The sequence below is a fragment of the Ranitomeya variabilis genome, chromosome 4 (assembly GCF_051348905.1).
Source record: "Ranitomeya variabilis isolate aRanVar5 chromosome 4, aRanVar5.hap1, whole genome shotgun sequence".
In the NCBI taxonomy this organism is placed as follows: domain Eukaryota; kingdom Metazoa; phylum Chordata; class Amphibia; order Anura; family Dendrobatidae; genus Ranitomeya; species Ranitomeya variabilis.
The window spans coordinates 332,679,095-332,751,183 of NC_135235.1; the positions used below are offsets into that span (position 1 = coordinate 332,679,095).

Consider the following 72,089-nt stretch of genomic DNA (forward strand, 5'->3'; position numbering starts at 1 on the left):
AGTTGGTCACACAGGGTTAATAGCAGCGGTAACGGAGTGCGTTACCCGCGGCATAACGCGGTCCATTACCGCTGCAATTAACCCTGTGTGAGCGCTGACTGGAGGGGAGTATGGAGCGGGCACTGACTGCGGGGAGGAAGGAGCGGTCATTTTGCCGCCGGACTGTGCCCGTCGCTGATTGGTCGTGGCCATTTTGCCGCGACCAATCAGCAACTTGGATTTCCATGACAGACAGAGGCCACGACCAATGAATATCCATGACAGACAGACAGACAGAAAGACGGAAGTGACCCTTAGACAATTATATAGATATTTTAATTATTTTTATAAACAAAAAATTCCCAAGTACGTGCACAGTTGTGCCACTATTGCCATGAAAAGGCCCGATTCTAACGCATCGGGTATTCTAGAATATGCATGTCCCCGTAGTATATGGACAATGATGATTCCGACTGTGCCCGTCGCTGATTGGTCGAGGCAACCTTTTTGACATCATCATCGCCATGGCAACCATTATGACATCTACGTCGATACTGTGCCCGTCGCTGATTGGTCGCGGCCTCGACCAATCAGAGATGCGGGATTTCCATTATGACATCATCGTCGCCATGCTGTGCCCGTCGCTGATTGGTCGAGGCCTGGCGGCCTCGACCAATCAGAGACGCGGGATTTCTACGTCGATACTGTGCCCGTCGCTGATTGGTCGAGGCCCAGGCGGCCTCGACCAATCAGCGAATGAATAAACGGGACAGACAGACAGACAGACAGACAGAAAAACCCTTAGACAATTATATATATAGATATTTTAATTATTTTTATAAACAAAAAATTCCCAAGTACGTGCACAGTTGTGCCACTATTGCCATGAAAAATATAATAAAGGCTCATTTTATTATCTTTGATTCTGGTTATTATTTTACTATTATTGTTTCTCTTCAATTTCCATATGACGGCATTTTTGTTCTTCATACTAGTCCCGAGTGGGTTGCCACTCTTTCTTTTCTTTTAGCAACTTTATTACGGTTTCTTTATCCATTATTATTATTTTTATATACATATTTTGGTATTCTATTTACTGAAAATAGGGTTGCTTATACGTTCTTCAGTCTCACATGTCCAGATAATTCCGGTATCGGAGAAAACGGTACCTGAGTTATCCGTGTCTGTGTGTCCGTGTGTGCACGTAGGCCATCCGTGTGTCATCCGTGTGCTATCCGTCGTGTGTCCATGTTCATCGTACATGTACTGTCCGTGTATTGAAACAATTTGTTATAACTTTAACCCTATGACTTTAAAAAAAGCACACGGACGGCATCCGTGTGCGGTACGTGTTTACAAGCACCCATTATTTTAATGGGTCCGTGTGATCCGTGCGATCCCACGACCACTGACATGTCTCCGTGTTTTGCATATGGACACACGGTCCGTGAAAACACACTGACATCTGCAGAGACACATTTATTTTAATGTGTCTACGTGTGTCAGTGTCTCCAGTATGTGAGGAAAGTGTCACCACACATACCGGAGCCACTGACATGTGAAACCGGCCTTAGGCATGAATCCCAGGGGGGAAACCACCAAATCCTCAAACGGAGGGTGCCTAAATGGTCCAACCTAAGGCAACTTTCTTACCCAACTTCTCCGAATCCACCTCCCTATATTGCTCAGCCGACTGAAGATTTCTAAGGACCCAAGGACGATCAAACTGCAGAGCGGGAATTAGCCATCTGCAAAACCTGACAACAACAATGCCGTCTTGCCTCTGTCCAGATATCTATTTACATAAGGGACCATCTCTACCAGCCTCACTGGCGTCTCCCCCTTTGGTATTATTGCTCCTTGCCTTTGACTTGCTTTTCTTGAAACATCATGGGAGGAACCAATGCAATGCGAGCAGAGATGCTTGAATTTATAGTTGGCTCCAAACTCACACCTCCCAACCATCCCGGATCCAGCGGGACTGTCCCGATTTTGACAGTCAGCCCCGCGATCACGGGCGGGACATTAGTTTTCCTGAACTGGTTGGGAGGTGTGCTGCAATGTCAGCCGGTCAACCTCATCCCTGCACCCGCAGAGCAGCACACGACATATATCCAGGGCTGGACTGGGACTAAAATTCAGCCCTGGCATTTGAAGGTACACAGGCCCACTTGTCACATTGTGACGGTATAATATCTTTGTACACTTGTAGGTTACAAGAAGTGAAGGAAGTGTAACACGACTATATAACATATAATCACAGCTGTATCCAGCAATACAGCTCAGTCCTATTTATTGCTTTTTGTTGCAGTACCAAGAAAAGCCGCTACTTTACCTACATAACTGGATCTCGTAGATAATGAAGGGATGAGACGACCAAAGGCTATGGAATCTCATTATGACGCTCCATAAACTTTGCTTACAGCCACTTTTGGTTCCGCTGTGCAGCACGAGACCCTGAAAAGCAGTGACATCAGTAACGTCACCGTTCTTCAGATATTCCGGGTCTTGCGCTGAGCTCGGGACTGTGTAGAGCGGTATTGTTACTACCGTCACCGCTCTTCAGAGTCGCTGGATCTCGCCAGGTCTGGGCTAGTACTGGGGGTGTCTGATAGACACCTCTCCATTACTTACACCAGGGATTGATAGCAGCTGACATTACACAGCTGACATCAACCCTAAAAATCATTACACATAACAATTAAATGCTCTGGCGGCTGGGAAAAGCAGTAGAGTTAGCGCTATTCCCAGGCGCAGGGTGCTAACTACAGCTGTCATCATCCTTGCCTGGTCTCCCTTCGAAGCATTTCTGTTGTATTTACATGCGCTGATCTCAGGCCACTAAACAAGTGTGATCGACAATACTGAAGTCGTTCGCTTGTTTCCCGGCCTCTTTACACCAACTGAGAAAGAATGAAGGGAACACAACAATCACATCTATCTGTCCCCATACAGTATCATGCTATCAGCAGCGTAACTACAGTTTACACCGGCGATGTGCTGCTGAGAACAAGGATTTCTATTCCCACATAAACAGTCCAATCACTCGATGAATAGGCAGCATTTTGCTTGTTTAATATAATACACCCCATAGTCCTCCATATATTATAATGTGCACCTCTGTACTCCATATAGAATAATACACTTCTCAGTCCTCCATATAGTATAATACACTCCTCAGTTCTCCATATAGTATAATACACTTCTCAGTCCTACATATAGTATAATACACTCCTCAGTCCTCCATATAGTATAAGACATTCTTCAGTCCTCCATATAGTATAATACACTCCTCATAGTCCTCCATATATTAAAATACACTGCTCAGTCCTCCATATAGTATAATATACTCCTCAGTCCTCCATATAGTATAATGTACTGCCACAGTCCTCCAAATAGTATAATACACTCCTCATAGTGCTCCATATAATATAATGCACCGCCATTGTCATCCATGTAGTACAATTCACTTCCCATAGTATAATGCACCCCATAGTTCTTCATATACTATAATGTATTCCTCATAGTCCTCAATACAGTATAATGCAGCCCACATATAGTATAATGATGCCACTTGAGTATAATACAGCCACCCCACATAATATATTGTAGCCCTCTGAGTATAATGTAACCCCCACAGAGAATATAATGCAGCCCCCTCATATAGTATAATGCAGCCCCTGCATATATATGGTAGCCCCCTCATAGAGCATAATGCAGCCCCCATAGAATATAATGTAGCCCCTCCATAGAATGCAATGCAGCCCTCCTCATATAGTATAATGCAGCTCCCCATAGAATATAATGTAGCCCCCAGAGAATGTAATACAGCACTCCATAGAATGTAATAAAGACCCACCAATAGAATGTAATGCAGCCAGCCCCCATAGAATGTGATAAAGCCCCCCAATAGAATATAATACAGCACAGCCCTCATAGAATGTAATGCTGCCAGCCCCCATAGACTCTAATACAGCACAGCCCCGATAGAATGTAATACAGCCAGCTCCCATAGAATGTAATAAAGCCCCCCCATAGAATGCAATACAGCACAGCCCCAATAGAATGTAATACAGCCCTTCCCCATAGAATGTAATGCAGCACAGCCTCCAAAGAATGTAATGCAGCCAGCCCCCATAGAATGTAATAAAGCCCCCCCATAGAATGTAGTACAGCACAGCCCCAATAGAATGTAATGCAGCACAGTCCCATAGAATGTAATGCAGCCAGCCCCCATAGAATGTAATAAAGCCCCCCCAAATAGAATGTAATACAGCACAGCCCCCATAGAATGTAATGCAGCCAGCCCCCATAGAATGTAATAAAGCCCCCCCAAATAGAATGTAATACAGCACAGCCCCCATAGAATGTAATGCAGCCCGCCCCCATAGAATGTAATACAGCATAGCCCCCATAGAATGTAATGCAGCCAGCCCCCATAGAATGCAATGCAGCCAGCCCCCATAGAATGTAATGCAGGTAGCCCCCATAGAATGTAATACAGTCAGCCCCCATAGAATGTAATACAGTCAGCTCCCATGGAATGTAATACAGCACAGCCCCCATAGAATGTAATACAGCCCCCCATAGAATGTAATGCAGCCAGCCCCCATAAAATGTAATACAGCCCCCCAATTGCCAAACACAATCCAGTTATCACTCATTGATATATTAAAAATAAAAAATCACTCTCCTCACCTCTCCTCGTGCCCCGCGCTGCTCCCGGCTCCGGTCTCAGCAGCTGCAGTCTGCCCGGCCACACAGCAGGTGCGCGATGATATGACGACATCGCGCACTCGCAGTGTCAGAGGCAGAGTGGGGAATGATGGGAGAGGGAGCGACAGCGGACACTCTCTCCTCCATCATTGCATTCAATTGCATCATAGACGCCGGTATAGATGAATGTGGAGCGGGGCGGGGTGGGCGATCGGGGGGGGGGGGGGGGGGGGTGAGTCGGCGATGGCGGGAGGAGTTGGCCCTGGCCAACTGACAGGAACTGTCCCTAGCAAACCCGTGCTGATACTGGGTCATGAGGTTATTCCTCTTCAGATACTCCGGTATAGTATCCCTTAGAATGCCCTCCAGGATTTTACCCACAGTAGAGGTTAAGCTTACTGGCCTATAATTTCCGAGTTCAGTTTTTGTCCCCTTTTTGAATATTGGCACCACATTTGCTATATGCCAGTCCTGTGGTACAGACCCTGTTATTATGGACTCTTTAAAGATTAAAAATAATGGTCTATCAATGACTGTACTTAATTCCTGCAGTACTCGGGGGTGTATCCCATCCGGGCCCGGAGATTTGTCAATTTTACTGATTTTTAGACGCCGCCGTACTTCCTGCTGGGTTAAGCAGGTGACATTTAATGGGGAATTTTTGTTATCACTGATCATATTGTCTGCCATGGGATTTTCTTGTGTAAATACTGATGACAAAAAGTCATTTAGCATATTGGCTTTTTCCTCATCCTCATCCACCATTTCACCCAGGCTATTTTTACACTACACAGAGTTGATATTTTTTTTGGCAAATATTGTTCAGGACATTGAGCTGGTCATTTTGCGTACTAGTGGTCCAGGGTACCTCTTTTCAAATTGAACTTATGTACGATTGAGTACTTTTGATTATGTGCGACATAAATAAGCGATTTATGTGAATAACCCAGGACCACAAGTAGTCAAAATAAACATCTCGAAGTCCTGAACAAAATTTTACCCAAACAATATCCACTCTATGTATAATTCACCATACATGAAAATCTAATAGCCAACTAATAGCTAAAGTCTAACTGCAGACTAACTTGAGTCTGGTTCACATTTGTATTGTACATTATGATGACTGTCAGCAGCGCTCCGTTACATCTCTCCCCATGACTGTTGGCAGCACTCCATTAAGCCGCTCCCCAGGAAGCTCTGCCTACAATGTCAGCGCTGCGCCTCATTCTCCCTTCAGTTATAAAGCTGATGTATATAAAATAGTCTGTTAGGCTGCTTTCACACTAGCGTCGGTACGGGGCCGTCGCGCTGCATCGGCCCGACGTACCGACGAATACTGTGGAAAAAATGCCCGACGTGGGCAGCGGAAGCAGTCTTACGACGCTTCCGCTGCCCCATTGCAAGGTCCGGGGAGGAGGGGGCATGCGCGGTCGAAAATGGCGGACTAGACGCACAAAAAAAGTTACATGTAACTTTTTTTGTGGCGGCGGTGCGCCAAAACACGACGCAACCGTCACACGACGGTTGTGACGTGTGGCACTGCATCGCAATGCGTCGCTAATAAAAGTCTATGGAGAAAAAACGCATCCTGTGGGCAACTTTGCACGATGCATTTTTTTTCCACAACGACGTATTGCGACGTGCAGTGCCCGACGCTAGTGTGAAAGTAGCCTAAGGGTATGTTTCCACGGTACGTAAACGCTGCTTGTTTGACGCTGCAGCATCAAACAAGCAGCGTCCAGATGTTCCAGCATAGTGGAGGGGATTTTATGAAATCCCGTCTCCACTATGCGTGGAAACCCGCACGCGGCGGCCCTGCGACTCCGGACATGCTGCGCGTCTTTTCAGAACGCAGCATGTCCGTACACCTTGCGGGGACGCAGCGTAGCCGCAGGTAATATCACAGGGCCCTATGGCGAGGGGTGCGATGATCCCGGATGTGTACTGTACACATCCGGCACCATCGCGTCCCAGAAAGGGGGCGGGGCTTAGCGCCGAGCGGCTTCGCCGCTGCGGCGATCCCGCCGGCAAACCGTACCGTGGAAACATACCCTTAGATGGCCACCGGACAGGTCCTTGAGGGGGCTAGTAGCTTCAGTGATGTAAGCCTGGGAAAGCATGCTCCAGCATGTAGGGTGCTGAAAAAGTTACTGAGCATTCAAAGGACGAGTTTTAGGAGCAGTTAAAAGAGATGGGTAGGAATGACTGCTAACATATCTCATTTTATCTCATCCTGCAGCTGCCGGACATACGGGTGACTGCAGATTATCATCCATCACAGATCATGTGTGCAGGCACTACACTGAGCAGCCAACCACAGTAATCTATGTGTTCATGTTGGAGGAGCCCCATCACAACAGAGCATTGCCAATCACTCCCCACTTGTACAGGCAGCTCTAAGTCTCCTCCTCGGCTCCTCCCAGCCCCAGGCAGGCAGGAAGAAGCTAAGCAAACAGCAGGAAAAAAAAACAGCTTCCTGTGCTCAGTGCTGACTCTGAGCTCAACCGCAGACCAGTGAGTAAAACCCTACAATGTCTGTCTGTCTATCTATCTATCTATCTATCTATCTATCTATCTATCACTGATTACTGGTCAGAGACACAACCACCTGTAATGTCAGTGTCCTGCGCCTAATTCGGCCCCCTCACAGATATAAAGCCGCTGTGTATATGTATATATATATATATATATATATATATATATATATATATATATATATATATATATACACACACACACAGTATATGTGACGAGGCTGAAGTTGGTTTTACATTTGCGTTCAGGATGGCTGCGTACTTCCTCCCTAGCCATTTGGGCCTGGCTGGAGGGTCCTGGTTTTGATGTGGGGCTCCCTGTTCTATATGTCTGCATTGTGATGTCAGAGGCCCAAAGTCATTTAACCCTTTCATTAACGCCCTTCGGTGCCCACTTTGATGCTCATTTTTGTGCCAGTTTTATAATTTTTGTAGCTGTTTTTAAGTGTATTCACATCAGGGAGCCTCGCTGCATTTTATGTTATTATTGTGATGCTTATTTTTTGTTGTTAAACCTATAAAAAACAGAAAAGAAAAAATTGCCGAATAAGAAACTGAAACTGATGAATAAGACACCAACTTCAGCTTCGTGTATATGTGACTGATTGGTCAGGGACACAACCTTCTGTACCTCATTCTCCCCCCACAGTTGTAAAGCCGCTGTGTGTGTGTGTGTGTGTGTGTGTATATATATATATATATATATATATATATATATATATATATATATATATATATATATATATATATGTATGTAATCACACACCTGCTGAAGGATGTTGCAGGCAGCAGATTGCTCTCCATGGCGTCTCTAGACCAGAGGTGTCAAACTGCATTCCTCGAGGGCCTCAAACCATGAGTGTTTTCAAGATTTCCTTAGCATTCCACAAGGTGCTGGAATCATTCTCTGCAGGTGATTAAATTATCACCTGTGCAATACAAGGAAATCCTGAAAACTTGACCTGTTTGCGGCCCTGGAGGAATGCAGTTTGACACCTCTGCTCTAGACTCTGTCACTTCTGTTACATGTGCTCAGTGTGAACCTGCTTTAATCTGTTAAGAGCTCAGGGCGCCAGTGGCGAATTTGCCAATCCTGGTGTTTTGTGGCAAATGCCAAGCGTCCTGCACTGTGTAGGCTGTGAGTACAACCCTCATCTGTGGAGGTCGGGCACTCAGACCATCCTCATGGAGTCGGTTTCTAACCGTTTGTGCAGACACATGCACATTTGTGGCCTGCTGGAGGTCATTTTGCAGGGCTCTGGCAGTGCTCCTGTTCCTCCTTGCACAAAGGCTGATGTAGCTTTCTTGCTGCTGGGTTGTTGCCCTCCAACGGCTCCCTCCATGTCTTCTGGTGTACTGGCCTGTCTCTTGGTAGCGCCTCTGGACACTACGCTGACAGACACAGCAAACCTTCTTGCCACAGCTCGCATTGATGTGCCATCCTGGATGAGCTGCACTACCTGAGCCACTTGTGTGGATTGTAGAGTCCGTCTCATGCTACCATGAGTGTGAAAGCACAACCAACATTCAAAAGTGACGAAAACATCATCCAGAAAGTATTGGTACTGAGATGTGGTCTGCGGTCCCCATCTGCAGAACCACTCCTTTTATTGAGTGTGTCTTGATAATTGCCAATAATTTCCATCTGTTGTCTATTCCATTTGCACAACAGCATGTCAAATTGATTGTCAAACAGTGTTGCTTCCTAAGTGGACAGTTTGATTTCACAGAAGTTTGATTTACTTGGAGTTATATTCTGTTGTTTGTGTTCCCTATATTTTTTTGAGCAGTGTATAATATACAGTGTGTGTGTATGTATATGTGTATATATATATATATTTCCTACTATATAATTGTCTAAGGGGTACTTCCGTCTGTCTGTCCCGGATATTCATTGGTCGCGGCCTCTGTCTGTCATTGAATCCAAGTCGCTGATTAGTCTCGCCCGCTGCCTGTCATGGCTGCCACGACCAATCAGCGATGGCCACAGTCCAATTAGTCCCGCCCTACTCCTCTGCAGTCAGTGCCCGGCGCCCGCTCCATACTTCCCGCAGTCACCACTCACACAGGGTTAATGCCAGCGGTAACGGACTGCATTATGCCGCGGGTAACTCACTCCCTTACCGCCGCTATTAACCCTGTGTGACCAAGTTTTTACTATTGATGCTGCCTGTGCAGCGTCAATAGTAAAAACATCTAATGTTAAAAATAATTAAAAAAATTAAAAATCATTATATACTCACCTTCTGCCGCCTTTCCCGCTCCTCGCGACGCTCCGGTGACCGCTCCATGCAAGCGGCAGATTCCGGTGGCAAGGATGGTATGCGACAAGGACCTGCCATGACGTCACGGTCATGTGACCTCGACGTCATCACAGGTCCTGCGCTCATACCAACCCTGGGACCGGAAGCTGGACTACAAGGGGCCCTTGGAAGGTGAGTATATGTTTATTTTTTATTTTTTAACCTGTGACATACGTGGCTGGGCAATATACTATGTAGCTGGGCAATATACTACCTGACTGGCCAATATACTACGTGGCTGGGCAATATACTACGTGGCTCTGTGCTGTATACTACGTCGCTGTGCAATATACTACGTGGCTCTGTGCTGTATACTACATCACTGGGCAATATACTACGTCACTGGACAATATACTACGTAACTGGGCAATATACTAAGTGGCTGGGCAATATACTACGTGGCTGGGCAATATACTACGTGGCTGGGCAATATACTACGTGGCTGGGCAATATACTACGTGGCTGGGCAATATACTACGTGGCTGGGCAATATACTACGTGGTTGGGCAATATACTATGTGGCTGGGCAATATACTAAGTGGACTGTTCAATATACTACGTGGACATGCATATTCTAGAGTACCCGATGCATTAGAATCGGGCCACCATCTAGTATATATATATATATATATATATATATATATATATATATATATATATAATTGTCTAAGGGTCACTTCCGTCTGTCCTTCTGTCTGTCTGTCGCGGATATTCATTGGTCGCGGCCTCTGTCTGTCATGGAAATCCAAGTCGCTGATTGGTCGCGGCATAACGGCCACGACCAATCAGCGACGGGCACAGTCTGGCGGCAAAATGGCCGCTCCTTCCTCCCCGCAGTCAGTGCCCGCTCCATAATCCCCTCCAGTCAGCGCTCACACAGGGTTAGTGGCAGCGGTAACAGACCGCGTTATGCCGCGGTGTAATGCACTCCGTTACCGCTGCTATTAACCCTGTGTGACCAACTTTTTACTATTGATGCTGCCTATGCGGCATCAATAGTAAAAAGATCTAATGTTAAAAAAATAAAAAATCGTTATATACTCACCGTCCTTTGGCCCCCGCATCCAAAACAGGCCTTTCCCGCTCCTCGCGATGCTCCGGTGACCGCTCCATGCATTGCGATCTCGCGAGATGATGACGTAGCGGTCTTGCGAGACCGTTACGTCATCATCTCGCGAGACCGCAATGCACTCTTGAGACCGGAGCGCGCGAGGAGCGTCGGTAAACGCTTCACCTGGATCCAGGGGCCAACGGAAGGTGAGTATATAACTATTTTTTATTTTAATTCTTTTTTTTTTAACAGGGATATGATGCCCACATTGCTATATACTGCGTGGGCTGTGCTATATACTACATGGGCTGTGCAATACACTACGTGGCTGTGCAATATACTGCGTTGGCTGTGCAATCTACTATGTGGGCTGTGCAATATACTACGTGGGCTGTGCAATATACTACGTGGGCTGTGCGATATACTACGTGGTTGTGCGATATACTACGTGGTTGTGCGATATACTACGTGGGCTGTGCGATATACTACGTGGTTGTGCGATATACTACGTGGGCTGTGCGATATACTACGTGGGCTGTGCGATATACTACGTGGGCTGTGCGATATACTATGTGGGCTGTGCGATATACTATGTGGGCTGTGCTATATACTACGTGGGCTGTGCTATATACTACGTGGGCTGTGCTATATACTACGTGGGCTGTGCTATATACTACGTGGGCTGTGCGATATACTACGTGGGCTGTGCTATATACTACGTGGGCTGTGCTATATACTACGTGGGCTGTGCTATATACTACGTGGCTGCTATTTACTACGTGGGCTGTTATATACTACATGGCTGTGCTATATACTACGTGGCTGCTATTTACTACGTGGGCTGTTATATACTACATGGCTGTGCTATATACTACGTGGCCGGCCAGGAACAATCAGCGACAGGCGCAGTCCGACCGCGAATTGGCACAGAATTTGAACCACGCTTTAATTGGTCGCGGGTGGCCGAATCCTGTGTACTCAATGTATTATTCTAAAATCTTCATAAATAAACTACATACATATTCTAGAATACCCGATGCGTTAGAGTCGGGCTACCACCTAGTGTATATATATGTATGTATATATATATATATATATATATATATATATATATATATATATATATATATATATATATATATATATATATATATATATATATATATATATATATATATATATATATACACTCACCGGCCACTTTATTAGGTACACCATGCTAGTAACGGGTTGGACCCTCTTTTGCCTTCAGAACTGCCTCAATTCTTCGTGGCATAGATTCAACAAGGTGCTGGAAGCATTCCTCAGAGATTTTGGTCCATATTGACATGATGGCATCACACAGTTGCCGCAGATTTGTCGGCTGCACATCCCAAAGATGCTCCATACAAGGCAGGATGGATCCATGCTTTCATGTTGTTTACGCCAAATTCTGACCCTACCATCCGAATGTCGCAGCAGAAATCGAGACTCATCAGACCAAGCAACGTTTTTCCAATCTTCTACTGTCCAATTTCGATGAGCTTGTACAAATTGTAGCCTCAGTTTCCTGTTCTTAGCTGAAAGGAGTGGTACCCGGTGTGGTCTTCTGCTGCTGTAGCCCATCTGCCTCAAAGTTCGACGCACTGTGCGTTCAGAGATGCTCTTAGGCCTACCTTGGTTGTAACGGGTGGCGATTTGAGTCACTGTTGCCTTTCTATCAGCTCGAACCAGTCTGCCCATTCTCCTCTGACCTCTGGCATCAACAAGGCATTTCCGCCCACAGAACTGCCGCTCACTGGATTTTTTTTCTTTTTCGGACCATTCTCTGTAAACCCTAGAGATGGTTGTGCGTGAAAATCCCAGTAGATCAGCAGTTTCTGAAATACTCAGACCAGCCCTTCTGGCACCAACAACCATGCCACGTTCAAAGGCACTCAAATCACCTTTCTTCCCCATACTGATGCTCGGTTTGAACTGCAGGAGATTGTCTTGACCATGTCTACATGCCTAAATGCACTGAGTTGCCGCCATGTGATTGGCTGATTAGAAATTAAGTGTTAACAAGAAGTTGGACAGGTGTACCTAATAAAGTGGCCAGTGAGTGTATATATATATATATACACACATACATAAAAATGACTTGATTACTGGGCCGGGACATGGCCATTTGGTAACTTCAAAAAAAGTTCCTTTTTTCTTATTTTTCACACTAATGTACACTCTGCACCCAATCTTGACTGAAAAAAAACCCAGAAATGTAGAAATGTTTGCATGTTAAATAAGAAAAACTGAAATATCACATGGTCATAAGTTTTCAGCTCAGATACAGAATTGTGGCAAGACCTGGCCAAGGTCACATAAGAATTTCTGCTGTACTCAAGGTTCCGAAGAGCACAGCGGCCTCCATAATCCTTGAATGGAAGAAGTTTGGGACCACCAGAAGTCTTCTCAGATCTGGTCATCCAGCCAAACTGAGCAATCGTGGGAGAAGAGCCTTGTTGAGAGAGGTAAAGAAGAACCCCAAGATCACTGTGGCTGAGCTCCAGAGATGCAGTAGTGAGATGGGATAATGTTTCACAAAGTCAACTATCACTGCAGTTCTCCTCCAGTCGGGCCTTTATGGCAGAGTGGCCTGACGGAAACCTCTCCTCAGTGCAAGACATGAAAGCCCGCATAGAGGTTGCTAAAAACACATGAAGAACTCCCAGACTGTGATAAATAAAATTCTCTGGTCTGATGAGAAGAAGATAGAATTATCACCAAACAGGTCTAAGCGGTACGTGTGGAGAAAACCAGGCACTGCTCATCACCTGCCCAATACAATCCCAACAGTGAAACATGGTGGTTCCGGCATCATGCTATAGTGCTGTTTTTCAGCTTCAGGGACAGCACGACTGGTTGTCATTGAAGGAAACATGAATGCGGCCAAGTTCAGAGATATCCTGGATGAAAACCTCTTCCAGAGTGCTCTGGACCTCAGACTTGGTCGAAGGTTCACCTTCCAACAAGACAATGACCCTAAGCACACAGCTAACATAACAAAGGAGTGTCGTTAGAACAACTCTGTGACCATTCTTGACTGGCCAACCCAGGGCCCGGACCTAATTGAGCATCTCTGGAAAGACCTGAAAATAGCTGTCCATCAACATTCACCATCCAACCTGAAGGAACTGGAGAGGATCTGCAAGGTAGAATGGCAGAGTATCCCCAAATCCAGGTGTGAAAAACTTGTTGCATCATTTCCAAGAAGACTCATGGCTGCACTAGCTCAAAGGGGTGCTAATCCTGAGTGTGTCAGTGCACATGGATGGCGACAGAAGTCGCGTGGTGAGTTGCGCTCTCCTTCAGACCAGTTAAACGCTCCTAATCAACTCGATACCTGCATTAAAGACAGCTGTCTTACATAGTCACCTTAAGGCTGTGTGCACACGTTCAGGATTTTTCGTGTTTTTTTCGCTATAAAAATGTGAAAAAAACGCATACATTAAGCATCCTATTATTAGAATGCAATCCGCAATTTTTGTGCACATGTTGCGTTTTTTTTCCGCAGTGGAATCGCATTCCGGGAAAAAAACGCAGCATGTTCATTCTTTGTGCGGAATCCCCGCGATTCCGCACAAAGAATGAACATGCTGCTATGCCCACCATGCGGGAAGTAAGCGGATCATGTGCGGTCGGTACCCAGGGTGGAGGTGCATATGCAGCATCAATAGTAAAAAGTTGGTCACACTTGTCAAACACTATGTTTGACAAGTGTGACCAACCTGTCAATCATTTTTCCATGCGATGCTACAGATCGCTTGGAAAACGCTAGCATTCTGCAAGCTAATTATGCTTGTAAAATGCTAGTGTTTAGCGGAAATACGCATTCCAACTCCGCATGGATATACCCGCCGCAGGAGTTGCAGAAATTTCCGCGGCAATTCTGCAACGTATGCACTTAGCCTTATAAAAGGCTCCTGTCCACAGACTCAGTTAATCAGTCAGACTCTAACCTCATGAGCAAGACCAAAGAGCTTTCTAAGGATGTCAGGGACAAGATCATAGACCTGCACAAAGCTGGAATGAGCTACAAAACCATACGTAAGATGCTGGGTGAGAAGGAGACAACTGTTGGTGCAATAGTAAGAAAATGGAAGAAATACAAAATGACTGTCAATCGACATTGATCTGGGGCACCATGCAAAATCTCACCTCGTGGGGTATCCTTGAACATGAGAAAGGTGAGAAATCAGCCTAAAACTACACGAGATGAACTTGTTGTTGATCTCAAGGCAGTTGGCACCACGGTCACCAAGAAAACCATTGGTAACACATTTCACCGTAAAGGTTTAACTCCTTTCTGACCTCGGACGGGATTGCACGTCCGAGGTCAGACCCCCTGCTTTGATGCGGGCTCCGGAGGTGAGCCCGCATCAAAGCTGGGATATGTCAGCTGTTTAGTACAGCTGACATGTGCCCGCAATAGCGGCGGGTGGAATCGCGATTCACCCGCCGCTATTAACTAGTTAAATACCGCTGTCAAAAGCTGACAGCGGCATTTAACTAGCGCATCCGACCGGAAATGCGTGCATCGCTGACCCCCGTCACGTGATTGGGGGTCAGCGATGATGTGTCAGCATGACAACCAGAGGTCTATCGAAGACCTCTATGGTTGTTGATTCCGGATTGCTGTGAGCGCCATCCTGTGGTTCGCGCACATAGCAATGCAACAGTTCTACCACATAGGAGCGATCTGAGCTTCGCTCCTATGTAGCAGAGGCGATCGAGTTGTGCCAGCTTCTAGCCTCCCATGGAGGCTATTGAAGCATGGCAAAAGTAAAAAAAAAAATGTTTTAAAAAATATGAAAAAAATAAAACAAATATAAAAGTTTAAATCACCCCCCTTTCTCCCCATTCAAAATAACAGGGCTGTGGAGTCGGTAAGCCACAGTTGCGACTCCGACTCCGGCTCCAACTCCTTCATAAATGGCCAATTCGTAACAATAAATTTACTGTTGTAAAATATTAACATCGTGCTTATTCAGTTTCTCACCATCATATAAGTAATCAGACCACTTAGAGCAAAAACTATATTTATTAGAATACAATTAGAATATAGCAAATAACTTTTCTAAACTTTTCTAAACTCTTGTAAGTAAATATGCAATAAACACTGTTATGCAGTTAAGAAGAAATCTATAAATTTGTCCTCAGAAAAAGTATTGCCTCTGTCAGATCCTCCTTCATGGATGCCCTCAAATCTGATCTAATCATTTTGAGAGCAGAGAACAACCTCTTTACACTAACTTGGGTTGGTGGCAAAGCAGTAACCACTCGGGCAACATCTCTGACAATGTAAGGATACAGAGGAATCGCTTGTTGCACTGTTATTTGTTATGAACGGTCAAATTTCTCAATTTCTTTTAGTGCACATGAAAAATTCTGCTGAAATGTACTGGCTGTGTTCTTTGATGGGGATGACTCTTCTATGCGGGAACGCTTTGCACGGTCCTTGTGATCCAAATATTTTTCGAAATTAAATTCTTCCATCAGTTGATGAGGATGAAGATGTGGCAGGACGACCAAATTCTTCTTGTTCCTCCTGACTGTTCTGCAACCTTTTCATCCTTACAGCTATTTCAAACAGAGCTTCTTTTCCTTTAGTTAGCTGTTGATCATCTAGAAGAATCCGATGCATTGGGTCTACATAAACAGCTGCCAAAAGAATGTTATTTTGTAATAGTAGCTCCTCTCTCCGTTTCAGTGATGTAGCAATGCCACTTGCAATTAACCCTCCTCTTTGGGACAGGCGAAACATCAGGTTCTTCCACTCCTTTAAGAAAATACCTGGAGTTAAGTCCTCTGCTTGTAATTATTTAGTCACTGTAAATGGGTGCTCTAGCAATTTTTCCAGCTCAGTCACCTGATTCCACTGACTTTCATTTAGCGTCAGTTGAGGGTTAGCCATGTCTACAAGAAAGGTTTTCAGTTCAACCAAGCGCTGAATTATTAAGTAAGTACTGCCCCATCGTGTGGCTTGATCAGTAATTGCCCCTTTTCCAGCACGTCTCTTCAAAATTGAGTCAACTTTAGGGGTTCTGGCAACAGTAGCCAATTTTCTCACCTTGCCAATCAGTGCAGCAGCATGTCCTTCTTGCAGACTGTCTCTTATAGCCAGCTGTAGCGTATGCACAACACAGCGCATGTGATGAATGAAAGAACGTATTGACACAGTTTCAACAAGATCATCTAAACTATCATGTTGCTGTTCATCTGAAGCAACTTCATTTTGCTCCTCAGTTACAATACTGTGTTCCTCTATATCAAACATTTCTGTGTCTGTGGACCCAGAATGTTCTTCTAGCTGCTGGTCACCATCATTACTCTCATTCATTAGCTTAATAGTACTTATCATATTTGAAGCATTGTCAGTTACGACAGAAAGAATTTGCTCTTTCTTAAGTTCATAGTCTTGCAGAACCTTTTCCACCAAGACCTGGAGAAACTCACTGGTGTGATGAGCTTTGGTGTCTTTTACTGCCAATGTCTTGGTAACTATTTAATTTTTGTCACAAACAAATCGGACATTGATGGCAAAATAGTTCACTCTGTGACATGTGCAGGCATCCATTTTAAGAAACAGAAAGTGTCCCTTGAGAGTTTAAGTTCTTCCTTTTGTTTAAAAGCTTCTTCGATTACTAATTTTCTAATACTCTCTTTCTCCAGAGAAACACCAAGCTTGTGGGCCATTTCCCTATTCAGACACATAAAAGCTGGTCTTGAAAATAATGAAATAGGCACACTATCCTTTATAACAAGCTCTATGATCTGTTTTTTTAAATGTATCTACTGTCATTGTCACAGTAACTTTGTCACTGACAAAATATCTTGCAACTGATGGCTGCAAAGTTCTCTGCTCCTTTGTTTGGCTGGAAGAGCTGGGCACTGGTTCATTGGTTTGGATGCAGTCTTTCTCATCCACTGCTTTCAGTACTTCTGGATGAAAGCGCTGTAAATGTCTCTTTAGATTAGAAGCTCTGGTAGGAGCATTTTTATCTTTGCCTGAATATGCACTGATCTTGGCTTCGCAGCATTTGTTTTCGTCTGAATCATTTGTCATACACCGACAGACATAATGTTTTCTATCTTGAGTGATGTTGAAATGTTCAAATACAGCTGATTTAATGTGACGCTTCTTTGACATTCTCAGCTTTTTAATTCTGCATTCACAATCCAAATGACAATTGTTTTTCCTAAAAACAATTGTACAAAATTATTGCCAGGTCGTACAACTGATATAGTGGTCAGTAATACTGTTATTCCTCATGTACTCACAGTTAACTGATGCAAAGTTTGTTGAAAGGATAATACTTCTTACAGTCTTCCTCTTCTGAGTAGCAGCTGTGAGATGCTTGGAAGACGCACACCTAGTAAACATCTAGTCTAGAGGAGGAGCTTTACTACTAAGAATTTGCAACACATTTTCACTTTCAGTTTCATACATTGTAAGTAAAGGGGTTGGGGCAGCATGAGGTTAACCAAGTATAAGATTAGATAAGGGCAGTGGAGAACATTGACACACAAGAAGTAAGAAATGCTCTATCTCCAGCAGAACTGCTTATCACTGTTGTTCATAGTTTGATAGAACATATATATTTGAGTAACATTTATAAAATTCATATGAAAGTTCAATTATTAAATATTAATAAATTTTTTTAAAGCTGGAGTCGGAGTCGGTACATTTCTACTCCGACTCCGACTCCACGACTCCGACTCTGACTCCACAGCCCTGCAAAATAAAGCAATAAAAAAATCAATTATGCTCATATTTGGTATCGCTGTGTTCAGAATCGCTCAATCAATGAAAAAAGGATTAACCTGATCACTAAATGGCGTAGCGAGAAAAAAAACCAAAACGCCAGAATTATGTTTTTTTTGGTTGCCGCGACATTGCATTAAAATGCAATAACGGGCGATCAAAAGAATGTATCTGCACCAAAATGGTATCATTAAAAATGGCAGCTCGGCATGCAAAAAAAATCCCTTACCCGACCCCAGATCACGAAAAATGGAGATGCTACAGGTATCAGAAAATGGGACTTTTTTTTTTTTTTTTTCTTAGCAAAGTTTGGAATTTTTTTTTCACCACTTAGGCCGGTTTCACACTTGCGTTTGTAGCAGCTGCGGAGGGCTGCGGACTTCCTCCGTGAAGCCCCGCCCTCCACCGCTAGCTCCGCCTATTTCTGCATGCGGCCGGCATGCGGCCTGTGTACCTAAATTTAACATTAGGTACGCAGGTTGTGCCGCAGTATGCGGATGCTTCCGCATGCGTCATTTTGACGATGCGGAGACCAGCAATTTTTTTTTTTTTTTCTGCATCGTCAAAACGACGCATGCGTAAGCATCCGCATACTGCGGCACGACCTGCGTACCTAATTTTAAATATAGGTACACCGGCCGCATGCCGGACGCATGCAGAAATAGGCGGATCTAGCGGCGGAGGGCGGGTCTTCACAGAGGAAGTCCACAGCCCAACGCAGCTGCTACAAACGCAAGTGTGAAAGTAGCCTTAGATACAAAAATTACCTACACATGTTTGGTGTCTATGAACTTGTATTGTCCTGGAGAATCAAAATGGCTGGTCAGTTTTAGCAGTTAGTGAACCTAACAAAAAAGCCAAACAAAAAAACAGTGTGGGATTGCACTTTTTTTGCAATTTTGCCTCACTTGGAATTTTTTTCCCGATTTCTAGTATGTGACATGCTAAAAGCAATGATGTCGTTCAAAAGTACAGCTCGTCCCACAAAAAATAAGCACTCACATGGCCATATTGACGGAAAAATAAAAAAGTTATGGCTCTGGGAAGGAAGGGAGCGAAAAACGAAAATGTCACTGGTCTGTTGTGAATTCTGCTTTTGGGCTCCCTCCGGTGGTTGTAGGTGGTAATGCAGTTGTCCCTGAGTTGCAGTCCTGGTCAGATGTATCTGCTGATTGCAGTTCTGACTGGGGTATTTAGGCGTGCAGGATTCATTAGTCCTTGCCAGTTGTCCATGGTTGTTGGGAGGTTTTGGTCCTGGTTTGGTTCCATCTGCCTTCTGCCAAATCAGCAAAGATAAGTGTCTGGTTTTGTTTCTATGGCACACATTCTGTGTGCTTAATAATTCTGTGCTATTCAGTGTTTTTTTGTCCAGCTTAGATTGTCAGTATTTTCTCAGTCTTGTTGGATTCTCTGGAGTGGCAGATATACATTCCATGTCTTTAGTTAGATTGTGGAACTTTTTGTATTATCTGCTGTGGATATTTTTGGAAGGGTTTTAATACTGACCGCTTAGTATTCTGTCCTATCTTTCCCTATTTAGCTAGAGTGGCCTCTTTTGCTGAATCCTGTTTTCTGCCTGCGTGTGTCTTTCCTCTCCTACTCACAGTCAATATTCGTGGGGGGCTGCCTATCCTTTGGGGTTCTGCTCTGAGGCAAGGTAGTATTCCTATTTCCATCTATATGGGTATTTAGTCCTCCGGCTGTGTCGAGGTGTCTAGGGTTTGTTAGGCACACCCCACGGCTACTTCTAGTTGCGGTGTTAGTTCAGGTTTTGCGGTCAGTACAGTTTCCACCTACTCCAGAGAAAGTTCATGCGGCTCCAAAGTCACCGGATCATAACAGTACAACTGGCCTACTATGAGTTAAATGCATCTCAGAAGAAGGGAAGAAAGGTGTTGAGTCATTTTTTTTTCTGCAGCTTGCTTTGCCTCTTCTTCCCTCTTTTTCTCTGGGTGGCTAAGGAGTCTTGTGTTAGCATGGATGTTCAGGAATTAGCTTCTCGTGTAGACCAGCTTGCTGCTAGGGTAAAGGGAATTTCTGATTATATTGTTCAGACTCCTGTTTTAGAGCCAAAGATTCCTACTCCTGATTTGTTTTTTGGTGACCGGTCCAAATTTTTGAGTTTTAAAAACAACTGTAAACTGTTTTTTGCTTTGAGACCTCGATCCTCTGGGGATTCTATTCAGCAGGTTAAAATCGTCATTTCCCTGCTGCGTGGTGATCCACAGGATTGGGCATTTTCCCTGGAATCTGGGAACCTGGCTTTGCTTAATGTAGATTCCTTTTTTCATGCTTTAGGACTATTATATGATGAACCTAATTCTGTGGCTCAAGCGGAGAAGACCTTGTTGGCCCTATCTCAGGGTCAAGAGGCGGCAGAATTGTATTGTCAGAAATTTAGAAAATGGTCTGTGTTGACTAAATGGAATGATGATGCTTTGGCTGCAATTTTCAGAAAGGGTCTTTCTGAATCCGTTAAAGATGTTATGGTGGGGTTTCCCACGCCTGTCGGTCTGAGTGTTTCTATGTCTTTGGCCATTCAGATTGATCGGCGCTTGCGGGAGCGCAGAACCGTGCGTGCTGTGGCGTTGTCCTCAGAGCAGAGTCCTGAGCCAATGCAGTGTGATAGGATTCTGTCTAGGACAGAACGACAAGGACTCAGACGTCAGAATAGGTTGTGTTATTATTGTGGCGACGCTTCTCATGTCATTTCAGTCTGCCCTAAACGGACAAAGAGGATCGCTAGTTCATTTACCATCAGTACTGTACAACCTAAATTTATGTTATCGGTGTCCTTGATCTGCTCATTGTCATCATTTTCTGTCTTGGCGTTTGTGGATTCAGGCGCCGCTTTGAACTTAATGGACCTTGAGTTTGCCAGGCGTTGTGGTTTCCCCTTGCAGTCTTTGCAGAACCCTATTCCTTTAAGGGGCATTGATGCTACACCTTTGGCTAAAAATAAGCCCCAGTTTTGGACACAGGTGACCATGCGCATGGCGCCAGCCCATCAGGAAGATTGTCGATTTCTGGTATTGCATAATTTACATGATGCTATCGTGTTGGGTTTTCCGTGGTTACAGGTACATAATCCTGTGTTGGATTGGAAGTCTATGTCTGTGACTAGTTGGGGTTGTCGGGGGGTTCATAATGATGTTCCTTTAATGTCCATCTCCTCTTCTTCCTCTTCCGAAATTCCAGAGTTTTTGTCTGATTTTCAGGATGTATTCGATGAGCCCAAGTCCAGTTCTCTTCCACCGCACAGGGACTGTGATTGTGCTATTGATTTGATTCCAGGCTGTAAGTTTCCTAAGGGCCGACTCTTCAACCTGTCTGTGCCTGAACATACCGCTATGCAGAGTTATGTTAAGGAGTCTTTGGAGAAAGGGCATATTCGGCCATCTTCTTCACCGATGGGAGCGGGATTTTTTTTTTGTTGCTAAGAAGGATGGCTCCTTGAGACCCTGTATTGATTATCGCCTCTTGAATAAGATCACGGTCAAGTTTCAATACCCTTTACCTTTGCTTTCCGATTTGTTTGCTAGGATTAAGGGGGCTAGTTGGTTTACGAAGATTGACCTTCGGGGGGCGTATAATCTTGTTCGTATTAAGCAGGGTGATGAATGGAAAACTGCGTTCAATACGCCCGAAGGCCATTTTGAATACCTTGTGATGCCGTTCGGGCTCACTAATGCTCCATCTGTTTTTCAATCTTTCATGCATGATATCTTCCGGACTTATATTGATAAATTCTTGATTGTAAATTTGGACGATATTTTGATTTTTTCTGATGATTGGGAGTCTCACGTGGAACAGGTCAGGATGGTATTTCAGATCCTTCGTGACAATGCTTTGTTTGTGAAGGGGTCTAAGTGTCTCTTTGGGGTGCAGAAGGTTTCTTTTTTGGGTTTTATTTTTTCTCCTTCATCTACTGAAATGGATCCGGTTAAGGTTCAGGCCATTCATGATTGGATTCAACCCACGTCCGTAAAGAGCCTTCAGAAATTTTTGGGTTTTGCAAATTTTTATCGCCGTTTCATTGCTAACTTTTCCAGCGTGGTTAAACCCTTGACCGATTTGACGAAGAAAGGCGCTGATGTGGTGAATTGGTCCTCTGCGGCTGTTTTTGCATTTCAGGAGCTTAAGCGCCGATTTACTTCTGCCCCTGTGTTGCGTCAGCCGGATGTTTCTCTTCCTTTTCAGGTTGAGGTTGACGCTTCTGAGATTGGCGCAGGGGCCGTTTTGTCCCAGAGGGATCATGTTGGTTCCTTGACGAAACCGTGTACATTCTTTTCCCGTAAATTTTCGCCTGCTGAACCCAATTATGATGTCGGCAATCGGGAGTTGTTGGCTATGAAGTGGGCATTTGAGTGGCAACATTGGCTTGAGGGAGCTAAGCACCGTATTGTGGTCTTGACCGATCATAAGAATTTGATTTACCTCGAGTCTGCCAAGTGGCTGAATCCTAGACAGGCTCGCTGGTCCTTGTTTTTTTCCCGTTTTGATTTTGTGGTCTCGTATCTTCCGGGTTCCAAGAATATTAAGGCTGATGCCCTTTCTAGGAGTTTTTTGCCTGATTCTCCTGAGGTCCTTGAACCGGTCGGCATTCTGAAAGAAGGGGTGGTTCTTTCTGCTATTTCCCCTGATTTACGACGGGTTCTTCAGGAATTTCAGGCTGACAGACCTGATCATTGTCCAGTGGGGAAACTGTTTGTTCCTGACAGATGGACTAGTAGAGTGATTTCTGAGGTTCACTGTTCTGTGTTGGCTGGTCATCCTGGTATTTTTGGTACCAGAGATTTGGTTGGTAGGTCCTTTTGGTGGCCTTCTTTATCACGTGATGTGCGTTCTTTTGTGCAGTCCTGTGAGACTTGTGCGCGGGCCAAGCCTTGTTGTTCCCGTGCTAGTGGGTTGCTTTTGCCATTGCCGGTCCCTGAGAGGCCCTGGACGCATATTTCTATGGATTTTATTTCTGATCTTCCGGTTTCCCAGAGGATGTCTGTTATCTGGGTTGTTTGTGACTGGTTTTCTAAGATGGTTCATTTGGTGCCTTTGCCTAAATTGCCTTTCTCTTCAGATTTAGTTTCGTTGTTTTTTCAGCATGTGGTTCGTTTGCATGGTATTCCAGAGAATATTGTGTCTGACAGAGGTTCCCAGTTTGTTTCTAGGTTTTGGCGGGCCTTTTGTGCTAGGCTGGGCATTGATTTATCTTTTTCCTCGGCATTTCATCCTCAGACAAATGGCCAAACCGAGCGAACTAATCAGACCTTGGAGACTTATTTGAGATGCTTTGTGTCTGCTGATCAGGATGATTTGGGTGGCCTTTTTTCCATTGGCCGAGTTTGCCCTTAATAATCGGGCTAGTTCGGCTACTTTGGTTTCGCCTTTTTTTTTGTAATTTTGGTTTTCATCCTCGTTTTTCTTCTGGGCAGGTTGAGCCTTCTGACTGTCCTGGTGTGGATTCGGTGGTCGACAGGTTGCAGCAGATTTGGGCTCATGTGGTGGACAATTTGGTGTTGTCTCAGGAGGAGGCTCAACGTTTTGCTAACCGTCGTCGGTGTGTTGGTTCCCGGCTTCAGGTTGGGGATCTGGTCTGGTTGTCTTCCCGTCATGTTCCTATGAAGGTTTCTTCTCCTAAGTTTAAGCCTCGGTTTATTGGTCCTTATAGGATTTCTGGGATTATTAATCCGGTGTCTTTTCGATTGGCGCTTCCGACCTCTTTTGCTATCTATAATGTCTTCCATAGATCTTTATTGCGGAAATATGTGGTACCCGTTGTTCCCTCTGTTGATCTTCCGGCCCCTGTGTTGGTTGATGGGGAGTTGGAGTATGTGGTTGAGAAGATTTTGGATTCTCGTTTTTCGAGGCGGAGGCTTCAGTATCTTGTCAACTGGAAGGGTTATGGCCAGGAGGATAATTCTTGGGTTTTTGCCTCTTATGTCCATGCTGCTGATTTGGTTCATGCTTTTCATCTGGCTCGTCCTGATCGGCCTGGGGGCTCTGGTGAGGGTTCGGTGACCCCTCCTCAAGGGGGGGGTACTGTTGTGAATTCTGCTTTTGGGCTCCCTCCGGTGGTTGTAGGTGGTAATGCAGTTGTCCCTGAGTTGCAGTCCTGGTCAGGTATATCTGCTGATTGCAGTTCTGACTGGGGTATTTAGGCGTGCAGGATTCATTAGTCCTTGCCAGTTGTCCATGGTTGTTGGGAGGTTTTGGTCCTGGTTTGGTTCCATCTGCCTTCTGCGAAATCAGCAAAGATAAGTGTCTGGTTTTGTTTCTATGTTTAATAATTCTGTTGTTTAATAATTCTGTGCTATTCAGTGTTTTTTTGTCCAGCTTAGATTGTCAGTATTTTCTCAGTCTTGTTGGATTCTGTGGAGTGGCAGATATACATTCCATGTCTTTTGTTTGATTGTGGAACTTTTTGTATTATCTGCTGTGGATATTTTTGGAAGGGTTTTAATACTGACCGCTTAGTATTCTGTCGTATCTTTCCCTATTTAGCTAGAGTGGCCTCTTTTGCCGAATCCTGTTTTCTGCCTGCGTGTGTCTTTCCTCTCCTACTCACAGTCAATATTCGTGGGGGGTTGCCTATCCTTTGGGGTTCTGCTCTGAGGCAAGGTAGTATTCCTATTTCCATCTATAGGGGTATTTAGTCCTCCGGCTGTGTCGAGGTGTCTAGGGTTTGTTAGGCACACCCCACGGCTACTTCTAGTTGCGGTGTTAGTTTAGGTTTTGCGGTCAGTACAGTTTCCACCTACTCCAGAGAAAGTTCATGCGGCTCCAAAGTCACCGGATCATAACACTCGTCATGACGGGGGTAAAAATCCTGCCATGCCCGCAAGGTCCCCCTGCTTGTGTTTTGGATCGCTGTCATGTTGGAATGTCCAAGTTCGTCACATGCGCATCTTCCGGGATGTTGATTGCAAATTTGCCTCCAGTATTTGCTGATAACGTACTGCATTCATCTTCCCTTCAACTTTGACCAAGTTTCCTGTGCCTTTGCAGCTCACACATTTCCAAAACATCAGTGATCCACCTCTGTGCTTTACAGTAAGAATGGTGTTCCTTTCATCATAGGCGCCTTGTTGATCTCTCTCCAAATGTAATGTTTATGGATATGGCCAAAAAGCAGGGCTGTGGAGTCGGTAAGCAAAACCTCCAACTCCGACACCTCAATTCCCATAATACCGACTCCAACTCTGACTCCACGACTCCGACTCCCTCATACATGGCTCATGTTTAAAGGGCACCTGTCACCCCGTTTTTTCGGTATGAGATAAAAATACTGTTAAATAGGGCCTGAGCTGAGCATTACAATAGTGTAGTTTGTGGACCCCGATTCCCCACCTATGCTGCCGAAATACGTTACCAAAGTAGTCGTTTTCGCCTGTCAATCAGGCTGGTCTGGTCAAAAGGGCGTGTTGTCTTCCCCCAGATTTTGCGTAGTTTTCCGTTGGTGGCGTAGTGGTGTGCGCATGCCCAAGGTCCCGAATCCTCTGCCAGGGGATTTAAAAGAGCGCGCTGTTCGTTATTTCATTGGTGATCGGTGGGCGCAGCCATCTTCCTTTGGCCGCGCGTGCGCAGAAGCGGCGCTCTGCTGGCCGCGGCGCTCTGCTGGCCGCGGCTTCAGGAAAATGGCCGCCGCGATATCTATCTGCGCACGCGCGGCATCCCGCGGCCATTTTCCTGAAGCCGCGGCCAGCAGAGCGCCGCTTCTGCGCACGCGCGGCCAAAGGAAGATGGCCGCCCCCACCGATCACCAGGGAAATAGAACACATCGCGCTGTTTTCACTCCCCTTTGCAGTGGATTCGGGACCTTGAGCATGCGCAAACCACTACGCCACCAACGGAAAACTAAGCAAGATCTGGGGGAAGACACCACGCCCTTTTGACCAGACCAGCCTGATTGACAGGCGAAAACGGCTACTTTGGTAACGTATTTTGGCAGCATAGGTGGGGAATCGGGGTCCACAAAATACACTGTTGTAATGCACAGCTCAGGCCCTATTTAACAGTATTTTTATCTCATACAGAAAAAACGGGGTGACAGGTGCCCTTTAAACTGGAGTGTTTTTTATGCTTTCAGCACACTAGGTGCTGAGAGGCTGTGTACAAAGTTTTAATGGGTCAGTTTCATGTGAGCACCCAAAGTGCGGGAGGGAGGGTTCTTACCGTACCCCTTTATCTGCAGGATCTGCAGGTGTTTGAGGACCTGCAGTGATGTCATGATACCTAGACCTGTGGTTCAGTTGGTTTGGTGCTGTGGGGAGAAGCTGTACTTCTCACAGGAGCTGAGGACTGAAAGTGTTTTTTTCCATAACAGTGTGCGGGAGGACCCCGAACAAAGGAGGACTGAACCGTATATAATTATTTGTGTTGTGTTTTTCTGTCGTGCCCGGAGGGCTGTGCTTTGTTTTCAACATGGTGGCTTACGCTGCATATAATATACCCACTGGTGTTTTATGCGCACGGGCACCTGATTCATATATATCCTCCATAATATATATGGGGGATCTGGGTCGTCCTACTATATATGAGTTTTACAAAAGACAACATACCAAATGCACCTATAGTTTCCAAAATGAAAAAGTAACAGAAAACAGGAGGGGGGGTGGAAGAACTCACAGAATTTAAAGTCCTACAGAGAAAGTTGAGCTAAATGACCCAAAACGTATATAAAAATGTTGAGATCAGAAACACTGTTATTAAGTTTATTATTTATTTATATAGCACCATTAATTCCATGGTGCTGTACATGAGAAGGGGTTACATCAAAATACAAATATCACTTACAGCAAACAAACTAACAATGACAGACTGAGGGAAGAGGACCGTGCCCTTGCGGGCTTACATTCTACAGGATTATGGGGAAGGAGACAGTAGGTCGAGGGTTGCAGTAGCTCCAATGGTGTTGAGGTGGCCGTGTGGTCTTTACAGGCTGTAAGTTTCTTTGAAGAGGTGGGTTTTCAGGTTTCTTTTGAAGGATCCAAAAGTAGTGGATAATCGGATGTGTTGGGGCACTGAATTCCAGAGGAGGGGTGATATTCGGGAGAAGTCTTGGAGGCGATTGGGTGACGATCGAATAAGTGTGGAGGAGAGGAGGAGGTCTTGGGAGGACCGGAGATTACGTGAGGGAAGATATTGAGAGATTAGTGTGGAAATATACAGAGGAGAAAGGTTATGGATGGCTTTGTAGGTCAGTGTTAGTAATTTAAACTGGATACGCTGGGAAATTGGGAGCCAGTGAAGGGATTTGCAAAGAGGGGAACAGAAGTGTAGCAAGGAGAGAGATTAATGAGTCGGGCAGCAGAGTTAAGGATGGACTGGAGGGGTGCGAGAGTGTTAGAAGGTAGGCCACAGAGGAGTATGTTGCAGTAGTCGAGGCGGGAGATGATTAGGGCATGCACAAGCATTTTGGTAGAGTGTGGGTTGAGGAAAGGACGGATTCTGGAAATATTTTTGAGCTGGAGGTGACAAGAGGTGGCGAGAGCTTGGATGTGCGGTTTGAAGGACAGGGCAGAGTCAAGGGTTACTCCGAGGCAGCGGATTTTGGGGACAGGAGAAAGTGTGATTTCATTTATTTTGATAGATAGATCAGGTAGGGAAGATATGCGTGATGGAGGAAAGATAATGAGTTCAGATTTGTCCACATTGAGCTTGAGGAAGCGAGAGGAGAAGAAGGAGGATATGGCTGATAGACACTCTGGGATTCTGGACAGCAGAGAGGTGACATCTGGGCCAGAGAGGTAGATCTGAGTGTCATCGGCATATAGATGGTACTGGAAGCCATAGGACCTTATGAGTTGTCCCAGGCCGAGAGTATAGATTGAGAAGAGTAAGGGTCCTAGGACAGAGCCTTGGGGGACTCCAACAGAGAGGGGGCGAGATGAAGAGGTAGTATGGGAGTAGGAAACACTAAATGTGCGGTTGGCAAGGTATGAGGAGATCCAGGATAGGGCAAGGTCTTTGACCCCAAAGGAAGAGAGGATCTGTAGTAGGAGGCAGTGGTCAACTGTGTCGAAGGCAGAGGACAGGTCTAGGAGGAGGAGTATAGAGAATTGTCTGTTAGCTTTGGCTGTAAGTCGTTAGTAATTTTGGTCAGGGCAGTCTCAGTGGAATGGTGGGGATGGAAGCCGGATTGTAGGTTGTCAAAGAGAGAGTTAGATGCAAAGTGAGAGGAAAGTTCAGCATGGGTGTGCTGCTCAAGGAGTTTGGAGGCAAATGGGAGCAAAGATATGGGGTGATAGCTGGACATAGCGCTCGGGTCAAGGGAAGGCTTTTTGAGGATAGGTGTGATTGTGGCATGTTTGAAGGCAGAAAGGAAGGTACCAGAAGTTAGTGAAAGGTTGAAGAGATGGGTTAGGGATGGGATTAGTGTGGTGGTGAGGTTGGAGAGAAGGTGGGATGGGATGGGGTCAAGTGCACAAGTGGTGAGGTGTGATTTGGAGAGAAGATGAGCAAGCTCCCCTTCAGAGATTTTGGAGAGTGAAGTTATGGGGTTTGGGCATTGGTCTCTCATACAAAGAGGGTGTGGTGGTTGGACAATAAAGACTTGCCTTGTTTGGTCTATCTTATTTTTGAAGTGCGTGGCAAAGTCCTCGGCAACGAGGGAACTCGGAGCGGGCAGTGGTGGGCGGAGGAGGGAGTTAAAGGTGTTGAACAACTGTTTGGGGTGTGGGATAAGGAAGATACGAGGGTTGTGAAGTAGGCCTGTTTAGCAGAGGTGAGAGCTGATTTGAATGCCAGTGCTGCTTGTTTGAGTGCAGTGAAATCATCTTGTGAATGCGTTTTCTTCCAACGCCGTTCTGCAATTCTGGACACTTGCCGAAGCTTTTTAGTGATATTATTGTGCCAGGGTTGTCCATTGGTTCGTCGCAATCTGCTATGCATGACAGGGGCGACCATGTCAATAGCTGATGCAAGAGTGGCATTGTAGAAAGCAGTGTCTGTGTCGTGGAGTGAGGATATAGAGGACAGTGGTAGGATAGAGTCAGAGAGTGTGTTGGTGTCCAGGTGTGTGAGGTTCCTGCATGGGTGCGCATGGTGCTGGACATGGGTGACAGGTGAGGAGGACAGGGATGAGAAAGTGAGTAGATGGTGGTCAGATAGAGGGAGAGGGGAGGTTGTGAAGTTAGATAGGGAGCATAAACAGGTGAAGACCAGGTCTAATGTGTGTCCGTCTGTGTGGGTGGCTGAGGAGGACCACTGAGTAAGTCCAAAGGATGAAGTAAGGGACAGGAGTTTTGAGGCTGCTGACTGGTGGGTGTCAATGGGGATGTAGAAGTCACCCATGATGATGGTGGGAATGTCAGCAGACAGAAAGTGAAGGAGCCAGGTGGAGAATTGGTCAATAAAGGCAGTGGTCGGGCCCGGAGGTCGGTATATGATGGCCATTTGGAGGTTGTAGGGGGAGTAGATGCAGAAAGAGTGGACTTCAAAAGAGGGGAGGATAAGGGAGGATAAGGGAGGGTAGAGGTGGGATTGGGTTAAAGGTACAGTTGGAAGAAAGGAGAAGACCCACTCCTCCACCATGTTTGTTGCCAGGGCGAGGAGTGTGGGTGAAGTGGAGGCCACCATAACATAGTGCAGCAGGGGAGGCTGTGTCAGAGGGTGTCAGCCATGTTTCGGTGATGCCCAGAAAGAAGAGATTACGAGAGGTAAAGAGGTCGTGAATCACATGGAGTTTATTGCAGATGGAGCGGGCATTCTATAGTGATCCAGAGAGAGGGTGCAGGGGGGTGGGCGTCATGGGCACGGATTTGAGGTGGGCAAGATTACAGGTGTTTATATTGGGTTGGGAGCGATAGGAGGGGGTGGAAATAGGCGGTATGAGCTGTGGGGGCCCAGGGTTGGGAGATATGTCTCCAGCGGTGAAGAGAAGCAGAGAGAGACAGAGCAGGTGGGAGAAGGAGAGTAGGCGGCTTGTTTTGTGTTTTATTAGGAGAGATCTGAGGTTGAGGAGCAGGTCAGCAGAGGTGGTCAGGTGGGGAGGCATGAGGGAAGGAGAGATTATTACTTGGTTAGGGGGTGCTGGGGTTTGAGGATAGCGAAGGAGAGTGAGGAGTAAGGGAGCCAAAACTGTTAGAGCGTATGTCAGCATAGTGTGGTGTAAAGTGAATGAAATTTAGTACAGTTATTAACAGTGGTTAGTCTTACCTTCTGTTCACTTCTGGCTCATTTCTGGCATATTTCTGCTATAATATTTGTTGTTATCCTTTTAGAGACAGACCAAGGTCCAGACAGACTTGTGTCTCTGAATTTATAACAGCCTAAGAGCTCAGGAAATAGGCCAGGTGTGATCAGGAGGGAGGGGCAGCAGGGAGACTGGTCACAGACAGAGGAGGGGATTAATTAGAAGTCAGAAGGGAAAATGCAAGGGGAAATAGATCCAAATGGAAAGATAAAGCCAAACTGTGTATTGGCATCAAGGAATTAAAATGAGAAAACATGCAGGGGAAGGTAGAAAAAAAAAAAACAGTCATAGCAGCCAGCAGACATACCATTAAGTTTATTAAGTTGATATACAGTATAATCGTGTATAAGCCAAGTTTTTCAGCACAATTTTTTGTGCTGAAAATACCCCCCTCGGCTTATACACGAGTCAATTGTCCAGAAAGCTGGTGGGGGAGGGGGAGCGGCATAGCAGCAGGTCACATGAGGCAGGAGCCAGCGGCTGCGGCTGTCACTGTGCCTGCATTAATTTCTCTTGTAGCAGCACACAGTGACACCCGCCGGCTTCCAGAAGACATCCTACTCACCCACCAGCATGCCCTTGCAGCATCTCGGTGGTCCCGGCACGTTCACAGCATCTCGATGGTTCTGGCTTCCATCAGCTCTTCCGGCTGAGTGATCACGTGGCGCCGCTCATTAAGGTAATGAATATGCATGTGTCTCCACTCCCATAGACGTGCAGCGCATATTAATGAGTGGCACCATGTGATCGCTCGGCACAGGAAGAGCTGCAGGAAGCTGGAACCATCGAGATTCTGCGAGGGCACGCTGGAGGGTGAATAGGATAGGGAACAAGGAGCCATGCATACCAGGACGGGATGGGGGAGCCATGCATAGCAGGACAAGGACCGGGGAGCCATGCATACCCGGCTTATACTCAAGTCAATAAGCTTACCCAGTTTTCCGTGGCAAAATTAGGTGCCTCGGCTTATACTCGGGTCGGCTTATACTCGAGTATATACGATAAAACCAATTCTTCACATGCTATTGATTTTTTCATTCTGCCTACCAAAGATCGCAATAAGGCTTGGCGCACATTTATCCTGTGCTCGGCGCTTGCACCCAGGTTTTTGTGTTAATCTCTAAAATACTCGATTCAGACTCTGGCGGAAGATTCCCTATAATGAGGCATATGGAGGCACTGTGGACGCCATCTGACCTGTGATCCAACGGTGTCCATCTTTTGCATGGACATAAAAGTGCCATCTGCCACAGTTTTGTGCACTTCTGAAAAGAAGAGAGCTGAACAGAGGCCAGACGAAGTCCAGAGTAAATCTGCTGCCTCATTATAGTGAATGGTCCCTCGGGGGTTTCATCTGAATCACGTCACGCAGAGATTTAGATGGAAACCCAAAGTAAATGCTCGGCCTAATGGAACGCCCGCCAGGGCCGTGGGGTACGCGGTACCGGGTCCTGTACTTAAAGGGGATGTCACGGTGGCTGCGACCCAGTCCGTGGCCCTGGGCACCCAATAGAAGGGGAAAGGTCTTTTAACCCCTTTCTGCCATTGGACGTACTATTCCGTCCATGTGGGGTGGGCCCTAATTCCCAAGGACGGAATAGTACGTCCAGCACGATCGGCCGCTCTCACGGGGGGAGCGCGGCCGGGTGTCAGCTGCCTATCGCAGCTGACATCCGGCACTATGTGCCAGGAGCGGTCACTGACCGCCCCCGGCACACCGCGATCAAACATGATCGCAGTGTTCCGGCGGTACAGGGAAGCATCGCGCAGGGAGGGGGCTCCCTGCGCGCTTCCCTGAGACCCCCGGAGCAACGCGATGTGATCGCGTTGCTGCGAGGGTCTCCTACCTCCTATCCCTGCAGGCCCCGGATCCAAAATGGCCGCGGGGCTGCATCCGGATCCTGCAGGGATTACTTCCGGGTGCCGTGCAGGCTGCAGATGAAAGCTGCAGCCTGCACGGCTGTAAGTGAGATCGGTGATCTGACAGAGTGCTGTGCATGTACCATGGTACCACTGAAAACGTCATCTTGTCCCGCAAAAAACGAGCCGCCATATAGCATCATCAGCGAAAAAATAAAAAAGTTATAGTCCTCAGAATAAAGCGATGTAAAAATAATTATTTTTTCTATAAAATAGTTTTTATCGTATAAAAGTGCCAAAACATAAAAAAATGATATAAATGAGGTATCGCTGTAATCGTACTGACCCGAAGAATAAAACTGCTTTATCAATTTTACCAAACGCGGAATGGTATAAACGCCTCCCCCAAAAGAAATTCATGAATAGCTGGTTTTTGGTCATTCTGCCTCACAAAAATCAGAATAAAAAGCGATCGAAAAATCTCCCGTGCCCGAGCATGTTACCAATAAAAACGTCAACTTGTTCCGCAAAAAACAAGACCTCACATGACTCTGTGGACTCAAATATGGAAAAATTATAGCTCTCAAATGTGGTAACGCAAAAAATATTTTTTGCAATAAAAAGCTTCTTTCAGTGTGTGACGGCTGCCAATCATGAAAATCAGCTAAAAAACCCGCTATAAAAGTAAATCAAACCCCCCTTCATCACCCCCTTAGTTAGGGAAAAATAAAAAAATGTAAAAAATGTATTTATTTCCATTTTACCATTAGGGTTAGGGTTAGGGTTGGGGCTAGGGTTAGGGTTGGGGCTATGGTTAGGGCTAGGGTTAGGGTTAAGGCTACAGTTAGGGTTGGGGCTAAAGTTAGGGTTAGGGTTGGGGCTAAAGTTAGGGTTAGGGTTTGGATTACATCTACGGTTGGGAATAGGGTTGGGATTAGGGTTAGGGGTGTGTCTGGGTTAGAGGTGTGGTTAGGGTTACCATTGGGATTAGGGTTAGGGGTGTGTTTGGATTAGGGTTTCAGTTATAATTGGGGGGTTTCCACTGTATAGGCACATCAGGGGCTCTCCAAATGCGACATGGCGTCCGATCTCAATTTCAGCCAATTTTGCGTTGAAAAAGTAAAACAGTGCTCCTTCCCTTCCGAGCTCTCCCGTGCACCCAAACAGAGGTTTACCCCAACATATGGGGTATCAGCGTACTCGGAACACATTGGAGAACAACTTTTGGGGTCCAATTTCTCCTGTTACCCTTGGGAAAATACAAAACTGGGGGTTAAAAAATAATTTTGGGGGGAAATTTTTTATTTTTTTATTTTCACGGCTATGCGTTATAAACTGTAGTGAAACACTTGAGGGTTCAAAACTCTCACAACACATCTAGATGAGTTGCTTAGGGGGTCTACTTTCCAAAATGGTGTCACTTGTGGTTTTTTTTTACTGTTTAGGTACATTAGGGCTCTGCAAACGCAATGTGACGCCTGCAGACCATTCCATCTAAGTCTGCATTCAAAATGGCGCTCCATCCCTTCCGAGCCCTCCCATGCGCCCAAACAGTGGTTCCCCCCCACATATGGGGTATCAGCGTACTCAGGACAAATTGGACAACAACTTTTGGGGTCCAATTTCTCCTGTTACCCTCGGGAAAATACAAAACTGGGGGCTAAAAAATAATTTTTGTGGGAAAAAAATGTTTGTTTTATTTTTATGGCTCTGCATTATAAACTTCTGTGAAGCACTTGGTGGGTCAAAGTGCTCACCACACCTCTAGATAAGTTCCTTAGGGGGTCTACTTTCCAAAATGGTGTCACTTGTGGGGGGTTTCAATGTTTAGGCACATTAGTGGCTCTCCAAACGCAACATGGCGTCCCACCTCAATTCCTGTCAATTTTGCATTGAAAAGTCAAACGGCGCTCCTTCCCTTCCGAGCTCTCCTATGCGCCCAAACAGTGGTTTACCCCCACATATGGGGTATCAGCGTACTCAGGGCAAATTGTACAACAAGTTTTGGGGTCCAATTTCTTCTCTTACCCTTGGGAAAATAAAAAATTGGGGGTGAAAAGATAATTTTTATGAAAAAATATGATTTTTTATTTTTACGGTTCTGCATTATAAACTTCTGTGAAGCACTTGGTGGGTCAAAGTGCTCACCACACCTCTAGATAAGTTCCTTAGGGGGTCTACTTTCCAAAATGGTGTCACTTGTGGGGGGTTTCAATGTTTAGGCATATCAGGGGCTCTCCAAACGCAACATGGCGTCCCATCTCAATTCCAGTCAATTTTGCATTGAAAAGTAAAATGGCGCTCCTTCGCTTCCGAGCTCTGTCATGCGCCCAAACAGTAGTTTACCCCCACGTATGGGGTATCGGCGTACTCAGGACAAATTGTACAACATCTTTTGGGGTCCATTTTCTCCTGTTACCCTTGGTAAAATAAAACAGATTGGAGCTGAAGTAAATTTTGTGTGAAAAAAAAGTTAAATGCTCATTTTTATTTAAACATTCCAAAAATTCCTGTGAAACACATAAAGGGTTAATAAACTTCTTGAATGTGGTTTTGAGCACCTTGAGGGGTGCAGTTTTTAGAATGGTGTCACACTTGGGTATTTTCTATCATATAGACCCCTCAAAATGACTTCAAATGAGATGTGGTCCCTAAAAAAAAATGGTGTTGTGAAAATGAGAAATTGCTGGTCAAATTTTAACCCTTATAACTCCCTAACAAAAAAAAATTTTGGTTCCAAAATTGTGCTGATGTAAAGTAGACATGTGGGAAATGTTACTTATTAAGTATTTTGTGTGACATATCACTGTGATTTAATTGCATAAAAACTCAAAGTTGGAAAATTGCGGAATTTTCAAAATTTTCGCCAAATTTCCCTTTTTTTCACAAATAAACGCAGGTAATATCAAAGAAATTTTACCACTATCATGAAGTACAATATGTCACGAGAATACAGTGTCAGAATCACCGGGATCCGTTGAAGCGTTCCAGTTATAACCTCATAAATGGACAGTGGTCAGAATTGTAAAAATTGGCCCGGTCCATAACGTGCAAACCACCCTTGGGGGTGAAGGGGTTAAGGGGTATTGTGAATAAAGTCTATTGTTCGTGACATAACCTGTGGTTCTCGGACAGTAGGGACCGACGCCTCTTAAAGGGGTCTGTTGTGAATTCTGTTGTGGGTTCTGCTCTTGGGCTCCCTCCAGTGGTTATAAGTGGTAGTGCTGCTGTTTGTCCTTCACAGCAGTCATCAGGTGCTTCCACTTTGGACGGGGCTATTTAGTCTGGCTTCACCCTTTAGTGAGTGCCAGTTGTCCATTGTTTTCTGGAGGATTTACATCTCTGCTTGGTTTCTCCTGCTGGATTGTCCTAATCATCAAAGATAAGTCCTGGCTTTGTTTTTGCAGTCCACATGCGGTGGACTTTATAGTTCAGTGAATTGCTATGTTTTTTCTTGTCCAGCTTTGTCTGTGTAAGGATTTATTCAGCCAAGCTGGAAGCTCTGGAGTCACAGAGTTACCCTCCATGCCTTTAGTTAGGTGTGGAGATTTTTGTATTCTCTGTGGTGGATTTTTGTAGTATTTTAATACTGACCGCACAGTACTCTGTCCTGTCTTTTCTTTCTAGGTAGCGTGGCCTCCTTTGCTAAATTCTGTTTTCAGTCTGCGTTTGTAATTTCCCTCTCCTCTCACAGTCAATATTTGTGGGGGGCTGTCTTTCCTTTGGGGATTTTCTCTGAGGCAAGATAATTTTCCTGTTTCTTTCCTTAGGGGTAATTAGTCCTCCGGCTGTGACGAGGTGTCGAGGGAGTGACAGGAACATCCCACGGCTACTTATAGTTGCGGTGTTAAGTTCAGGGTCTGCGGTCAGTATAGAGGCCACCTACTCCAGAGCTCGTCCATGCTGCTCCTAGGCCACCAGATCATAACAGTACAACTGGCCAACAATGAGTTAACCGCATCTGAAAAGAAGGGAAAGAAAGTGCTGAGCCATTTTTTTTTCTGTACTCTGTTGTGTTTTTTTTTCCCTCTTCACCTCTGGGTGGCTCAAGAGTTAGGCGCTGACATGGATGTTCAGGGACTTGCTTCTCGGGTGGATCAACTTGCTGCTAGAGTACAGGGTATTTCTGATTATATCGTGCAGACTCCTGTTTTAGAGCCTAGAATTCCTACCCCCGATCTGTTTTTTGGGGACAGGTCCAAATTTTTGAGCTTTAAAAATAACTGTAAACTGTTTTTTGCTCTGAAGCCCCGTTCCTCTGGTGATCCCATCCAGCAGGTAAAAATTGTCATTTCTCTGTTGCGTGGCGACCCGCAGGATTGGGCATTTTCCCTGGAATCTGGGAATCCGGCCTTGCTTAATGTAGACACCTTTTTTCAGGCGCTTGGGTTATTGTATGATGAACCTAATTCTGTGGATCATGCTGAGAAAACCTTGTTGGCCCTGTGTCAGGGTCAAGAAGCGGCAGAATCATATTGCCAGAAATTTAGAAAATGGTCTGTGCTTACTAAGTGGAATGAGGATGCTTTGGCGGCAATTTTCAGAAAGGGTCTTTCTGAATCTGTTAAAGATGTTATGGTGGGCTTCCCCACGCCTGCATGTCTGAGTGATTCTATGTCTCTGGCCATTCAAATTGATCGGCGCTTGCGTGAGCGCAGAGTTGTGCACACTATGGCATTGTCTTCCGAGCGGAGTCCTGAGCCAATGCAGTGTGATAGGATTGTGTCTAGAGCTGAACGCCAAGGATTCAGACGTCAGAATAGGTTGTGCTTTTACTGCGGCGTTTCTGCTCATGTTATTTCTGATTGCCCTAAGCGTGCCAAGAGAATCGCTAATTCTGTTACCATCAGTACTGTACAACCTAAATTTCTGTTATCTGTGACCCTGATCTGCTCATTATCATCATTCTCTGTCATGGCATTTGTGGATTCAGGCGCCGCTTTCAATTTGATGGACTTAGAATTTGCCAGACGTTGTGGTTTTCCCTTACAGCCTTTGTGGAGTCCTATCCCTTTGAGGGGTATTGATGCTACACCATTGGCTAAAAATAAACCTCAGTTTTGGACACAGTTAAGCATGTGCATGGCGCCAGCCCATCAGGAAGATTGTCGTTTCCTGGTGTTGCATAATTTGCATGATGCTATTGGGCTGGGGTTTCCATGGTTACAGGTACATAATCCGGTGTTGGATTGGAAATCTATGTCTGTGACTAGTTGGGGTTGTCAGGGGGTTCATGATGACGTTCCTCTGATGTCAATTTCCTCCGCCCCCTCTTCTGAAATTCCTGAGTTTCTGTCAGATTTCCAGGATGTTTTCGATGAGCCCAAGTCCAGTTCCCTTCCACCGCATAGGGACTGTGATTGTGCTATTGACTTGATTCCAGGCTGTAAGTTTCCTAAGGGCCGACATTTCAACCTGTCTGTGCCTGAACATGCCGCCATGCGGAGCTATGTAAAGGAGTCTTTGGAGAAGGGGCATATTCGGCCATCTTCTTCTCCATTGGGAGCAGGTTTTTTTTTTTTGCCAAGAAGGATGGCTCCTTGAGACCCTGTATTGATTATCGCCTCTTGAATAAGATCACGGTCAAATTCCAATACCCTTTGCCTTTGCTTTCTGATTTGTTTGCCAGGATTAAGGGGGCTAGTTGGTTTACTAAGATTGACCTTCGAGGGGCATATAATCTTGTTCGTATTAAGCAGGGTGACGAATGGAAAACTGCGTTTAATACGCCCGAGGGCCATTTTGAATATCTTGTGATGCCATTCGGACTCTCTAATGCCCCATCTGTGTTTCAGTCCTTCATGCATGATATTTTTCGGAATTATCTTGATAAATTCATGATTGTATATTTGGATGATATTTTGATTTTTTCAGAGGATTGGGAGTCTCATGTGAAACAAGTCAGGATGGTATTTCAGGTCCTTCGTGATAATGCCTTGTTTGTGAAGGGGTCTAAGTGCCTCTTTGGAGTACAGAAGGTTTCTTTTTTGGGCTTCATTTTTTCTCCATCATCTATAGAAATGGATCCGGTTAAGGTTCAGGCCATTCATGATTGGATCCAGCCCACATCCGTGAAGAGCCTTCAGAAATTTTTGGGCTTTGCTAATTTTTATCGCCGTTTCATTGCCAACTTCTCCAGTGTGGTTAAACCCCTGACTGATTTGACGAGGAAGGGCGCTGATGTAGCTAATTGGTCTTCTGAGGCTGTTTTTGCGTTTCAGGAGCTTAAGCGCCGATTTACTTCTGCCCCTGTGTTGCGTCAGCCGGATGTTTCTCTTCCTTTTCAGGTTGAGGTTGACGCTTCTGAGATTGGGGCAGGGGCCGTTTTGTCTCAGAGGAATTCTGATGGTTCCTTGATGAAACCGTGTGCCTTCTTTTCTCGAAAGTTTTCGCCTGCGGAACGCAATTATGATGTCGGCAATCGTGAGTTGTTGGCTATGAAGTGGGCATTTGAGGAATGGAGACATTGGCTTGAGGGGGCCAAGCACCGTATTGTGGTCTTGACCGATCATAAGAATCTGCTTTACCTCGAGTCTGCCAAACAGCTGAATCCTAGACAGGCCCGATGGTCCCTGTTTTTCTCCCGTTTTGATTTTGTTGTCTCGTATCTTCCGGGTTCTAAGAATGTTAAGGCTGATGCCCTCTCTAGGAGTTTTTTGCCTGATTCCCCTGGGATTCTTGAGCCGGTTGGTATTCTGAAGGAGGGGGTGATTCTTTCTGCCATCTCCCCTGATTTGCGACAGGTTCTTCAGGAGTTTCAGGCTGATAAACCTGATCGCTGTCCAGCGGGGAAACTGTTTGTTCCTGACAGATGGACTAGTAAAGTGATTTCTGAGGTTCACTGTTCTGTGTTGGCTGGCCATCCTGGGATTTTTGGTACCAGAAATTTGGTTAGTAGGTCCTTTTGGTGGCCTTCTTTGTCACGGGATGTGCGTTCTTTTGTGCAGTCCTGTGGGACTTGTGCACGGGCTAAACCTTGCTGCTCCCGCGCCAGTGGGTTGCTTTTGCCTTTGCCGGTCCCTGAGAGGCCTTGAACGCATATTTCTATGGATTTTATTTCGGATCTTCCTGTTTCCCAGAGGATGTCTGTTATCTGGCTGGTCTGTGACCGGTTTTCTAAGATGGCTCATTTGGTACCTTTGCCTAAATTGCCTTCCTCTTCTGAGTTGGTTCCGTTGTTTTTTCAGCATGTGGTTCGTTTGCATGGCATTCCAGAGAATATTGTGTCCGATAGAGGTTCCCAGTTTGTTTCTAGGTTTTGGCGGTCCTTTTGTGCTAAGCTGGGCATTGATTTGTCTTTTTCTTCCGCATTTCATCCTCAGACAAACGGCCAAACCGAGCGAACTAACCAGACTTTGGAAACTTATTTGAGATGCTTTGTGTCTGCCGATCAGGATGATTGGGTGGCTTTCTTGCCATTGGCCGAGTTTGCCCTTAATAATCGGGCTAGTTCTGCTACCTTGGTTTCACCATTCTTTTGTAATTCTGGGTTTCATCCTCGTTTTTCTTCAGGGCAGGTTGAGTCTTCTGATTGTCCTGGGGTGGACTCTGTGGTTGACAGGTTGCAGCAGATTTGGGCTCATGTTGTGGACAATTTGGTGTTGTCTCAGGAGGAGGCTCAGCGTTTTGCCAACCGTCGTCGGCGTGTGGGTTCCCGGCTTCGGGTTGGGGATTTGGTCTGGTTGTCTTCTCGTCATGTTCCTATGAAGGTTTCTTCCCCGAAGTTCAAGCCTCGGTTTATTGGTCCTTATAGGATTTCTGAGATTATCAATCCAGTGTCTTTTCGTTTGGCCCTTTCAGCCTCTTTTTCCATCCATAATGTTTTTCATAGATCTTTGTTGCGGAAATATGTGGTGCCCGTGGTTCCCTCTGTTGATCCTCCTGCCCCGGTGTTGATTGATGGGGAGTTGGAGTATGTTGTGGAGAAGATCTTGGATTCTCGTTTTTCAAGACGAAGGCTTCAGTATCTTGTCAAGTGGAAGGGTTATGGCCAGGAGGATAATTCTTGGGTTGTTGCCTCCGATGTTCATGCTGACGATTTGGTTCGTGCCTTCCATTTGGCTCGTCCGGATCGGCCTGGGGGTTCTGGTGAGGGTTCGGTGACCCCTCCTCAAGGGGGGGTACTGTTGTGAATTCTGTTGTGGGTTCTGCTGTTGGGCTCCCTCCGGTGGTTATAAGTGGTAGTGCTGCTGTTTGTCCTTCACAGCAGTCATCAGGTGCTTCCACTTTGGACGGGGCTATTTAGTCTGGCTTCACCCTTTAGTGAGTGCCAGTTGTCCATTGTTTTCTGGAGGATTTACATCTCTGCTTGGTTTCTCCTGCTGGATTGTCCTAATCATCAAAGATAAGTCCTGGCTTTGTTTTTGCAGTCCACATGCGGTGGACTTTATAGTTCAGTGAATTGCTATGTTTTTTCTTGTCCAGCTTTGTCTGTGTAAGGATTTATTCAGCCAAGCTGGAAGCTCTGGAGTCGCAGAGTTACCCTCCATGCCTTTAGTTAGGTGTGGAGATTTTTTTATTCTCTGTGGTGGATTTTTGTAGTATTTTAATACTGACCGCACAGTACTCTGTCCTGTCTTTTCTTTCTAGGTAGCGTGGCCTCCTTTGCTAAATTCTGTTTTCAGTCTGCGTTTGTAATTTCCCTCTCCTCTCACAGTCAATATTTGTGGGGGGCTGTCTTTCCTTTGGGGATTTTCTCTGAGGCAAGATAATTTTCCTGTTTCTTTCTTTAGGGGTAATTAGTCCTCCGGCTGTGACGAGGTGTCGAGGGAGTGACAGGAACATCCCACGGCTACTTATAGTTGCGGTGTTAAGTTCAGGGTCTGCGGTCAGTATAGAGGCCACCTACTCCAGAGCTCGTCCATGCTGCTCCTAGGCCACCAGATCATAACAGGGGTCCTCTGGGGTGATGGTATGGTGGCTGGATGTTGACGCTTCCCACAGGTGAAGTGGGGTCCCCAGGGCTCCCAAGGTGTGCGGCAAAGATGTTGTGTGCCGACGAATAAGTGGAGGACACAGAGTGGTAAAGTCTTTACCTGGTTTACTGGTGGTAGTAGTCCAGGGTACCAGGTACAGGTGTCCTGTGGTGCGGCCGGCTCAGAGGCAATGGGAGAATCTCCTTCCCAGTTGAGGTCCGTAAGCCTTTTCTACTTGTGCTCTGTATGCGAGGTCCTTGCTGATGCTCACTACGTTCAACTTCTCGGGATATCTTCTGTCCTGGAGATGCAGCTCACACTTCTGCTGCACGGCTCACTATCTGTTTTCACTGCTTTTCTTCCACTTTCTGCCAGGAGCTGCAGACTCCCACGTCTGCTCAACTGCACCTCTCTTACCAGCTCCGCCTAGCTGAGGTTCCTCGACCAGCTCCTCTCTGGCAATCTCCATTTCCAGAGGCTGCAGCTCCCTCGTGGCTGCTCGGCCTCTCTGTCTTCTCTCAGTTCCAGACTTCCTTCTCCTTCAGTGTCTTTATCAGACTGGCTAACTCCTTCTCCAGGTCAGGATACAAATAGCTCAGGGAAGCTCCCCTGGATCCGGGTCCTGAGTTCCCCCCTGGCCTGGATTCAGAATGTGTTGTTTGAGGGTGCCTTACTTGGTAAAGAGAACTCCATTGCCTCTAAGCATAATGTTACCCTCCCCGAAGGAAAGGCAATATCACTGTAGCAACCGGTTACCTGGGGTGCTACAGTACATTGACGGCAAAATGTGATCCCAAACGTTATATATAAAATGTTCCCAATAAAAGCTTCAACTCAATCCACATAAAAAGCAAGTCTCCACTCAGGTGTGTCATCTGTTAATGGTAATGTAGGGGCTTCCACGTTCCTGGTAGCACAAAGGCTCTGGAAAAGTGAAATGGCTCCTCACCCACCAAAAGAAATTCAGCAAATTCTGCACTCCCAAATCCAAATGCCCCCCTCTCTTCTGAGCCCCACAGTGTGCCTAAACCATATATTGCATCCACGTTTGGCATTTCTGAAGCACCATTCTGAAGCGCTTAACTTACGGGTGCATGCCTCCAGAAGCACAGGATGGGCATAACGTATTGGTAACTGCAACGTACTGGTCACTACAGCGTACTGGTCACTACAACGGCAGTTTGCAATTTTCACTCTGCAACATTCATTGCTGCTTGTTTCTGGAAAATACCCATGGAGTAAAAATTGTCATTAATCCTGTAGATAAATTCCCCAAGGGGTATAGTTTCCCAAATGGGGTCACTTGAGGGGGGATTCTGCTCTTCTAGCAAGTAGGGGCTCTGTATTTGGAGTCTGCAAACTGTTCTAGGAAAATCAGCCCTCCAGGAGGCAAATAGTGCTCCGTCCCTCCCAAGTCACTCCGTATGGCTAAGTAGTACTGTACAGCCACATATGGGGTATTGCCACATTCAGTAGAAATTGTGGGACAAATTTTGGTGCCATTTTTTCCCACTTCCTGGGTGAAAATATAAAATCTGGGACTAAAACTAAATTTTGGTGGTAAAAATTCCAGTGTCGGTAAATGAGACGAGAATTAGCTTTATGGAAGATGAGTCTATGAGAAACGTATTCAGCTGCCGACTCTGAGGAAGAAACTGCTTGTTGTCTGTGGCCTAAAATATATAGGTTTTATTAGTAGATGTAAAGAAGAAAACGAAATACTGTAAAATAATAAATCTACTCGTATGTTTCCCTTATTATATCCAGTAATTGTATTATTACACAGGATTTTTATGATGTTACATCGGATTATCTTCTCACTCAGGTGTCTACAATATTGGATCCTCTCAGTGAAGACCTTCTATATAAGAAAATCTTCCTGACTTACCCATCAAAGATGGATATGGAAAGAGACAAGATGGCAGAGAGAATATTACACCTCACCCTGGAGATCCTCTTCCGTCTTACTGGAGAGGTGAAAGATTCTGATGGCATCACATCACATTACATCATACTAATCTATGGGAATAACAGATGTACATAACTGGAGAGGTGAGGACTCTGGAAATGTCTGTAGTGAGATTTATTAATGTGTCTCTCCATAACCAGGATTACACAGTAGTGAAGAAGACCTCTAGTGAGCGCTGTCAGGACAATGAGTCTGAGGGATGCAGAAGACCCCTGAGCCCAATCACGGGGCCTCCACCTCACCCCCTGATACATGAGGACATCAATGACCAGAACATTCTAGAGCTCACCTACAAGATGATTGAGCTGCTGACTGGAGAGGTGACACTGCTGGGAATACTGGGACATTATACAGTAATGCGATGGAGGGATTGGGGGATGACTGTATCATTGTATGTGTCAGGTTCCTATAAGGTGTCAGGATGTCGCTGTCTATTTCTCCATGGAGGAGTGGGAGTATTTAGAAGGACACAAAGATCTATACAAGGACACCATAATGAAGGTTCCTCAGCCCCTCACATCACCAGGTAATCGAGAGGACTAAATACACACAGGCTTTAATTATCTGTATGTAAATAATTAATTCAGTCCCTGCATGTGTTTCCTCCAGATCTATGCAGTAAGACAATACCAGAGAGATGTCTCCATCCTCTTCTTCCACAGGACTGTAAACAAGAATATCCCAATGTTCCTCGGGATCATCAGGTAGATGGAGAATAGGTGTCATGAGATCTCCCCTATGATGGCTGTGAAGGTCTTGTGCCCAGTCATGTTTTATCCATCAGTATTATGTTTTATACTTGTGTAATGACAACGGTGGAGATGGCAGGATCAGACGTGATCATAGATGTGATTTCTCCATCTGTCTGTGACTTTTATAATTTTTGTTTCAGGGTGAAGATCTGACCAATATTAATACTACAGAGACATATGTGAAAGGTGATGAGTGGTGTAAAGAGGAAACCTGTGCAGATAACCTCCCTGGTGAGTAGTAAACATTAAATGCCGAGAAGTCACAGATTTTTCTCAGTCACCGGCTGTGGCTGCATTATCAGTCATGTAGTCCAGCCATATCACAATCGTGTGATCACCATTTTGCCTCTAGACCACAAAATTCCCCTCCACCCAAAATTGTACAGAAGACATTGGGCATTAAAAGCCCTTTTCTATAGAACTTACAACTTTGAGGATCCATCTATCCCCTGGGATTAGAAGATGCTGACCGTTACCTGCCCAGATCTGTAAACTACAAAGCCAAATTACAGCGTACGTACAATATGCTGAACCGTTAGAAAATCACTTGAAGATAAATATTATGATGGGCCTGTAAGAGAAAGCGGAGGGTAATGATCCTGTTGGTGGGTCGCCCGCCAGGGCCGTGGGGTACTCGGTACCGGGTCCGGTACTAAAAGGGGATGTCATGGTGGCTGTGACCCAGTCCATGGCCCTGGGCACTCAACGAAAGAGAAAAGTCTTTAAAGGGGATTTGGAATAAAGTTTGTGTTCGTGACGCCACCTGTGGTGTTCGGTCATTGGGGACCGACGCTGCTTAAAGGGGTCTGCTGGGGTGATGTTATGGCAGCTTGATGGTATAACTTCCCACAGGTGAAGTAGGTCCCCAGGGCTCCCGGTGTATAGGTGGAGATGGTGAGTGATGCGGTAAGAAACGGAGGACACAGGTTTGCAGTCTCTTAACCTGGTTTACTGAAGGCTTCAGGCAACTGCAGTCCAGGGCACCAGATCACAGGTACAGGCAGGGTCCGGCCGGCTTGGAAGCAAGTTTAGAGTCCCCTCTACCAGGTGGAGATGAAAGCCTTCCTCATAGCGCGGTGGTATTGTAGTCCTTTACTGCCTATGGCTTCTTGCAAGGTCCTCACAGTTCCTCTCTGTCCTCCATAAAGGTGGGACAAGAACCCGTATGACAGGTGGCTCGAGCCTTTTTACAGGGTCTCTATCATGACCTGGGCTCTATGTGTCACTGTGCCTCCTGGCTATTAAGGCGGACAGGTGATTTATAATCCAGCTGTCCTGCCGGTTTCTGCTGTGCCTCTTGGAGTCCAACACAACCTTGATCTTCCGGCTACCAGAATCTTTGCTCAGCCAGGGAAGTAGTCCAGTCACAGCTAACCTTCCCAGATATCACTCTCCTGTGCTTTGTTCACCTGCACACTTTCTACAAACTGTCCTTTCCTTCTCAGTTCTCTTTCTCCTGGAGCTGCAGCAACTCTGGCTACATGGTCCCTTCAGTCTTTCTGACACTCACTGTCCGACTGCACACTTCTCTGTCCTCTGACAGACTGACTTCCTTTCTCTACAGACCAGAATATAGGGAAGTTCCCCTTAATCCGGGTTTAGAGCTCCCCCTTCTGGTCTGGAGTGTGAACATGTTGTGTGTATGTGTTTACCTGATAGAAGAGATCTTCCCTTGCCTCCAAGCGTGACATCCTCTGCCCCCCATTAAATCCAGTGCTCCCAGTCTGGGGAAAAAAATGCAACAGTACAAGTTAATAAAAAGACATGCAAAATATTTTTGGTATGCATAGAAGCAGGTAAAACAGGTAAGACTATGGCTTCCCTTTATGGGAGGAATTAATACTTTAACGTTACAGGAACATATATACATAAATATAATAACATTTTTCAAAAATAGAAAACTTTACTATAAAATAGCAATTACCCTTACGGGTATACTACTTTAAGGCTTTCTTTATTCAAAGTGCTAAAACCAACATTAGCTTCTCTTTCATTTTCCTATTCTTTAATACTGTCTGAGAATTCAAAATACCATTTACTTCTTTCATTAAACACTATCACTTTCTTAAAGTGCAACAAATCAACATTGTCTTAAGTGCAATCAATATTCATATTCACATTCTATACTGAGGTAGCAAATTTAAAGGTGCGATTATTATTCAAGTTATTTAGCACTTTAACAGCAGCAACGATGTGGGGGACCCGTTTTCGTTAACCCCCAACGTAGGTTTTGGGCAGGCTACAATGCGCCTATCAAGACCTGGGATTCTGCCACGCCAAACGGGTTTTTCTTCAGGTCTCTGTAAGCAAATATGAACTTTAAGGTGAGCGTCCCTTTGAGTTCCATGTAAAACCAGAAGAAAGCAACTTAAGAAGCTCCAACTATATACAATAAAGTTTGTGATTCATTCACTGTCCATGATCCTGATGTCCTTTTAAACAAATAAACGGTTAACGGAAACCTGGCCGGTTAAATGAAACTTTTAAACTAGAACAACTTTAACTTTCAGTAGTCATATTCAAATTTTGCAATCAAAAACTGTTTATCTCCTTTGCCAGGGTAGCCCTGGACGGTTGGGAAAATTCAGGGTCATAATGTTCCACTGGTACTGCACACCAGGGCCTGCTGGCTGGTTCCACCACTGTTGTCTGGGTGGATTGGTCACATTTAGGAGTTGGCCTGGCCTGCTGCGCTTGCCAGGGACTGAGGTTTTTGCACGTCTCTTGCAGTCTAGAGCGTACCACCTTTTTACGCTGATGTGGCGGGTATAAGTTACTCTGTCACCGGCGTTTAGGTTCCTGTCAGGGTGTCCTTCCATTAGATGGGATTCCACATCCCTCCGGTTGACAAAGATTTAATTTATCATTCCGGCTTCTTTGATGAATCCCCAGCCTCTCCGCTGATTGAAAACCACTACTTCCCCCTGTCGCAGTGGTCCCCTTTCTGCCAGAGGTATTTTACACATTCGGGCATTCGCTGCCAGATTCCTCTCCTCAAATGCTGCTTCCCTGTCTAGGGAATCCTGTCTCACCCTCTCCTCCCGACGCCTGCAATGCTTCCGCCAGGTAATCATGAGGATCTCCCCCTGGAGCACAATCATATCATCCTCCTCCGCGGGTCCCTCTGCGAACACCATGGGTTCCGGGGAGCTATCCTGGGGTCCACTAACTGGAGTAAGTGGGGCTGTCATCTGCCTCAGGCCGCTGTCATCCTGGGGTAGCTGTAACATATCCCTCCGGGTGTTGGAGTCGGCGGGATTGGGAAAGGGCCCAGCAGGATGTCATTGGGCCTAGGTGCTGCTGCAGAGCTGGCTGCCGGGATACCCTCAAGGTGCGGTGGCGTGTCACCGAGGGCCTTGAAACCCTGGTCGGGTGTATATAGCGGTGGAGGTGAGTTGGGAATGTCTGTTGGGCCTTCTGCCACCGGGGTCATCAGGGTCATGCCCCTTACCTCTGCCTCTGGAGCGCCGGAACTTCTTTTCTGCTCCGGGCCGGTCAGGGTAGCTGGTGGTTATCCGGCAAGGCTTCCAAAGAAGGCCTCACTCCACCCAGTCATGGTCTCCTGCTGCATCCGCATGAGCTGCCGGGTCAGTTCCTCCACTTCTCTCCACAGGAGGTCCGGATCCATCATCAGGGACGGGTGCAGCTCTTGCAGGTCCCGGCTGGGAGAGTCCTCTTGCTCCACCCCACGCTCCGGTGTCCGCTCACCTCCGTCATGTTGCTTTCCGGCACTGCCTCCTCGGTCTCGTTTCCCGCAATTTCTCTGCACCACTTCCGTCTTCGTGGGCGGTTCTTTCTCTTCTCCCCGCCATCCCAGATTAGGAGGCGGACCTCTCATTGATGGGCATATTTCCCTCACATAGTAATACTGATGAGGGGTGGCCATAGTTTTAGCGCCTTTCCTCCAGGTGCCATCCACGACAATGTGCCCTTTTCCTCCTGCACGGCACATGGTGCAGTAATGGCGGCAGTTTTGGCGGCAGTTTTACAGTCCACAGTCTTTCAACAAATGACAGTCTGTTAGATGGGTCGGTCCATCCTGTTCGTGATGCCAAAATGGGTCGCAGCCACCGTGACATCCCCTTTAAGAACCGGACCCAGTGCCGAGTACCCCATGGCCCTGGCAGGCGACCCATTGGCATCCAAGAATCCTGATGTCTTATTGGATGAATCTACCTTCTCTCCTTTCCTCACTTATGTGAATCTGTAACTTTCTGGTAGTCTTTAAAAATAGATCTCCGTTGCCTCTTCCAAATGCCCGAGATCTAAATTTAAGACACTTCAGCTCTGCACTATTACAAAAAGTTCTCTGTGAATGTCTAATATTTCTTCTTGAAACTCATCTGACAGAAAATATTGTCCAGTACAATAGTTTAGATTGCCAAACGCCACCGTGCCCCATACTCTAATTACTCCAGAGAGGTTTCACCACTAGTTACTCATTCTTTCATTATGAAGACTGTTGAGTTTGATCATTTCAGTAGATGTGTTATTGTCTATTCTCACAGTTTTTCACTACAGTAGTGTGCAAATAGGAATTACCTTTCTCATCACCCTTTAACCCCTCTACACGGATTTGGACTTACACATGGACCCCTAGGCTTGTATCATGGTGTTACCTGCTGTTCTTAGATGGCAAGAAGAATGATCAGGTGTTGTGTTAGAACCAGGAGGGCAGAGAAAATACAAAATCAGATGACAGAAGAGTAGTCTGTAAACAGCCAGGGTCACAACAAGAAACAAATACACAATTCGGGAGCTGAGCACACAGGACTGACCGGAGGAGAACAAGGCTGTGTCTGGAAGATTCCGGCAATATGTTTCAAACTTTGGTACGGTGTGGTGCTTTCCAAATGGCTGAAGCAGGGAGCAGATTACTTCAGCTGCACAGCGCACACACCCATAAAGCCAGACTGGATAGTACTACTCGTCCCAGGCAACTAATCGTAGTGGCTGGACAGTGCCTGTGCTGGCCAGAGCTTCTAGTTCTGAAGTCTTCTCTATCACCAGTGCCGCCTGTAGAATGAAAAAGGTGGCTCCTGATAACAGAAACAGATGTTGCAGGATCAGGTCCCAAAGGAGATGGGACACACCATTTACAGAAACTCTAGTATGACTAAATAGCAAATGGCTGAAAACCAGAGCAGTAGAAATCCCCATAAAGTGACTCGATTTTGGAAATTACCCTCAGTGAATTAATCTGTAGAAGTGACTATTTTGACTCCACAGGCACTTTCTAGAAATTAGCACTCAGTGGATGTTGAGAGTGAAAATTTTACATTTGCCATTTTATTCCCCAATACATAGTGCCCAGATTGTGATCCAGGAAACACACACCGTAAATTAAGTGGTTTCTTATCACTACAGTAATGCCAAATACTTGCATGCTAACTTTGGTGTGGGCACACTGCAAGGCTCAGAAGCGAGGGGGAGATTTGACTTTGGGAGAGCGGATATTGCCGCATTGGTTTATGGAAGCCATGTTGTCTATCAAGAGCCTTTGATCCGCTAATAATGTAGAAACCACTGTTTTTCCACTGACAGATGATGTACCTGAGTAAAGACTTGTTTTTTGAGAGATGAGTAGACTATTTATTAGCATTATTTTTGCCTACATAGCATTGTTTGATGGCTTTTAATTCCATGTTTGGGAGGGAGAATGACCAAACAGTTGAACACCACGCTCCACTGATTCATGTTATGAGGTTTTCTGTTAGACTGTGAACTGTCATTGTCTCGGTGAATGATTCGATATTTTAAAACCACGTGCCATTTTTACAGACAATTTAAGTAGAAATGTTAAAAAAATATAAAATTCAAAGATATTTTATTTAAAAAATAATTGTTTTTTTGTATTAGCAGATGACTGTACCAGGAGATCAGAGGGACAGCTGACATCTTCAATTTTTAAATTAAATGATCTTGCGATCCCACAAGATACAACTGAAGTGAATGTCATTATTCCAGATATACCATCATCCCTTCACAGCAATGATCTGTTATCTGAACCTTTGAAACATGTCCTGTCTTTTGATTCATTACAGACTACTAAGGAATATCAAAGTCACAAAATAAGCATTAAGAAACGAACCACTCCTAAATCAAAAAAGTCATTTTCACCTTTAGAATATGGAGACAGTTTTACCCTTGAAAAGTCTTTTCTTAAACAACAAAAAATTCACACAGCGGAGAAGAGATTTTCTTGCTCCCAGTGTGGGAAATGTTTTGTCAAGAAATCGTATCTTGTTAAACACCAGAGAACCCACACAGGGGAGAAGCCTTTTTCCTGTTCAGAATGTGGGAAATATTTTGGACGTAAATGTAGTCTTGTTAGACACCAAAGAACTCATACAGGGGAGAAGCCTTTTTCATGTTCAAAATGTTGTAAATGTTTTAACAAGAAAGCGCATCTTGATGAACACCAGAAAGCTCACACAGGGAAGAAGCCTTTTTCATGTTCAGAATGTGGGAAATGTTTTAAACAGAAAGCGCAACTTGATGAACACCAGAGAACTCACACAGAGGAGAAGCCTTTTTCATGTTCAGAATGTGGGAAATATTTTAAGCAGAAAGCGAATCTTGATGAACACCAGAGAATTCACACAGGGGAAAAGCCTTTTTCATGTTCAGAATGTGGAAAATGTTTTAGCCATAAATCATCTTTTGTTAAGCACCAGAGAACCCACACAGGGGTGAAGCCTTTTACATGTTCAGAATGTGGGAAATCTTTTAAAAATAAATTACCTTTTGTTAACCACCAGAGAACCCACACTGGGGAGAAGCCTTTTTCATGTTCAGAATGTGGGAAATCTTTTAACCAGAAATCAAATCTTGATAGGCATCAGAGAACTCACACAGGGGAGAAGCGTTTTTCATGTTCAGAATGTGGGAAATCTTTTAACCATAAATCAGCTTTTGTTAACCACCAGAGAACCCACACAGGGGAGAAGCCCTTTTCCTGTTCAGAATGTGGGAAATTATTTAACCAAAAATGGATTCTTGTTATACACCAGAGAACTCACACAGGGGAAAAGCCTTTTTCATGTTCAGAATGTGGGAAATGTTTTAGCCAAAAATCTTCTTTTATTAAGCACCAGAGAACCCACACAGGGGTGAAGCCTTTTCCATGTTCAGAATGTGGGAAATCTTTTAACCATAAATCAGCTTTTGTTAACCACCAGAGAACCCACACAGGGGAGAAGCCGTTCTCCTGTTCAGAATGTGGGAAATCTTTTAACCATAAATCATCTTTTGTTAACCACCAGAGAACCCACACAGGGAAGAAGCCTTTTTCCTGTTCAGAATGTGAGAAATTATTTAGCCAAAAATGGAGTCTTGTTATACATCAGAGAACTCACACAGGAGAGTAGCCTTTTTAAAGTTCAGAATGTGGAAAATGTTTTACATGGATATAAACTCTTAATAAACATCAGAGAAGCCACACAAGGGAGAAGCCTTTTTTATATTCTTAATGTTGGAAATTTTTAAACCAAAAATTGTATTTTCTTAAAGGGGTTGTCAATTACTAGGGAAACCCCGTCATTCCTCATGTTTGGCCTTGTTAAAATAAAACACTGAGGATCCGGGGTTCATCTGCCCCGACGGACATCCAGCTCTGTGCCTGTGACAGGCACTCTGAGGTCCGTGAGACAGCAGCTGGGAGAACGGTGCTCAGAAGGAAAGATCTGGCATTGATAACGCCATATATTCAAAATAAACATAACTGCCACTACAACAGCGACATCTAGTGGCCTTTATATGAAAATGGATCATCTTCAGGCAACAAAATTTAAGGACTGTTTTGAACATTCTAGTTTTGCTAATATTAGGCACTTCTCTTTTCTACTTCTCTTTTTTATTAACATCGCCATTGATTGAGCCGCACATTTAACAGATAATACAAGTGCTGCTATAACAACGACATCTAGCTGCCCTTACATGATAAAGCGCTAAACTCTGTATGATGCTCAGTTAAACTCATCATCTCATGTCCAAATTGTGATAACAGATTAACACGCTCAAAAAAGCACCGCCATGGTTAAATCACAAAAAGAGCGTGAAAAACAAGCGACTAAGTCCAGAGCTGATGAACAGAAACGTAGTGCACATGGAGACCTAGACAAATATCTAAGAAAAAAGTCAGATCCCACCCATACCCCCTCAAGACGTGCCCCCAAAAAATCAGATTCTCTTGACAATATGGAAGAGTCTGACTCCAGCGGAGAGGGCTCTGACATTGGCTCTTCTTTTGAAGATTTGGCGCCGATCTCCAGGGACTTCATGAAAAAATTAATGGCCCAGAATATGAAGCCCCTTCTTGATGAGCTATCTGGAATGTGCTCGGATTTTCAGCACCTGGGACAAAGAGTTGAAGCGCTAGAATCAGCCAACACTGACACAGTGGATGTTATATCCTGCCTCCATGAACAAGTCCTCCAACAGCAACAACACATAAATACAGCCCTACTGGCTGTAGAGGAACAGGAAAACAGAAACAGGAGGAAAAATATTCGTCTGAGAGGCATTCCGGAATCCTATGCGCGTGAATCCTTAGAAAAATTCTCCAGAGAGATCTTCGGTAACCTCCACGGTCAAAAAAGAGCAAACTTTATTACCATTGAACGAGTGCATCGAGCACTGAGAGCGAAACCAGATGAGCCCCCAAGAGATGTCATCTGTGGCCTCCTCAGCTATGTTGATACAGCCGCCATTCTAGCGAGCGCCAGAGAACGAGATAAAATTCTCTATGATAACTCTCAACTTCAGCTCTTCCAAGACCTAGCTCCCTCTACCCTCACAAAGAGACGGATCCTAAAACCCCTCTTGTCTGAACTGAAAGCCAAAGGTCTGTCCTACAAATGGTTATACCCTTTTGGCCTCACAATCAATATAGAAGGCCAACAGGTCTCAGTGCACACCCCAGATGATTTAAATAATGCCTGGGAGACATTGGGTATTTCTCCGATTAATTTACCCTCCTGGATGCCGATCGACACGAATTGGAAGTTAACCCCACTAACGAAACCTGCAAGAATGGTCTCTAAAAAAGAAGATTGCTTCCCCAAAACTCAAAAAGCGAGACTCCAAGAAGTACCCAATATGATCTTTTACCTGTCCATTTATAATGACCATGGACAAGATAAAGATCCCCAATTCACATCAGTACTACAAGCTACCCGATACTTTCAGCTGCATCACGTCTAATGTTGTGTACTTAATTACTGAGGACGCTCAATTCTAAATATTTTTCTATCTACTGGCTAACACGGTACCAAGATATACATCTTTCCTTACTCAGTATTGAACTATCTTCTGAGGTCCTCATGAAGAGGTCTCCACAGATCATTTTGAGAGTCGTGCCTAATTTATACGATTTCTTTTTTGACCGCCGCTTTTCCGCCCTTGCTTATCTTTTGCCAGTGTTCTTCCTTGTTCAATCTTAGGAACTTTTGTTAGCTTCCTACCAACGGTTTACTCCTATATACAGTATATGGGTCAAGGAGAAACTACACTGTGTTCCAAATTATTATGCAAATTGGATTTAAGTGTGATAAAGATTTAATTGTTTTGTTTTTCAAATAAACTCGTGGATGGTATTGTGTCTCAGGGCTCAATGGATCCCTGAAATCAATCTTAAACACATGTGATAATTAGTTTTCCAGGTGATTCTAATTAAAGGAAAACTACTTAAAAATGATGTTCCACATTATTAAGCAGGTCACAGTTTTCAAGTAACCTGGGAAAGAAAAAGGATCTCACTGCTGCTGAAAAGCATCAAATAGTGCAATGCCTTGGTGAAGGGATGAAAACATTAGAAATTTCCCAAAAACTTAAGCGTGATCATCATACTGTTAAGAGATTTGTGAGTGAATCTGAGCACAGATGTGTTTGTGCTGATAAAGGCATAATGAGGAAGATTTCTGCCAGGCAAGTTCATCGAATTAAGAGAGCAGCTGCTAAAAAGCCATTACAAAGCAGCAAGCAGATATTTGAAGCTGCTGGTGCCTCTGGAGTCCCTCGAACCTCAAGGTGTAGGCTCCTTCAAAGGCTTGCTGTGGTGCATAAACCTACTATTCGGCTACCCTTAAACAGTGTTCACTAGCAGAAAGGGTTGCATTGGGCCCACACATACATGAAGACTAATTTCCAAACAGTCTTGTTTACTGATATGTGTTGAGCAACCCTGGATGTCCAAATGGATGGAGTAGTGGATGGTTGGTGGATGGCCACCATGTCCCAACAAGGCTGCAACAACAGCAAGGAGGTGGAGGAGTCATGTTTTTGGCTGGAATCATGGAGAAACCTGGAAGGGCCCTTTAAGGTTCCTGAAGGTGTGAAAATGACCTCTGCAAAGTATATAGAGTTTCTGACTGACAACTTTCTTCCATGGTATAAAAAGCAGAAACGTGCCTTCAGGAGCAAAATCATCTTCATGCTGACAATGCCCCATCTCATGGTGCAAAGAATACCTCTGAGTCATTGGCTGCTATGGGCATAAAAGGAGATAAACTCATGGTGCGGCCTCCATCTTCCCCTGACCTCAACCCTATAGAGAACCTTTGGAGTATCATCAAGCAAAAGATCTATGAGGGTGGGAGGCAGTTCACATCAAAGCAGCAGCTCTGGGAGGCTATTCTGACTTCATGCAAAGAAATACAAGCAGAAATTCTCCAAAAACTTACAAGTTCAATGGATGCAAGAATTGTGAAGGTGATATCAAAGAAAGGGTCCTATGTTAACATGTAACTTGGCCTGTTACGATGTTTTGGAGTTAAATAGCTTATTTGTTCAGTGAATGTGACCTCCTAGTGCTGCAAATTCCACAAATGAGCATTTTCAGTTCTTTAAAACATATCAAATGTTTAGAAATTCTATTGTGCATAATAATTTGGAACAGTGCATTTTAAGTTTTTATTCATTTTGGAGATTATACTGTTATCATTGGGAGGTTTCTTCAATAAAATTCGATGTATAATCTAACGGGTGATGACTTTTATTAGACTGACTGTCATTTGCACCAACCAGTTAGGAAAATCCGATAAAAATGTCATTTGCATAATAATTTGGAACATAGTGTAGAGAGACGTGCAGCCCCCTCTCGATTATGGGACTAACACGACGTGACTCTTCAAGTCTGGTATACACGACCTGTGGTTAAATCTCATCCTGTGAACTTTTGGTAGTTTTTCCTAATATTTGTTCCAAGATCAAAATTTGGACTATCTCTCCTATGCTTCGGCTTGCGAACCCCTGCGATGGGCAAGTGTCTATTTGTAAAAAGTTTGTCGTTCGTTCAATTATGTTTTTATTTTAGGTACTTGGACGGGGCGGTGGACTTCTGTGGGCATGCTAATTATGACTAGTCGGGTGAGTCCGGGCTCGATCACTGTGGCGTCCTTTAATGTCAAAGGAATCAATTCCCCCACAAAACGTAACCAAATTCTTACGCTGCTAAAAAAGCAGAAAACACAAATCGCTTTTATACAAGAAACCCATTTTAAACAAAGTAGAGTCCCAACATGTCCTTCTACTCATTCCCCATTTGGTATAACAGTTGTAACTCTTCTTCTTCTAAGGGAGTTAGCGTGGTTTTAAGAAAAGGTTTACCATTCACACACAAAGTCTGTGCGGCCAAGAAGGGAGATACATTTTTTAAAGGGGTTTTTAGCTAACACGATGGTGACCTTCACCAACCTATACACTCCCAACCCTCAACAGGTTCAATGGTTTGTGAAAACGCTTGACATACTTCACCTATTTACGGAGGGATTACTGATTGTAGGAGGTGACTTAAACCTGACACTCCAGCCTGAATTAGATGCTTCTAGTGGTTCTTCTCCCATCTCCTTGAGGTCGAGACGTAAACTCTTATCCAAGTTTAACTCTCTACACTTGATAGACCCGTGGTGCAGTCTTTACCCTACCACAAAAGATTTTACTTTTTTCTCATCTCCTCACGCCTCATATCATCGAATTGATTTTCTGAATGAGTCTCTATGTAATAAGATTATGCTAATGTTCTAGGGAGACTGATGACGTGGGTCAGAATGACGACAAACATGGTATATCACAGTTAGGTGTGTGTGTGTGTGTGTGTATATATATATATATATATATATATATATATATATATATATATATATATATATATATATATATATATATACTAGCTATTCAACCCGTTCTATGCCCGGGTGGCGAACATTTATATCGGTGTATGGCCTCCATCCTGGTATGTGCTGCTCTCATCTTGCTCTCCCATCCTGTCATGTGCTGCTCCATCCTGCATCCCCATCCTTTCATGTGCTCCCATCCTGCGCCCCCATCCTGTCATGTGCTGCTCCATCCTGCATCCCCATCCTGTCATGTGCTGTTCCATCCTGCGCCTCCACCCTATCATGTGCTGCTCCATCCTGAGTCCCTATCCTGTCATGTGATCCCATCCTGCGCCCCCATCCTGTCATATGCTGCTCCATCCTACACCCCCATCCTGTCATGTGTGTGCCCCCATTCTGTCATGTGCTGCTCCCATCCTGTGCCCCCATTCTGTCATGTGCTGCTCCCATCCTGTGCCCCCATTCTGTCATGTGCTGCTCCCATCCTGTCATGTGCTCCCATCCTGCGCCCCATTCTGTCATGTGCTGCTCCCATCCTGTGCCCCCATTCTGTTGTAATGTGCTGCACCCATTCTGCCTGTTCCTGTTTCCATTCTGCCATATGTTGCTCCCATCTTTCTCTCTCCGGCTCTACTGCCCGAGGGCGGCTGTGCCGAGTGCGGGCGGCTGTGCCGAGTGCGGGCGGCTGTGCCGAGTGCGGGCGGCTGTGCGTGGCTGTGGTGAGTGCGGGCGGCTGTGCGTGGCGGTGGTGAGTGCGGGCGGCTGTGCGTGGCGGTGGTGAGTGCGGGCGGCTGTTCTTGGCGGTGGTGAGTGCGGGCGGCTGTGCGTGGCAGTGGTGAGTGCGGGCGGCTGTGCGTGGCGGTGGTGAGTGCGGGCGGCTGTGGGCGGCTGTGGTGAGTGCGGGCGGCTGTGGTGAGTGCGGGCGGCTGTGGTGAGTGCGGGCGGCTGTGCTGAGTGCGGGCGGCTGTGCTGAGTGCGGGCGGCTGTGGTGAGTGCGGGCGGCTGTGGTGAGTGCGGGCGGCTGTGGTGAGTGCGGGCGGCTGTGGTGAGTGCGGGCGGCTGTGGTGAGTGCGGGCGGCTGTGGTGAGTGCGGGCGGCTGTGCTGAGTGCGGGCGGCTGTGCTGAGTGCGGGCGGCTGTGCTGAGTGCGGGCGGCTGTGCTGAGTGCGGGCGGCTGTGCTGAGTGCGGGCGGCTGTGCTGAGTGCGGGCGGCTGTGCTGAGTGCGGGCGGCTGTGCTGAGTGCGGGCGGCTGTGCTGAGTGCGGGCGGCTGTGCTGAGTGCGGGCGGCTGTGCTGAGTGCGGGCGGCTGTTCTTGGCGGTGCTGAGTGCGGGCGGCTGTGCTGAGTGCGGGCGGCTGTGCTGAGTGCGGGCGGCTGTGCTGAGTGCGGTCGGCTGTGCTGAGTGCGGACCGCTGTGCTGAGTGCGGGCCGCTGTGCGTGGCGGTGGTGAGTGCGGGCGGCTGTGCGTGGCGGTGGTGAGTGCGGGCGGCTGTGCGTGGCGGTGGTGAGTGCGGGCGGCTGTGCGTGGCGGTGGTGAGTGCGGGCGGCTGTGCGTGGCGGTGGTGAGTGCGGGCGGCTGTGCGTGGCGGTGGTGAGTGCGGGCGGCTGTGCGTTGCGGTGGTGAGTGCGGGCGGCTGTGCTGGGGGCCTGAGCAGGCGGGGACACCGGCGCGCTGTGGGGGTCAGGTGCCCGAGTCGCCGCTAGCTCAGGCCCCTGGCACTTGCTATATTTACCTGTCCCCCGTTCCGTCTTCCGGGTCCTCTGGCTGTGACTGTTCAGTCAGAGGGCGGCGCGAATTAAGCGCAGAGGTGGGTGCATAGCAGGTGAAGCGCAACAGAGTCTTTCCGGTGGTACGTAGATCCAGAAGCAAGCGGGGTATCCCGAGGAATAGAAGAAACAAGCAGGTTGCAAGCCCTTGAGCTTGGCAGCAAGTGAGGTACAAGATACCCAAGCAAGGTGTAGTGTGCATAGTTCCTTTATATATGCAGCAGAAAGGAAACAAGGACTATCAGACAGGAAACAAGATGGCCCCCATAAAGCCAGCCACTCCATTTTGGGTAAGGGCAGAATCCAACAGAACTAAGGGCAAGAACAGACAAAAACAGGTGTGCAGTCCCAGTCCTTAAGTTACTCTCCTCTTTAAAAATGTCCTCTGGACGTTCTTTTATCTGGTTTATTGGGATATCTGATGTGGAACTGTCTGATCAGACGAGGAGCGTGAATGTTTTCCAGAGGTTCCCAGGAATTCTCCTCAGATGAGTACCCTTGCCATTTTACCAGATACTGGAGTCGTCACCTATGAATCCGAGAATCGATGATCTTCAAATTGAATTCCTTCTGCCCGTCGATGAGAGTTGGATCAGGAGGAGCAGATGTGCGCCCGAAGAAAGGATTTGCCACTACCGGTTTAAACAGCAAAACATGAAAGACAGGATGCATTTTTAAAGAATTAGGCAACTTGAGTCGGCAGGCTACAGAACTCACTATGCTACTGATCTTGTGTGGACCAACATATTGTTGCCCCAGTTTAGATGTTGGAACTCGTGAGTTTCAAGTTCTTTGTTGAGAGCCAGACCACATCTCCTACCTTGTATGTGGGTACTGGTTTACGGAATCTGTCTGCTGCCTTCTTGTATCTTTCTTGTGCTGTGGCCAGCGTCTGCTTCAGAACTTCCAGATTCTGCTGCAGAGATGAAATGCGGTCGGCTACCGCAGGTACAGACATGTCTATCGGAAGTCGAGGAAGAATGCTGGGATGATATCCCTTATTAGCAAAAAATGGAGACATTTTGGTGGACGCACTCTGTGAGTTATTATACGTGAATTCAGCCAGCGGAAGCAAACTCACCCAATCATCTTGTAAGTGACACACATAGCAACGCAGATACTGCTCCAAAGTTTGATTGGTCTGTTAAGTTTGGCCTTTAGACTGCGGATGGAAAGCAGATGACAAATTTACCTTGATGTCCAGAGTAGCACAAAACTTTTGCCAAAATTTTGAAGTAAATTGAACCCCCGATCAGATGTTTCTTCATCTGGGACTCCATGTAATCGAAAAATATTTTGTACGATAAAGTCCGCAGTCTGTTTGGCCGTCAGTAACCCGGTACAGGGAATGAAATGAGCAGCTTTGGTTAATCGGTCAACTACTACTAGAATCGTATTCTTCCCTTGGGACGTAGGCAACTCTACGATAAAGTCCATTGAGATAGACCCCCAGGTACGAGATGGGATAGGAAGAGGTTGCAATAGTCCAGAAGGTGAGGAGCGAGGAACTTTTGATCTGGCACATACCTCACATGACGACACGTACAGTCACACGTCTTTCTGGAAAGTTGGTCACCAAAAGAAACGAGACACAAATTCTTGAGTAGTCATGCATTCGTTTCAATACTCTCAATTTCATTGTTTCTGGGACATACAGACGTCTCTGAAACCAAAGGCCATTTTTCAAGGTTAAATTTACCTGATTAGATGGTTGAATCAGAAGTGAATCTGTGGCTTAGGCCTCCTTAATATCCTTTAATAGATCTTGATTATGCAGCACACTTACAAAGTTTTGTTCTGATAGTATTGTCTTTGAAGGTGAAGCTGAGGTTACGTCATCTGAATGAATCCTTTACAGAGCGTCAGCTTTCCCATTGCGATAGCCTGGTCTATAGGAAATAATGAAATCAAATTGGTTAAGAAACAAATTCCACCAAGCTTATCTGGGTTTTAGACACATTGCCGACCTCATGAATTCAAGATTTTGGTGATCCGTGAGCACAACAGTCTGTTGAGATTCCCCCTGTAGTAGATGCCTCCATTCTTTAAATGCTTTTATAATCGCCAACAACTCTTTATTCCCAACGTCTTAATTCTTTTCTGCAGGTGAAAACTTTTGGGAGAGAACACACAAGGGTGTGTAGAAGATCTTTCTCACATGTTCTTTGCGAGAGTATGGCCGCTATAGCACAGTCCGAGGCATCCACTTCCACTATGAAGACCTGATCCGGGTCTGGATGCACGAGAATATGGGTCTAAGTAAATTTAGCCTTCAATCTAGACAATGCTAGATGTGCCTGTGGTGACCAAACAAACGGCGACTTCTTCAGAGTCAGTTGAGTAATGGGCGTGACGATCTCCGAAAAGTTTTTAATGAGCCGCCTGTAAAAATTGGCGAATCCAATGAATCGTTGGACCTCCTTCACAGACCTGGGAATTCGCCACTCTTGAATAGCTTGCGTCTTGCTCACTTCTATGCCGAGGCCCTGGGGAAAAATAAGATAGCCCAGAATCTGTGTTTCTGTTTTGTGAAACTCACATTTCTCCAGTTTAGTGTATAAATGATTCTGCCGTAAACGATCCAGAACCATGCTCACGTGCCACTGGTGATCCTCGATATTGCTGGAAAAAATTAAAATGTCATCCAAATAAATCACAACAAAACTATTGAGTATATCCCTAAAAATATCGTTTGCCAGATGTTGGAAAGTAGCTGGTGCATTGCGCAGACCAAAAGACATAACGAGATACTCAAAATGTCCGTAACGTGAACGGAAAGCCGTTTTCCACTCGTCCCCGGGGCGAATCCGTACTAAATTGTAAGCACCACGGAGATCTAATTTTGTGAAGATCTTGGCGTGTCGCACCATCTCGAGTAATTCAGGAATTAGTGGGAGCGGATAAGAGTTCCTAATCGTAACCTTGTTAAGTTCACGGTAATCAGTACACGGTCGAAGAGAGCCATCCTTCTTTTTGACAAAGAAGATTGGGGCACCTGCTGGGGAGGAAGATGGTCATGTAAATTCCTTCGCTAAGTTCTCATCAATATACTCCTTGAGAGCTTTCAATTCTGGTCCAGACAAAGGATAAATATTCCCAAACTGAATCCCGGCACCAGGAAGTAGTTCCACTGGGCAATCGTATGGCCGATGTGGTGGCAATTTATCTGCATTCTTTTTATCGCATACATCCGCAAAATCTTAATATTCATTTGGTAATTTTAACTCAACTGTAACTGCTGACCTGAGTGAAGTTAATTCTCCAGATGATGTCTGTTTACTTAGAAACTGCAATTCTTTCGCTTTCCAATCGGTAGTGGGATTTTGCCACTGTAACCATGGTAACCCTAGAATTATAGGGAAGTGAGGGGAGGAAATTAGCAAAAATGACAGTTTTTCAGAATGATCCGCCCCCATACGAATCTTCCAAAGTGTTGTTTGAAAGTCTACCGGCCCAGATACCAAAGGAGACCCATTAACACCGGTGAACGTCTCTTCTGCGAGTGTATACCATGTTTTTTAGCGAATGCAATGTCAATGCAATTGCCGCTATCCCCAGAATCAATCATGGCTGTACTAGTAACCCAACAGGATTGCACCCAGATCTTAAATCTTAATGGGAATAGTACAAACTGAGTCTTTTCTGACCTCGCCTGAGATTGACATAGCAGAACTTATTGAAAATACTTCCCCACCCACAGGTGACGATACTACTGAACTACAATCAGGAAAGTCTGGATTTTCGTCTGACATCACTTTCGTGCAAGAAATTGACTGAGAACATACAGAAGACACATCGGAAAAGTCACATTCGATTAGCGCAGCTGCGGATTGCGATTTTTTTTCCTGGACAGACTGAGATGTAGTGAACCGATTTTCCACAGTAGAAACATAAATTTTCTCTGAAGCGATGTTCCTTGCGTGCGTCGATAGTACTCCTCCGAACCACATCAACCTGCATAGGTTCAGGCTCTGCTGGAGAAGATGACCTGTTTTCAGTTTCCTTGGAGGAAGATGGGAGGAATATAGAGTTATTACGGTTTGCCTCTGCCCACTTCTCTTGCCGGTGAGAGGAATATCTGTATACAATGATTTGATTTATAAAGTCAGTCAGATTAGTAGGTGATTCACCCCGAGCCAATTCATCCTTAATAGTAGCAGACAAACCCCTCCTGAACACTGCATATTTTGCAGAGTCGCGCCATGTAGTGTCCAGCACCCACCTCCGGAATTCCATAGCATATTCCACGACAGGACGCATTCCTTGACGAAGTGTTAACAATGCAGCCTCTGCCGTGAGGTTTCAGTTGGGTTCGTCGGACATCTGACACATTGCAGTAATAAAGTCATTCAGAGAATTTAGACATGCATCATTGATTTCAATCAGAGGATTAGCCCAGGCTAAGGCTTTGTTTGTCAGCAACATTATCATGGTTAACACCTTGTCCCATTCAGTTGGGAACTGAGCCGCACATGCTGAAACATATAACTGACACTGATTCAGAAACCCACGGAATTTCTCTCTTTCTCCACCAAACCTGAATGGTGGAGTTTGGGAAAAATCGGACCCGGAGCTGGATTTGGAACTGGGGCTGGAACTGCAGCTACGGCTGTAGTCTCCACATTTGAGTGGCTATAGCCTGGATAGATGTATCAGCCACAATTGCATTATGATTAGTTTCAGACTCTAATGCCCCCAGCTTTGTCTTAATTGCCTGAAGCTCCCCATGCAGTCCTGTGACAAATGAGCACAGCTTTTTCACCCGTGCCTCCATAGAATCTGACCCAGTGATCTTTTTTTTGGCTTGTGTATTCTGTAATAAGATTATGCTAACATTCTATGGAGACCGATGCCGTGGGTCAGAATGACGACAAACATGGCACATCACAGTTCAGTATATATATAAGAAAGATGAACTGCAGCTTTACAGATAAGCAAGTAATAAACACTTTGAAGAATATGTTGATGTTAGTAGTACAGACTGAGGATGCGAGTACAAGTCCAGCAATGCAGAATCCAGAGGTCAGAGCCCGGGCTGGCTCCTAGTAGGGGCAGACCGTAGCAGAGGTGGGTGTAGAGAAGGTGCAGAGCAGCAGAGTCTTTCTGGTGGTATGTAGATCCAGAAGCAAGCGGGGTATCCCGAGGAATAGAAGATACAAGCAGGTTGCAAGTCCTTGAGCTTGGCAGCAAGTGAGGTACAAGATACACAAGCAAGGTATAGTGTGCATAGTTCCTTTATATATGCAGCAGACAGGAAACGAGGAGTATCAGACAGGAAACAAGATGGCCCCCATAAAGCCAGCCACTCCATATTGGGTAAGGGCAGAATCCAACAGAACTAAGGGCAAGAACAGACAAAAACAGGTACACAGTCCCAGTCCTTACACTCGTTTACAAAATTCAAAGAACGTGGAGTTTTTAAAAATTTTTATCTCTATATTCTTTGTTGTAAACATCACAACGGGACAACTGACACCCATCATTTGGGAAACACAAAGTTGTACTCAGGGGAGGACTTATTTCTATTAGCTCTTACACTAAGAAGCAGAGAGAAAAAGAGATGATGTCTCTATTACACCAGATCACCGCTGCATAACGAATTAATAAGAAAACCAGGTCACGGGGATCTCGCCAGGACCTCATATCCCTACGCAACAAACTCGAGGACTCACTCAACATGAGATCCTCAAAATTATATATGCACTGTAGACATCGCTTCTATATGCATGGGAATAAAAGCAGTAAGTTGACCTCACAAATGCTTAAAAACAGAAAGAAAAAAGGTTTGTAAGAAGTATTTATACTAAAACAAACAAGAGGGTTGTTGAGTGTGAGGAGATTGCCGAGGCCTTCAGACAATATTACGAATCCCTATACAACCTTGATCTACATGAATCTATGAATGACTGTACAAGAATAAAACATTTTCTAGACCCTCTTTCCCTCCCAAAGATCCTCCTTAAGGACAAAGAAGCTCTTCTCTCCAAGATCACACTAGAAGAAGTCAAGGATACTTTGCAAACCATCCCAAATGGTAAATCCCCGAGACCAGATGGTTTTCCGGTGATTTATTATAAAACATTTTCAGAGATCCTGCTACCCCAACTAGTCAACCTCTTGAACTCTCTCCTTGAAGGGAAACTTCCACCCCAACAGACATTGGAGACATACATTGCCATTATCCCAAAGGAGGGGAAAGATGACAGCCATTGCAGTAACTATCGACCTATCTCACTAATCAACACTGACATAAAATTGTGGGCAAAGATATTGGCCTTGAGAATGAATGGAATCTTGGGGGGGCTGATTCACCCTGACCAGGTTGGTTTTGTCAAGGGAAGAGAGGGTAAAGATAACTCCACAAGAATCCTCCACGCTATCGCTTATGCCAGACGCTCATGGATTCCCTTCTCTATTCTATCAATGGATGCCGAGAAGGCGTTTGATAGGGTTAGCTGGAATTATATGGTGAGCACTCTGCATAAATTTGCCTTCCCGCCCCCCTTCATAGATGCTATCATGACTCTCTATGTGACTCCAACTGCTAAGGTCGGGGTGAAAGGGATATTCTCGAAGCCTTTTGAGATAAAAAATGGAACTAGGCAGAGCTGTCCTCTTTCCCCTACCCTTTTCGTTCTGGTGATGGAAACTCTGATTCAGGCCTGCCTGATTTCAAACAATACTATAATGCTATACACCTTGCCCGCTGGATAAAACTGATTAATATTAGCTCAGATGATACCAGATGTAATTTAGAATACATCTTACTGGGGAAAAAAGCAGAAATATACCTTTGGTCTTCCACTGTTCCACCTCCTCAAAAGCTTGATGCTACTACTTCAAATACATTAGCCATCAGATGTTCTCTCATCCCAAATAAATTCCCTCATTGTTTATTCCTAGATAATATTCCACTAAAAATTATACTGTGGTTGCTGGACCCTGATTATGAAGATGTTTATGGCCTCTGACGCCCTGCCTTACCTTCCAATTTCTCTCCTCTCAAATCAGATTACTTGTATAGATGCATGGCCAAGTGCAGCCAAAAAACATCCCTCTGATTTTCTTCAGAAACATCTTGTCCATTACATAATGACGAAGTTCAGGACTGTACAAAAACAAAACTCAGATTGGCTCTGGCTAGAGTTTTTGGTCAGACTTATATGTTCTATTCCCAAATTAGTTTCAAAACTGTATGCAAATCTAGTCAAACCTCCCACTTATTTCAAACTGCTTTACCTATCCTCCTGGGGAAAAAGAACTAAAAATCTCCTTATCTCTTCAGGAAACAAAACAAATTTTGAATAATAACTCATGGGATTTTTAGATGTATCTTGTTGCAGGAAAAAGCTTTTAAAATCCTTTCATGATGGTACAGAACCCTGAAAAGATTCTTTCACTTTGGCCTATCTGACTCTCCACTCTGCTGGAGGTGCTCAAAATCAGTAGGTTCCCTACTTCATATCTTCTGGCAGTGCCCAGTTATCCAAAATTTTTGGACAGATATAAATAACTATCTCCGTCGCCTGCATTTAATAAAACGTGATTTAACCCCTCAAGAAATATTGCTCTCACTTCCCTCAAAAACTTATACCCCCAAGAAAAATTATTTACTTCCTCTCTTATTGGCTGCAGCAAAACATTTGATGTCGACACATTGGAGACAAACGTCCCCTCCCATGCTTAGCGATTGGATAGCTAAAGTGGAAGACATACACCGTCTAGAGGAATTGACCAGGGAAACTCATACACATGGAAAATTTATAAAAACTTGGCTCCCTTGGGTCAACTATTCACGCTTCATGTACCCCAAAATGCTTTCAATTTGGTTCCCTAGGTAGTTATAAGACACTCTCCCCCTTATCTTGGCCCCACGGTGGTCGAGCCCACCGCCCTGTTCAGATGTCCCTAGTCAGTCTATATTACATATTCCTCGATATGTCTTCTGCCGTTTTTCTTTTAGCTACAATTTGTTGTTCTGGGAGGCCCACCTGCCGTATCATCCGAGGAGTTTGGGTGGTTTTCTTTTGGATCCAGATTACTGGTCCAGTGGAGAGGTTTCTGCTTATACCTGAATTGTTTTTATTGTTTAAGATGTTTATATCACGTTATGTGATTCTCCCACCAGTAATACCAGCTGGTTTTATTTTGCATAGTCACCATTGGATGTCATTGGAGTTATTTGTTAAGCACTGATTCTATTCTGTCTATGTGAGAATTGCAGAAATTTGTTATATACTTTGTGTTTATGTACAAAATTAAATAAAGAATTACAAAAATAAAAAATAAAAACTGATACACACTTTCCGTGTCAGCGCTGTTCCAGTGGTGCTGGCACTCCCGTTCCCGGGGCTCATGAGAGGTTGTTACATAACATGAGCAATCAGCCCCAAATTCACTGTTCCTGCCTTCAGATGTATTGAACATCAACAGGAAGCCAGGGTGGTGGATGCTCTCTGACTTTCTCTTATTGTTCGATTAGTCTGAAATTGGGGATAGTGACGCCATCGCTGATTGGTAGCAGGGCTCCCATGATGTAACAACCTCTCATGAGCCCCGGGAACATAAGAGCTGACACTGTTGGAACGGCTTCTGCATGGACATTTGTTTAAGTGTTTTTAGTTTAAGAGGACCAAACATGAGGAATGAGAAGGGATTGTCCAAGTAGTGGACAACCCCTTTAAACATCAAAAATCCCACACAGGGAGAAGCATTATCATAACTAGAGTGTGAAAAATAAATTACTGGAAAATTGTCTTTTGTTGACAATCAAATTATTCATATGGAGAGAAACTTTATATGTTATTGACAAATTGTAGAAAAACATATAAAAGACAATGGTATAATTAAATGAGAAAGGGAAATTGCATTAGAACTTTAAGCAAGAAAAATATCTTGTTAATAAGCAAGTGCGTCTTATTGACTGGAGGAAACGTACTGTAACAAATGTGTCCTTCCTGATCACTGAGAACTGCTATCTCCTCCAGCCCCATACTTATCTAACTGATTGGTGCAGAGCAGGAGAGGAAGGTACCGGGACTTGCACAAAGGCTGCATGTCCTGAGTGAACAGCTGAAGAACCTTCCACCTGACTTGCTCAAGGACCTTTCAGATCATATAATCAATCACATGACCTAGAAGGAACAGCTGGTGGGAGGAAACCATCATATTTCAGGATGACAGATGACACCAACTGATGGGCCCCAGAGATAATCTTTTGAGGCTGTTTTCTTGATGACATCTTGATATTGTTGTCAGGATCCAGGAAAGAACTGTCTAGATTTGTCATCAGCCTAAATTCTATTATATTTATATATATTATAGGTTTAACATTTATTGTAGAGTTGGATGAAGTTTGTTTACCCTTTTTGGACATCCAGATAAAAAAGAATTAGACTGCAGTCTCTCTACCACCATCTATCGTAAACTCACCCCTAGCAACAGTTTGTTAAATTGGCATAGCATTCCTCCCGGAGCTTTGAAAAAAGGTACACCAAAAGAGCCAATATTTAAGGATCAGATGAAATTTCTCTAAAACAGAAGACTTCTTTTCACAGTCTAGAGACCTCAAAAACCGTTTTATTAATAAAGGATGCCAATGCTTTCATAATAGGCTGCTTATAAGGAACCTAACATTGAATGTATGCTATATACACCACCCCGCCGATTCCAATGCTGGGAATATATGTATATACCCCCGACACAGTCACTGCGAACTCCACGATAACTACAACACTACTCGCCGCCACCACCAGTCGATTTTATTATACAGGCTGACTGGAGGCCTCGTTCTGGTAGCATATGGCTTTCAGGGGTGTGGTTTACAGAACAAAAGAAACAGAACTATTAAATTTTATATTTAATTCAAATGATAGGCAGTGTTTATAAAACATGTAAACAATATTTTACAAAAGGGACAAAACAATACAATATATACAGTTACATAAAATAAAAAGGAATTGCAGAAGAAAGTTACTACGCCACTCACAGAGATGAGTCTACTTAGTGGAAGAAGAGCACTTCGATTTGGGGGATGTTCAGCGAATGGGATTCATGCATGCACGATGTGTATCTCTCTACAGGAAACAAGATTATAATTTGGCTTGACCTTTTATCAGTACCTGAGTTACACCCACACATCATCCCGTGATGACCTCACGTCGGCTGGGTTGTGGGATGTCCTCAGCCCTTCAGAATTTTATGAAACCCCCAATTTATGTGAGAACTTCACTCTGATGATTGCAGAAATTTCAGTTCGCCACCATATTTTCCATTAGGATTTTACCTTAGCCATGACATGGCTGTTGTCAGTTATCTGGCCTATATGGATTTGTGGTTTATAGGCAGGGGTTGGAGTTATGAGAAAACATGCATATTCTTCGCCGATTAACTCTGAAATAAAAAAATGTATATCCCATCACTATCGAATTTATACAAACCTCAATATTCATACTTTTCCATCGGTGACAGTTGTCTGGCAAAGATGTTTGGATAAAAGGAATTTGCACCTGTGAAAACCAATAGCTATCTCTAAAGGGTGTGAAGTGTTCGCTTTAATCCTCTTACGTCACAAAAACATTTTCCTGTCTTAATAATTTGTCCAATCCTCTGAAAAGAGTTCCCCTGTCTATTCTAAATCTCAATGACCTGTCCAAGCTATAACTCTTTATCATTGCACAACAGACTCCCTCGTTGACACTGCAAGGATGCTTTACTTCACAAAAGGGGCTGCCTGTATGTTAGAAAGGATGGTTCACTTCTCTTTTTCTATAAATGTAAGTTTAATATCTAAGAGTGTTAGCTAGATTGCAAGCTCTTGTCCAACTGCAAAAAAGGGGAGGAGGGAGGGTACATTTTTATATTTTCTACGACAAAGGATATCCTACTGATGTCTTTACTGCAGCCTTTAATCATGCTTTGGGGAGAAACATACAAGCACTTCTCAGTCTGGCAAGGAGAGAACCAGAGGGTGGATTTATGCGTATTCTTGGCACCTTTAATAGCCAAACCAGCAGCGTTTACCAAGGTATCAAAATACACTGCGATATTCTATTGGCAGGCACGGTACCGCATAGGGAATGTGCCTCTGACTGCGGAGCCCCTTATAGATGAAGATAATAGGAAACACCGTGCAGTGCCTATTCCCCCTTCACACTACTCCCCCAGGTGATGCACTAATTGGGACGCCCAGCTGACCAACGGGAAGAGAGAGAAAGGGGAGTCTGGCCACACCCACAAGGGTTAAATCCAGGTGCCGGGGTCAGTTCCTTCCTCTTTCTCCCCGGCTGACCCTCTGGAAGCAATTGTCCCGGATATCCCGTCTGCCATGTCTGACCCCATGATCGAGGCCATACAGCGGAGAGCTGCACAGGAAGGTGAGCAATGGTTGCGTTCCCTTATTTCTGACCTGGGTGCTCACCTTCCTGTGCCCTCTCCTCAACCCCTAGTCTCCCCTCAAGCCTCCTCGCCGTCCCCCCATACACTTTCTCCCGGGGCCTCGTCCTCTCCTGCCGTCCCGGGGCTGACAAACCACCCTCCCCTGCCCGCGGACCTCGGGGTCTCCCAGACTACTGCCGCCCCCTCTCCCAGACTGCCTGCATACCCTCCCCCACCCGCGGGCCCACCTCGGTCAATCGCCGGAGCTGCGGGCGGTTCCTCCTCCGCTCCACCGGAGCTTCCGTCCTCTGCCACCGGCGCTCCTCTCCCTGCTGCAGCGCTTCCTTCTGGTAGACGCTCGGGGCGTTCCTCATGCCCCCCCGAGCCCCTGCGTGTCGGCGGGGAGCCGGCGCTTCCAAGCCACCGTGCTCCTTCAGCCGCCCCACGCCTGGTGTCGTCCTCGCTGGGCGCCGCTGCACGCCGCGAGGTCCTACATCAACGGGCCCATCCACGCTGCTCCCCTCCTCCTACATACGCGCAGGCCCCGGTCACTTCCGGTCCATGCATTGCAGACCGGGGCCCGGCGTGCGTGGAGCAACCCCTGCACTCCTCATGGTTGCAGGCCCGCCCCTTTTCCCAGAGCGCACCGCCAGCTGGCAGGGATACGCCCACTTCCGCCCCCACTTCCGCCCGGAGCTCCGGGCATCACGGGGGGGCCGCCCGCCGCCTCCGGTGGCCTGGCTGTGCGCCACCCACCCAGCGGGGTAGCAGTACGGCGCCGCCAAAGAGCCCGGGTGCACCGCACAGCCCCCGCAGCTGCAGGCAGATCCCCCTCCCTGCTGCCTGCTTGGGGCGATTACGCCCCGCCCACTTGCGCCCCTGCACTCTCGGTGAGCACAGCGCTAGCCTGTGGGGCCCCTGCACACCAAATCATCCGGAGGGGTGCCTCACAGGCTGCACTGTCTGGCCCCCCACGTCAGGTCCCGCTCAATCACCCACCACCCCAGCACAGGCCAGCCGCGGCCTGGCCCATTACGCCCTTCCAGCAGGCATCGCTGTAATGCCTGCACGAGGGGTCGTGGGGTCACGCCTTTCACCAAACAACGCGGTCACAAAGCGCGCTGATCGGGCCATCTCGTCCAACCAGCGCGCTCCGCAACCAGTACAGTATGGCACAAACACGTGCGCACGCAGCACATACACGCCACTAATAAACGGCGCGCCGCCGACACCCCCATACACCCAGACGCAAACGGAGCTGTTTAATACACCCTCCACGGTTCCTTCCCGCACACCCCCGGCGGCTAACGTCGTCGCCTTATCGCCAACGCCGTCACCGCGCCCCACACCGCCAGCTATGACACACAGCCAGCGCGCCCCAGTCTCATCCCCTAACCACGACAGTCAGGCGTATACGCCGCAGACTGTCCCCATCCTCCTCCGAAGACTCCCAACATTACGTCCACCCCCCAAATCCCCACTATTCCCCCTATAGCCGCTGCGCGCGTACCTATCGCCACAGATCCCGGTCCGCCAGGTGGCGCTCGCCATCCACGTCGGGACAGTCTGACAGTTCTGAGTAAAGCAAGAGGCGCTACCGTAGAAGGCGGCGCTCACCCCGAGGATCCATCAGGGCTGGAGAGACGCCAACAGTGGTAACCGCTCAGCCACACGTCATCATGGCGGGAGCGACACCATTAGCGGTAACGGCTCAGCCACACGTCAACATGGCGGGAGCGACACCTTTAGCGGTAACGGCCCAGCCACACGTCAACATGGCGGGAGCGACACCATCAGCGGTAACGGCTCAGCCACACATCAACATGGCAGGAGCGACACCACTAGCGGTAACGGCTCAGCCACACGACGAGCCACTGCCGTCAACATCCCTAGCCTCGGCTACCGGCAGGGGATACCTACCCTCTTGTCACCGGGCTACCAATCTACCCCCCCTGGGCTTCCTGCCATCAAGTTACATCTACGACGGGAGTCGGAGTACCCCCACTGCCGGGGAACACTCGGCCTGCATCAGGCAACGGTAAGAGCTCTGAATTTGGCGAGCATCACGCCATACACATCACAGGGGAAGGGGATTTAGCATCCACTATCAGGGCCCTGGTTCACCAGCTGACTCGCTCGGCCCGACCAACTGACACAAGGACAGCTCAATCAGCTAGCCTCCACAAAAACGCATTTTTTTGCGGTATTAGTCCCCTAGGTACACACGTGGACCCAGAGATAAAGCAGAAAATATGGGATAACCATTACGTGGATATATGGTCGCTATTGTCAGAAGACCAACAATCCGTAGATAAGGAGCGGAGGGCAGGATTCGAAAGAAACAGACCTAAGATTGCCCAAACCATGAATAACTGGCTTCAGGCCTTTGCAGTCTTAGGCTGCATCATGGGTCAAAAACACCCGGAACGCTGTTCCGAGCTCTTCATATACCAAGACCTAGTATATAACTTATATAAGTCTCACGGCGGGTCAGCGTGGAGGCGGTACGACGAAGAATTCCGCAGGCGGCTTGCTATGCAACCCGACCTAGGCTGGGGCGTTAAAGCGACGGATGTCTGGTTGTGTCTTATGCTATCCCAAAAACAACCCCCCTTTTCGTCATCGGCCACTAATTACCCAGCCACCGCAGGCCAAAATTCAGTGGTCGTACGGAGACCAGGGGCCTGCTTGCTGTACAACGAGGGGTACTGCCGCTTCCACGGTTCCTGTAGATGCAAACACGACTGCTCCGCCTGCGGTGGCGGACACCCCACAGCGA

The 72,089-nt window shown here is 45.8% G+C and overlaps 1 protein-coding gene across 2 annotated transcripts; it reads left to right on the forward strand.

The window, feature by feature from the left end:
- Positions 1-6,971: 6,971 nt before the first annotated feature.
- LOC143764706 (uncharacterized) lies at positions 6,972-51,667 on the forward strand. Of its 2 annotated transcripts, none has more exons than XM_077250560.1 (7): positions 6,972-7,209; positions 43,157-43,306; positions 43,441-43,620; positions 43,703-43,826; positions 43,910-44,004; positions 44,193-44,283; positions 49,915-51,667. In XM_077250560.1, the coding sequence occupies exons 2-7, from the start codon at positions 43,229-43,231 to the stop codon at positions 51,420-51,422; spliced, it is 2,076 nt and encodes a 691-aa protein (XP_077106675.1). In that variant the 5' UTR covers positions 6,972-7,209; positions 43,157-43,228; the 3' UTR covers positions 51,423-51,667. The 2 variants fall into 2 exon arrangements, with proteins under 2 accessions (XP_077106675.1, XP_077106674.1); XM_077250559.1 differs by having other exon boundaries at positions 7,049-7,209; positions 49,912-51,663.
- Positions 51,668-72,089: the final 20,422 nt, after the last annotated feature.

Coding starts and splice junctions, on each gene's coding strand:
- LOC143764706 (XM_077250559.1), top strand. CDS start 43,229: ATGGATATGGAAAGAGACAAGATGGCAGAGAGAATATTACACCTCACC. Junction 43,307..43,440: donor TCTTCCGTCTTACTGGAGAG/GTGAAAGATTCT, acceptor CTCCATAACCAG/GATTACACAGTAGTGAAGAA. Junction 43,621..43,702: donor TTGAGCTGCTGACTGGAGAG/GTGACACTGCTG, acceptor TGTATGTGTCAG/GTTCCTATAAGGTGTCAGGA.